This window comes from Trachinotus anak, unplaced genomic scaffold (assembly GCF_046630095.1).
Source record: "Trachinotus anak isolate AG129_WGS33_773 ecotype Australia unplaced genomic scaffold, CSIRO_AGI_Tana_v1 ptg000039l, whole genome shotgun sequence".
NCBI classification, from domain to species: domain Eukaryota; kingdom Metazoa; phylum Chordata; class Actinopteri; order Carangiformes; family Carangidae; genus Trachinotus; species Trachinotus anak.
Window position 1 is genome coordinate 2,873,745 of NW_027273890.1, and position 69,423 is coordinate 2,943,167.

The window sequence follows — 69,423 nt, forward strand, 5'->3', positions numbered from 1 at the left end:
GTTGTGTCGGGTTGGTGTGTGTGTGTGTGTGTGTGTGTGTGGATGTTGAAAATAACAATAATTACAATAATAACATGATGAGGAGGCGAGCTGTGGAGCTTTTCATGTGAATTTGCAAAGCCTCCGTCTCTATTCCCAGAGTTTGGACTCAGATGAAGGCACTGGAGGAACATCTGTCTAACTGTTGATTTCCTTAATCGGCGGGAAATGATGCACGATGATGCAGCTCATAACACTGTATGAGCTGCATCATAGTGTTGGTGGTCACTGAGAAGACACTTGTGCAGATTTGGGTCCTGGGATTGATGGTGCAGACATTGCAGTGTTCAGAGAGGAATATGACTGGAGAGGTGATGTTGAGAAAATCTGGAACTAATGCAGGGGAGAGCAAAATGACAGATTTTGGTGCTGATCTTTGCTTGAATGGAAGATTTAACTGCCACATATTCAAGAGAGGGTTTATTCCCAAGTCAGGAAATGAAGCCAGTGAATTATTCTGAAAGATGTGCCCAAGAAATGTCGTGCCTTTTTAAGTCCAGGGGGAAAGAGGAGGAACATTTTCCTTATTTAAAAAAATCTAGGTTCTTCCAGGCAGGGATGAAAAGTGATGTTGAAAGTGTGCAGTTTATAACCTTGAGTTTCTCTCAGGCTGTCAGGGTTCAGTAAGGATGTCTGATGAGCTGAGAAGGGCTGAGAAGGAAAAAGTAAATCTCCAATATGAATGGTATTGCACAAGGTCTGGTCTGTGTCTGTCCATGATGATGTCTGAATGTTTGGGATGAGTGCAAGAAGATAATTGAGAAAATAACTGAAAAAATACTCTTTATTGAAACCATTCTCACATAGTACTGGAAATATTCAGTGCCCCCATCTACATCCATCACCTTCTTAATAAACATACTTAGGAAAAAAATAGAATTACTGCCTCGTGGTTGTCTGCCTCCACCCCCAGACTAGTTTCAGATCATGTCCCTGTTCACAAATTTGAGAAATTCCATCGAGGTGTTACTGAGATATCATGTCCATGAGAATGGGACGTTATGCCTCCAGCTCTGTTGTTGCTGGTCTGGAGGCATAAAAGAAATGAATGAAACACCCAAGTTAATACCCAAGTTCATTTATCTGATCCAGTCCTTCCTGAAAATATTCAAGGATGCCACAATTTGATGAGAAGTTCAATGGTTTCAGGTGTTCGAGCAGAAGCTGCAGCAACCAAAGAAAAATGCACCAAAAAGAGGCTTTAATAATATTTATTTCAGGAATTTAAAGTCAAAGAGGCCAGACCTCAATAAAACACACTAAAATTCTGAATGAGTAATAAAACCTTTGTGCCAGTCAAGGCCCTTCTATCCACTGTCTCCACTGCGTCCTACCACAAGAGATGACTCCTTGCTATTCAGCGGTCCCCTGTTCTCTAAAGTCCATCACAGGTGACGGCAATCGACAATTAGTCGCCCAGCAGCAGGAAGTCACAACAGGTCAGGATTAGAAAATAAAGGTCCAAGATAAAAACACACTCACTAAAATAAAAAAACATGCAAAAACTGAAACCACTGCACACAATGTTAAAACAGATGAACAATAAAACCCACTCTTCACTTATGTGACAAAGACGTTTCATGCCTGTAATTACACAGTCTCCAGGTGAGCAGCCTCACAGGACGAGATAAGAGCATGTCTGTCAGGTAAATTGTCTCATAACCTGCAAAGCCACCAAGGTTTCTTTTTTTAAATTTCACTCAGTTTATAGTGTTGCTTTATTAAAATTTACATATTAAGTCTGAGTCTATTATTTGACTTTAACTCAATTTTCTTGAGTCATTTTATGTGGAAAAGAAAATCACAAAGATATGAAGGAGGTCTTTCTTGTGGTCAAATGAGTCCTTTAAAGGCCTGATTTAATCACATGTATTTAACTTACTTTCACTCTCTTACACAACATAATGTCCATAATATAATTTTTACCGCACCTCCCTTGTGTGGAATATTAAGATTCATTTTCTGTCTCCAGTATTTGAAGGGTGGTTCTTGACGTTCAAAATCTAAATGCAGATGCAAAAACCAAAAACAACTTTTGTCTTTCTTTTGTTGACATTGAAACTGACTCACATATACAACTTAAAGGTCCCACATTGTAGAAATTGAGATTTCCATTTCTTTTTTTAAATAATAGAGCAGGTCTAAGTGCTGTATGAATACTGTGAAATGATCAAAACACTCCGTGGAGACACGCACACAGCCTGTGTTCAGATACTGTGCCTCGAAACAACCTGCTGGGACTTCTGTAACTTTGTGATGTCATAATAAAACAGTCACCACCCTAACTTGTGGCGCAGTGCGACCCACCCAGACTCACCAGCCAATCTTTTTTTTTTTTTCCGTGTTTTAACTTTATTAACACAAGCATTAATTCTGTCTAGCACGCGACGAGACAGAAAAATGTAGAGGAAATGTTGAAAATGTTGAATGTCAGGAAGCAAATACATCATTTCACAGCTTTCCCACTCATAATGATATTAGAGACCAGTGGCTAAAGTTTATTTTTGCTGACGTACCAGAGCATTTTAGTCTAAATTTAACCATCTGTTTGGCTCATTTCACCACTGACCAACCATAATCATTTGATTTACCGCTGAGTTTTACCAAGCTATGGAAGTAGGCTATAATCCGTTAGCTGTGGTTGGCCAGGGCATGCGTCACTCAGAAAACTATTGGCCAATCAGAAGGAAGGCTCACAAAATGCCCTGTTCTCTTATAATCAGTTGATCTAGTGAGGCAGGTGGTAATTTAAAGGTAGTTTTTATTGCTGACGGGGAGAGCGAGTAGGAAGAGGGGGCGAGGGCAGGATTGTTCTGACTGAGTGGCAGGCTGAGTAGCGGGTGCGGCGAAGCGGCACAGGCTGAGGAGGGGGACTGATGGAGCCGAACTGGAGTTGGCGGCAGCGGTGGAGCAGAACAGGCAAACAGATGCAGGATCCAACTTGGGTGACACACAAAGACAGAGCTGGTCGGAATTGGAAGTAGTGAGATCTGAGGCACAAGTAAACAGAGTAAGGATGGAGCAGGAGCAGAGCATCTGGTGAATACTGGTGGGAGGAAAACTGTTTTGTTTTTTTTTACCTTACATTTGCATTTCTTTGGTACCAAACAAATTCAATCGCCACTTCTTCCAAAATTCATGAATACCTCTCGCAGTCACTCAAAACAGTTAACTTTCTGTTCAAAATCGAACAAATTCAGATCAGAGCAACCGATTATTCAGCAGAAAGTTTTTTCAGTTTGTGGTTTGCAGTCTTGTTGCCATCTCTACAAAAGTGGTCATAGTGGCATTGAAATTTGTATTGGGAGAATATAGATGTAATATAGATGTGGCCCAAGAGACTTTGTTTGATGGGTCACGGCAGGAGATGATATTTGTTGTGATGTTGATGAAAATCAATACCCGGATGCAGAGGACATGATAGACAGGCCAGGCCAACAGACACTGATAGGCAGACAATACAGGTGCAAATCACTTTATATATTGAAAAGATTGCTTTTTGGTATTTGTATGGGATTGATGGTGTTTTATTTTTATTTTCCGAACAACAGCATATTGCATCGTGAGAACAAACGTGAGAAAAGTTTAAAAAAACAAAACAAAACAGCAACTGTAATTCACCCCCATGTTAATGAACTTGCTTATTAGTTATGTTGATGAGGTTTTCACAGATGTGTGTGTGGTTTTAAATGGTCAGTTGTGTCCTTTACAGCCCTGGTTTGACTGTGTTTTTTCACTATAACCTCAAGAACCTTGATAAAACTCTTAATTCTCTCACTCACTTGGCCAAACACCGAATGGTTCGATTTACTTGTACATGACTTACTTATTTTGTTGCATGCAGAAACATGAAATACCATGTTTATCATTGATGATTGCTAAAAATCACTGAATGGGTTAACTTAACCCAGACCCATGGGCAGACACCCACTCAAGACGAGTTGTTGTTGTGAACCAGAAACCCAGCCGTGATATAAAAACATCATTAACACACTGATAAAGTTCCCCCAGTATTGTATTAGTGTTATATTCACCCACTCAAGTTCTAATCCATGGAGTTTTCAATGTGTATTATAGGTTATTTCGACATTATTCAGGTGTGTTGAAATCTGTGGTTGTTGTTAAGGCTACAACATAAACACTAGATACACTGAAAAGGAAAAAAGCAACATACTTTCTGCAAATGTATATTGCTTGACAGACTGTCAGTCAAGTTACAGTATAGCATACAAGCAGAAGACAGCCCCCAGTGACCTCCTGTCTCTTATACTGTGAAGTAATACTCCAGGGATAATAAACTCTGGCTTCACTGCTTTCAGTGTAATATCAGTCACTGCTCCTGTAACTCTCCTGTAACTATAATGTGTGGGTAAATACAGCTAAATACACGACCTTTGGACCCCACTGCAGATATGATGCACAACTCATTAGCTTTTACAATAATTATGTTGCCTTTACAACGAAACTGGAAGCAGACCATACTGATGTGCGGGGACGTAAAACATATACAGAGACTGAACGGTGTCTCACATAATAACACGGCAGCATTCAGCAGACATCAGTGGCTGCTTTTTGTCTTCATGGAAACAGTGAGGTGCACCGGCCTGCATTCATTTCCATAATTTAAACAACATCATTGTAGTACTGTGAAAGGTTCAGTGAGCAACACTTCTGCAAATTTGACTCTCAGCTTTTATTATATCTAAGCTAAATTTAAATACATAATATACTGTTGGGTTGTTTAATCTGTGGTAATGCTTCACATTTAATGGGTTGATCGTATGCTTTGCAAATGGTCTACAAAGTAACATGAAACAATGTTTGCAAAATAAATATAGTAAAAACCACCATTGTTTTCTTTTCAAATGTCATTTCAGTGTGATTTGTGTTCTGCTACATTCTTGAACAGACTGTAACAGTTTGTGAATGGTCCCTCAGCCGGGCCTTTTCATTTTGAATATCTCCTCCTGAATACAATGCAAAAAAGGTTTTATGACTTTCCTCACTCATACATACAAACCCTCCTCCTAATAATAAGCAGTAAATAATTACCTCCCCTCACTCTGTCACCACTTGTGAATCAATTTTTAAAATACAACGACAGATGATTGGCAGGTAAAATGCTGTTTTTCACGCATGCTTTGGTTTAAAAAACCCTGTAATGAAAAATGCATTTGTGATAACAAAGCTGACGCCATCTGTAGCGGTTCAACACTAATGCTGATCCTCAACCCGAGAATGAGACAGTCTGGGGCTGCAAACTGAAAAAGTTGGAAAACAAAAGTGACAAAGTCAAGTGCTATTTGTGAAAGAAAGAGACAGAGCTTCAGAAATGATTCCCACGTTTGCTTTAATAGTCTGGTCTGATCATACAATAGTTTAACTTCTGCCTTCATGCTCAATATTTTACTAAGCAAAAGTCAATGAAGGCTGAACTTTAATGAATAAATAAGAAGGAAGTTGAAGGACACTGAACCTCTGAATAAAGCTTGTAAAACAAATGATTACTTCATCAAAAACTCCAATCGTACAATTGTTGTTTGATGTTTTGTAACTTCTTTTTACATTGTTCGTGTAAAAGGAAGTAGTTCAATAAACCACAGCATCTTGCTATGTTTACTTCACTGTCCCTTTCAGAATTAAAGCCTGCTTTCATGTCCTACTGTCGTAGCTGTCTCTGTTGCATTTGAACTGTTTGACTGTTCCCAACGTCTGATAATGCGTTTAGTGTTATGATGAAGTGCAAAATTACAGTTGTACTTTTACGTGTTGCTACAAGCCATTTAGTACACTGTGCAAGATGACAAGGCTAAAATGGCTGTTTTGACAGCATGAACCTTATTTTGGAGAACGAGTGTTTGTCAGATCAAATTATAGTGGTGCAACATTTTGCAGTGTGAGCAAAGCTACAAAGGAAGCTGAAGTCTGTATGTTAATCATTTGCTATGTACTGTATCCTCTTTAGAGGTGAGTACATCTGCTGTAAACATTTTTCATTCATCTCCCCTGCCCCCCACCTCATACCCCCCCCCCCCCCCCCCCCCCCCCCCCCATGTTCCTTTCATATATACAACTCTGCAATTACAGGCTTGAATAAAAACAATTATGGTAAAATTAAACAGTGCAGCTCAAGAGGTCTTCACAATGACTGAGAGTGAGCACCAAGCTGCCAGGATGACAAGCGGCTAATTCATATCACCACAGAACAAGCTCCATGCTGGGGAGCGAGCTAGCAGGACTCACCGCGCTCTGCCTCAATCAGCTCCTCTCAGGCAGCAGAGCAGCCGCCCTCTCTGGGCGTCCATCAGGTTTGGTTACCGCGTCATTCGGCGGGAAAACATGCATTTGCTGAAGAGCTCATCTGTCATAGTTACACCATCCGTCAGTTATTAAATACGAGGCAAAGTAAATACTTTGCTCAGCTTTGACATTTCATTTACTGCCAGACAAAACCACTAAATGTGCCCTTTTGAATCTTATCTGCACTACTTTGGACAGGGGTGAAATGAGCCTAGTTTCCAAGTAAAGTATGCACACACAGTATAGTGCTTTCAGAAAAAGACCCTTTCACTTTTTTCACATTTTGTTATGCTGCAGCCTTAATGGCTTCAATTCCTTTTTTCCCCATCAGTCAATCTAATACCCCATAGTGACGAGGCAAAAGCAGAATTTTAATCTGTTCTTAGTTGAAGCACCTTTGCCAGTGATTACAGCCTTGAGTCCTCTCAGGTATGATATGACAGGCCCCCACCAGCCTGTTGGTTTGCTGTTGATTATGGTTATTTTCTTTCATTCTATGTCCGGTACTAAACTGAGGTTTTTGCAGCAACTCTGTTTTGTTAGAGAGTCTTTGTAGGGGTCGTAACAGGTATCTCTGTGTATCGTCTTAGCTGTGTTGTCCTGTTGGAAAGTGAACCCTCTGCCCACTCTGAGCTCAGGACCAGGTTTTCATTAAGGACATTTCTGTACTTAACATTCAGTTTCCCTTCAACACTGACCCTGGACAGGGAGCAGGATGCTGCCAGCACCATGCTTCACTGGGGGAATGATGTGGGGCAGGTGATGAGCAGTACTTGGTTTCCTCCAAACATGACGCTTGAAGAATTGAAGCCAGACTGTTCAAATTTCATCAGACCAGAGAATCTTGTTTCTCAAAGTCCTTTAGGTGCTTTTTGCAAAGTGGCTGTGATTTGTCTTTCACTGTGGAGAGGAAGAGTCCTGGTTGTTCCACACTTCTTTTGTTTAGGAATTATGGAGGCCACTGTGTTCTTGGGAATCTTCAGTACTACAGAAATGTTTTTGTAGCCTTCCCCGGATCTGTGCCTCGGCACAATCCTCTGTCTCAGCTCTGCAGGCAGTTCCTTCAGCCTCATGGCTTGGCTTTGGCTCTGATATGGATTGTCATCTGTGACCTTCTATAGACAGGTGTGTGCCTTTCAAAATCATGTCCGATCTGTTGAATTTACCACAGGTGGACTCCAATCAAGGTGCAGAAACATCTCGTGGATGATCAAGAGAAGTGAGGGGCTAAACTGAGCTAAATTTCAAGTAACATGACAAAGAATACTGATAAATGTACCATACTTATGCCGATGTGATATTTTAGTTTTTCCTTTTTAATAAATTTGCAAAAATATCTGTTTTCACTCTGTCATTATATGGTATTGAGCATACTTTGAAAAAAAAAAAAGAAAATTAATTTAACTCATTTTAGCCGAAGGCTTCAACAAAAAAGTGAAGGTGTCTGAATATTCTCTGAACACACTGTATGTTTTAATATTTCTTCACTGAACAGATGCTGTACAAACAGTTTTAAATATAACTTCTCTTGGTGCAACTTTCCCCCAGATAAGGGGGTGAGAGGTAAGCTGAGCTAAAGGGGAACAACTCTGGGTGAAACACAGGCAATGCAGGGGAATGCAGTTACATTACAGGCAAGAGGATTCACACACACGCAATATATGATCTATATAAACCAGTGAAACCATTAGTCTGTCATTTGCTGTGACAACACAAGGAGAACCATGTGAGCTTTATATGCCCTTAACAACAATGTGAAATACTCTGCAGTAACCTTGTCCCTCTTTATAACTGACTCATGTAGTGAGTTGTGTGTTTGGAAAGTGAAACATTAGTGTGTTACACTCCTTTGCTTTACAGTAAATGTCCATGGAGCCTTTTTTACACTGAGCATGCATCTCCAGAGGTCTATACAGTTGCCTGATTAAAGCAAGCAGCTAGAGGCAAAAACGTTTTGGTTTGAACTAATGAGCTTCACAGATGATTTCATACCAGGACTTGTGCTGGATTCAGGGTAGATGGATCGAACCTGCCCAGTTCATCGCTCCAGCACTGTGGAGTGGCTCTGTGGGATGATGAGGAGAACTCACAAATATATAAATGGATGACCTTTCCCACTAACTGAGCAGAGAAAGAAAATGAGCGCTTGGCTGTAAAATCATACAATAATCACAGCCTGTTCGAACTGTTCTTCATGTGCGACAGTGCACGCTCTGTGCAGGATCTCCTTCTGTCTCTGTAAAAATGCATTCAAAGTTTTGACTCTCTCCCTGTCTCCCCTCTCTGCTGTTACAATGCTAATATAAGTGGTTTATTTTACACCCAACACATGCTGGGTTAATGCTGGCCAACAAATGTCAATTTGACAGCTGCATGCCATCAACAGCTCCTGGTTGAATAGTGTGGTGAGCTGGCATGCATCAGCTCATCAATGAGTCACCAGGCAGGCTCTGCCCACGTCTGGATTGTGCCACAGGCTTTTGATTTTCTTAGCAACATGATCAGAGATTCATGCACAAAGTGCTTAGTATATAGTTACAGAGCTTTTAAAGAAGGGCTGAACAGGGATGGTTTTTCACACAGAATTACTATTGACAAAGCATGGCAATATGTTCTAATAAGTGAGGTGTAATCCAATCACATGGCTTCCTAAATCACAAGCTAATTGAAGCTCAAATGCGATACAAAGAGAAGAAAAGCTGGCAGCCTTGTATATCCTGGAGGTTAGCATGACCCAGGAACATACGGCAAAAAACGAATGGGATTTTTCCATTGGCTTTTGCATGAATGCAGAAAATAAGATCTGTGACAAACAACAGTTTATGATCCTTTTAGATTTTATAAAGCAAAATGAACACATTTTTTTTTAAGCCTAAATACAATTGCCAGAGGTAAAACACAAGAAAAATAAGGCTATAAGTGAACAACACGGCAGACGAATGACTACAGCATCACCACCACTGATCCTCCAACGGATTTGGTTTGCTTACCTCTTCTTCAAAAGCCATTCCACTTAGAAAGTTAGTAATAGTTTGCAAGAGGATGAACACAAGGAGGCGGTGAAGGTGGACGAGTGAGTAGATCAGTTTTCATGTTTGGCATGATGACGTTAACATCCCACACAACCTCTGTAGTCTCATTTAGCCACTTGTTAGGTTGCTGAGCCTGATTGTCGGCAGGTCACCATGTGTGGCACAGTCTGTCAATCACACGGTAGCCCCGCCCTACTGCAGACCCTGCTTTATGGTCCATTTTCCGCTAAATGGGACCATAATTTAGAAATGAACATCATGTTGTATTGAAGAAGACTTGAAACTAGAGACTGAGACCATGAACTCATCAGGAAAACATTTACTGAGGTCATAAATGAAGTGAGAAGTAGAGACATTTTCCCACAGACTTCAATACAATCAGACTTCTTTTTCCAACCAGTGGAGTCGCCTCCTGATGGTCATTAGATAGAATGAAGGTTTAAAGCTCCGCATCAGCAGACCCGGAGTATACGTCCATTTTTATACAGTCTATGGAACCGAACCAGAAAAATCCAAAAGTTGGATATTTTACCATGGATCCCAGCAGATATATAAATGTTAATTAAAACGCACATTTTAATTTAGCAGCCTGGAGGTTATTTCAGATAAAAAAAAACTACCGAAACTACCGCCGGGGGGGTGGGGGGGTGGCGGCTGCCCTGACCGCTTTACCAGCAGTGCGCGTCATGAGTCAGTACCCGGTGGATCAGTGTCCGGGGGCGCGCAACTCTGCTCCAGAGAGCGCGCACACGCTGAGTGCATTTTTCACGGACAAAAGTTTTCATCACGGTGGACGTGGAGCTCGTTCCCCGTCCCCTCACGTCACAGACAGGCGGAAGCCTGCGGTGGCGGCCTGAGCCCTGCACCCCCCCGCCGCTGAGCCGCAGACGCACCGCGGAGCCGGCTGCTCTCTGTGGAGGCGTTTCCGCGGAGCCGCCGGGAGGAGGAGGACCCGGGCTGCAGCACCACGTGGATCTGGAGATCCGCGTCCGTCCTCCTGCGCTGGACAACTTGCGATAAAACTTTCTAAAAATGTGAAGCTGTCGTCCAGTGATCACCCACAGCGGAGACGGTGTTTCTCTGGAGCCCGAGGACGCGTCAGTTCAGGTGGACACAGTGCTTCTCTCTAACCCTGCTGGAGCCGACGGCAGACAGACGCACTATGAACCTGCTCTCCTGGATATTTCTCATAAACTTTTCCCTGTGCTGGACGTCGGTGGACGCACAGGTGAGGAAGACTCCAACCTTTTGAAACAGCTTAGTGTCAGCATAATGAGATTTTTAAAAAAATCAATTAGCCTGGAAGAGTCGCTAAGAGAAAAGAAAGATGGCACATGAGCAGAACATGTAGCCACAGGGCTCACTCACCTCTGAGCAGACACCACTCACAGAGCTGAGATCTCTGGATGGAGCTGCAGCTTGTCTTCATCATCTGTCCTCAGCATTGGGCTGTTACAGCGCCGCTAGATACAAAAGGAACAAGCATGAAAAGAGGTTTTTTTTTAACCAGTTATTCACTTTGTGGTGTGCTTTGTACTCTGTGCCCCTGTGTGTCTGTGGGGATTCATAAAGGAGAGGATAGTGAAGACATGATAACTGCATTCCAGATGATCTGAGGAAGCCCCCCCCCCCCCCCCCCCCCCGCACACATTAAAGTGTGCACAGTTTATAGATAATTTCCTGAATTTTTCCAATAGGTCAATATTAGATTGTTTTGGGCAGATGACCAATCATGTTTCAGTTTATTGAATGGAAAATCTAAAGGTGGGATTTTAGTTTTTCCTTTCTGAGACACACCTCTTCGGCTACTATTTGTCTCCTGTTGAACAATGTATTTTTCTAATCCTCAACCCATCTTTGTTTTGTGTGCATATTGTGTTCTCAAGCCATTTCTATAACATCATCACCAGGGAACAAAGCATAAGAGTCATATATTTTGTCCTGTATTCTTTTCTGATAGTTTCTATACATTTTGGAAACATAACCTGTTGATATCAGACCAACACTGTCTCTTTTCATTCAAACCTTTTCGTCAGTCGTCACAGAATCAGTCCAACACTGGCACTGCACAAGGTCTCAGTGTTTATTATGAGCTGCACTTGTCAGGAGCTCATTTGAGGAGTTGTATTAACCAATATTTGCCCATATTGGATGCCTGACAGATCAATTTATATCTGGTCTTTTTTAACTTCAGATGACAGCCTATAATTTCTCGTTGAATTAGTAAGTGATATTACATCTGGTGCAAACCCCTAAAAAGAGTAAAACCAAAAAGACAAAATTCGATTTCGAAAGATCTGTTTTGAACGGTGGCGGTGATGAGCTGCCGCAGAAAGGAAAGAGAGTTATGTGAGCCTGGAGTGAAAGTCTGACTCCAGACTTGCACAGTTATTAGTCACTGACCTTTTAGGAGTCGGAGTTATTCAGAGTGACGTGTGATCTGCAACATGGTTGTCACTGTGTCACTATTTGGAGTTGAATCCTTGGGAGTCCGCCTGCTGTATCAGCACCATGGACAGCACCTTCAGCACCAAATCCACTGAAATTAATGATAGAAAGACATTCAAAAAAATACTGCGAGGACTCAGCTTACCGTGAGCTGTGCTGCCATAACACTGCCACTGACTGATAGAATGAATCGCAAATAGTAGATTAACTTTTGAATAATTTAGAAGAAAAGCTTTGGCCATATGGTGAATATGTTTTCTAGCCCCAGATATTAGAATCAGTAAAATGATTAAAAATGTGTCTCCCACTGCAGACAGACAGTCCCACACTAGTATGTCAATGTAACTTACTCACTTAAATGGAGCGGGGGTACTTCCTACATATTTATCACTGGAAGGCTGTTTTCAAATGTCTCTAGTGCTTTGTGCTTTCACCTGACAGAAGTGTCAGACAGAAGTGTAGTTTTGTCGCACTTGTGTTGTGTTGTGTGTGTAGGGCTTATGGTAAACAGTAGGCTGTAGGCAGAGATAACTGGGCAGGATTAGTTTCAGGTTAAGGTAAGGAGGTAAGGGAACAAACTAACAACTAACAACAACCCAGGTGTTACTGGGATTGATCAGTTCTTCACACTGATTACAGAATTAGCCCATTTAACAGTTATTTAGCTGTTTCTGTAAGTCGATTTACAACTTCCTGTGTCAGTTTCATTCACACTTCTTGCCATTTGTCTCTGTGTTATTTCCTGGATTTAGCTAGGCAGCTTGATGGCTCGGTACAACACCAGCTCTACTTGAATGACTGAACAAATTGTGGATTTGTGGAGAAATTGAGAAGGCAGGAATCATAAAAGGTAAAGCCGACCTAGCTTAGCTGGCTGAGCTGGTAATTTATATACAGTATGTGAGCCTGCTTTGTGAAAAGTCATAGCGGGGTACGCTGAGTGGTGAAACTTTAAAACATGGCAGATTGAGCCATTTTAGGTCACAGCCCAGAGCTGGAAGCTTCTTTCTACCCCTCGCTGAGTAGTGTTGTGCCAAGACAGAAATATCAGGCTTTTAGGAGCTTTCTTGATAAACTGAATCAGAACCTTGGCACCGTGACAGCTTGAATCATAACCGCAACAGCTGCTCGGTGCAAGCCCTGTTGTCTCTTTCATACGAGCATTTGCACTCATTGCAACTCGTAGCTGCACATTTCAAGCTGTCAAGTGAAACTGGACAGTTTGTGCATTTACATAGATGTTCCACATGTTTTCCTCAACTGACTTAAATGAGACTCAATCTCTAATGATGTTTTTCTAACGTTAATCATCTTAGATACTGGTAAACAGCTCCCTCTTGACCTTGCAAACATGCACATGTTGTATATTTGGTGTCATTTCTCTGATGATATGATGAAAAAGAGTTGGTGCAGAAATGTAGGCCTCTGACATTAAGATACGCTCTTGGCTCATTTGCAAGCACATGGACATGAATCACACATCAAAATCAGCACGTTGACACCTTTGACATCATGGACATTATATCATTTAACTTGAATGCAGAGTATTTTGAAATGTTTGAAAAACCTTTAAATGATACTTGGCCCTGGTTTCCTCAAAGATAGTAAATTGTAGGGGAACATTTACCAGAATGTGGCATCATATCAAATGTTGCCTGATACATATATATATGACTGTTGGCTTTTGTGATTATGCAGTCAGTTGTAAATGATGCTGCCATTTTTACTGAAAGTTATAAACTTATTGCACACCACCTTTTTATGTAATATTATTATATAAATAGATTGATTCTAAGTCAGCAATGGCAACCTCATTATCCTTGATAAACTGACACAGCTGGCCACGTCAACATTGACATGTTGTCATAATTTAGAGATCAGCAGAGTTATTTCTGTGATGGAAACCTCGAGGCTGGCGAGTTGCTGCAGATGCAGATCCTTGTTGTCTGTGACTCCTGATTCTCCTCCTTCTCTCCTCATGCAACCCTTTCTCCTGCAGATTTTAAGTTCATGTGATGTGACTTAATATGTTTTGAAGGCAGTGTAGTTGCTACTTCAACTATCCTTTCACAGTAGATTAAGTGCCATGTTCTTGGGCTGCAGTGCAGGAGCCACAGGGAGATGATTGGGGTGGATGGTGGGTGTACAGAGCATGCTTTTATTCTGAAGACTGGGGTATGTGTAATGTGTCTTGTGTGTGGTAAGGTTAAGGCTACAAAACAGGCAGGGAAAGATGGTGGTTACATGAAAATTATAGTTTTGGAAGAAGTAAACACATCCCAGCTTCTGCTTCAAGACAACTTTTATTTGTGCAATAGTTAAGATGGCATAGATCTTTCCTAACCTTCATGAAATGCTTTGAGTTAAGTAAACACAACCACTAAAATACAATTATCATTCCAGTCATCATGAAACTGGGAAACACCATCGAGATAATTTACTTTAATAAACATCCCGGGAAATGACACACACTTCACAAACCACCCTCTTCCATTGTGTTTGCTGAGGCATGTACATCTAAACAATGGTGAGAGTTCGTAAAAGACATTCAGTTTGCTTGAGTGGTCCGTCAGAACTTTGTACGTGACTATTAAAAGGTCTGAATATGATACTTAATATGAAAACATCTTGTTTGTTAACACTTGTACATCTGTTTATTGACCTGACATTATAGATCTAGAGGTGGCACAAGCTGTCTACTCCACAAGGGAGACTCACAAGTTTCAGGTTTTGAGAAAATGTCTTGGAGTTCAGGAGTTAGAAAAGAAAAGAACAAGTAATTTATAGATCTTGGTGAGACTGATAGGAAGTACTGCTGATTCTAGTAATTACAGAAAATAAATGAAACAAATTGAGAAGAATAAAGTTAACAGTGGGTAAAAGTAAAACAAAGAAATCAGGTATGAAAGAGTAATTAGAAAACCAACATTAATAAAACGTCAAATCCATGGATAATACCACTGCTCCAAATACAAGCCTTTGACTTTTTCATTGCCTCTTTAGATAATAAGAAACCTCGTCATTCCAACAATCAAGTGATGGCTTATTCCTGAGTTTTAGGGTTTAATAAGAAGCAGTGTGCATGTAAGTCTTATAGGGAGAGGTGGATCTCACTATTTCTGGGATCTTTGATATAAGAATATAATTTAAAACTTGAATAAGGGAAATCACTTTAAAATCAGTCCTGAAAGATGAAACAGTGCCGTGGGGTAATGTTCTGTTAACTTTCTGTTTTTCAGTCCAGACTGAAATATCCCAACAACTATTTAATGGATTTGCCTGGTGACTCACCTGGTAGAGTGTGTACCTGCACAGGCTTAGTCCTGCCTCCCACCTGTGGCCCTTTGCTGCACGTCATCCCTCTCTCTCTCTCTCTCTCTCTCTCTCTCTCGCTGACTTTCTTGTCCTTTCAGAATAAAGGCAAAAATAACTTAAATAACTAGTGAATGGGTTACACAGACAGTTATAGTCTGTGCTGTGTCTAAAGTAAACGTCCAAATCTCACAATATGCAATTTTACCCGTGATTAAATACTTAAAAAGCCTTTTTTGTTCAGTGTAATTTTTTTTTTTTTGGTTAAAAAATGTTTCCACTTAAGTTATGAGATGATAACAAAATGTTTTATTAGAAATGAGTCTATCAGAGGATTTCTTGTAATGGGTCACGAATGCAGTCAATACTGACGTAATCTGTGTAATGGAGCTGAAATAAGGATGTATTATATTTTCCTCAATTATTGCCTTTCTTTGCAGCAGGATAAAAAAAACTCCAGTTTTTATGGCTTTAGTGATGCAGGCACATACTGTCAAACGTAAACAAGGAGAGATGACATCACAGGTTAAAAATCAAACGTCAGTGTTTGTTATATCAAGCTCCTAAAGTTGGAAATTGAGTTTTTATGACACAGGGGGTCACAGGGTTTCACTTGTGTAGCAGAGGCAGCATTTAGGTTAAGAATAAGGCAGAACTGTCTGTATAGATGTGCTAATGTCATTCACTCCTCTTCCAAACTGTCTGTCAGATGGCTTCACAGATGGACTTGTCGTGTACACAGATGGTCTTTTCAAAGTGTCCCCTCTTTGGCAAATTCATGGGAAATCACATTTTATGTTAATTGAGTGTAGCTGACTGACATGTGACATCATGAGTGGCAAAGACATGTTCAATACTCAAATCAGCAAGTTGTTCTTCGACCTCAGTGACTGATCAGACCAAAGTTAACCAAATCAATATTACCAACTGATGTCAACTCCATCAACCACACGACTAAAAATGATCTTACAGAGCACAGAGTTTTTAATAGTGCTTCATTTCATTTATTGAGAGAAATGTTTTTTTTGCTTATTTGGAGAAGAACATAATGTCAGGTCAGACATTATGTTGTCCGGTCAACAAGTTCTCTAACCTGAACAATCAACTCCAATTATGACAAATTTTAACACAAAATAATAGGATAAAATTATTAAGTGATGACATTTTATTTCTTAATGGTCAAAGATCAGCGTCTCTTTGGCATCACAATGTTTTGCAAAAACATTTCTGGCAATTATTCAACGCAGTAACTGAGATATGTGACCATATCGTGTAACTCCTGGCTGGCAGAGGTGTACAAACGTGAGACGGTAATTCTAGTTTTGTAAAGCAGCCAGACTCCACTCACAGAGCACTTTATTAGAAACACCTGTGTGTTATGCATAAAATCATAAGGCTACAGGTCAAGAGCTTCATTTAATCTTCACATCAAACATCAGAATGAGGAAATAAACATGATCTCAGTGACTGTGGCTGTGATTGTTGGTGCCAGATGGGCTGGTTTGAGCATTTCTGGAACTGATGATCTCCTGGGACTTTCTCAGTTTAATCAGAATGGTACGAAAAAGTCAAAAACATCCAGTTAGTGGCAGTTCTGCGGTCATAAACCTCTTGCTGATAGGGAGAATGGTTGGACTGGTTGGAGCTGACAGAAAGATAACCCCTCTTCACAACTGTGGTGAGCAGAAAAGCTTCCCAGAATCCACCCAAGAACAGGAATCTGAGGCTACAGTGGACACAGGCTCACCAAGACTGGACCAATGAGGACCTGAAACATTGCCTGGTCTAATGAATACTGATTTCTGCTGAGGAACACAGATGGTAGGGTCAGATGGACTCAACCCGTCGTGTGTCAACAGTCCAGGCTGCTGCTGCTGGAACAATGGTGTGGGGAACGTTTTCCTGGCACACTTTAGGCCCCTTAATATGAATCATCATCATTTCAATGCCGTGACGGCGTGTTTAGTGTACTTCAGTGGCCTGCAGTCAAAGGAGGTTGGCACCATGAATGTTCAGCTGACACATCTTCAGAAATGATGAGACACACTCATGTCAACAGAGCTGAGTGGTTGAAGCGCACACCACATGTGCACGAATGCTCTTCAGAAGGCGACTCCCTGGTTCGACCCGCGGCCACTCTTCACTGTCCTGTCTGAGGCTCTACCCAGTGTTAATATGACGTTTCTAATTAAGTGTTCAGTGAGTGTATAATTGCACTAGCGTGCCATGAGACTGTCATAATCATCGCACAGCAGCAGACAGTATTATATATGTTATATATATAAATGGAAAGTGAGCCAATAAAGATTCGATTAGCAAAGATTCATGTATAACAAGAATAAAAAAAGTGCAGTAAAACTTTGTTTCTCACTCCTTTCTGTCTTAGTTTATGTTGTCACAACTTTCCTCAACTCTCCAGAGCAGTTGGTGAGATGTCCAAAATGTTATTGAAAAAGCAGATTCAGGCAGTGGGAGGTTTACACTCATGCAGGGGTCAAAGATGTGATCCTGTTTGTTCCACAGATGGGGTTCGATGGTCCTCTCTCTGCACAGGAGCAGATGTACATCCTTTACGAAATCAAACTGCAGTGTGACCAGAACCTCTCCAGCACTGACCAGGGGTCCACAGGTACAAAACACACATGTGAACATGCAGGTACAATTTTGTTAAATGTTACACAATTTTGTATAATTTGGATATTTTGAATTTTCATCATGTTCATGTGGAAGTGATGTAATTCCAAGTGGCATCCTAAACGGTGGAAGTATTCAGAACCCGTAACAGGAGAAACAGTGGAGAAAGGTTTTTGAAGCTGTTTGGTGTCTGTTACTTGGATTTATTAAATACATACAGAGAAATTATATTTTCAGAAGATTGAATGTTTGCAATTGCTGCTCTCATTTAGGCAACTGTCGTTACGCCTTTCAAGCTTTACAGTCCAGCACAGTTTACAGAACTAACCCTGGCACATTTTTCACGCAACTTCATAGCAATTTTTTTAATCACAGCAATGTGATCACAGCACATGACAGTTTCTAGCTAGCTGATGAAGCTAATGTTAACCCTTTCTCCAGTACGACAAAGAGCAGCATTGAACAGCTGATGTTGCTCTAAATTCTGACAGCGTCCGGGACCAACGTCCACACAGTGAGAAAATACTACATAGTGAATGTGCTTTTTATGAACGAGGCTTTTTTAAACGTAACCTGTAACCTCAAACTAATGTAACCCAGTTTGTTAATCTACGACTCTGTCAGATACACTTCTCTGTGTAAAATTTAGGGGAGATATACAAATGTGCTTTTTTTTTTTTTACCTGTTACCTGTTTTGCATCTTCAGAGGTAGTTTTCTGTACCTACATATACCTCATATTGTGTGACAGCATTGTTACCAGGGGAAACCAGTATTTAAATTCAGTATTTCCACAGTCTGTGTTTACCTTTTGGCAACAGCACTGATCTGCACTGTGCACTGAGGAAATAGTTGCAAACCACTTAAACCCAAAGCTTGACAGGCCTGCTGTGGTTGGACAGTCACTGTTAGGGGGAGAGGTGTAGGGAAGAGCCAGTGTGATAGAAGAAGGAAAAACTGTAGCCGCTTCTTATTATGATGAGTTTGAAAGTATTTTAAACTGAACTTTTAAGATATGAAGATTATCCCAGTGGCAGCCAGAAGATGACCTATTACTGCTTTCAGACGCAGCCCATCTGACTGATTAATACTTGTCTTCTTGAAAGACTGTCCAGTGGTGATAAATTATTTGACTTGACTGAATAGAAAGAGTTTAATAATTAGATGACTTCTGTCAAAGAAAGCACTTGACATTAAGAAAATTACTTTGACCTGAATTTTATCAACAACCAACCAGAGTTCAGGCTAAATTTAGGTTAAGGTAGAATAAGTATAATCAAGAATCATTTGTCAGATTAGTCGTCACAATACAATATTAATCAGCTATGGAGCAAATAAACATATAGTAATACAGGTTTTTAGCAAAAATAACCTTGAATTGATTTCCTCTCCTTCTCACTGCAGATGAGTTGTGCCCTCCAGACTGGGACGGTCTTATCTGTTGGCCCCGTGGCTCCCCAGGGCTGGTCACCAAGGTTCCCTGCCCGTCTTACATTTATGACTTCAACCACAAAGGTCAACAGTCTGCAGTCTGTGGTTTTTTTTGTACCATCACCAACACTGAGACCTGGAAGACAGCAAGGAACTTTAAATATGTAGATAAATTGAGGCAGTATGAATGATATTAATATTATTACACATTATGTGAGTCCCTTACCGCCTTTAGATGTGCAGGAGTTACTGATAAGATGCATGAGTGCTCTGCTCTATTTAAGGACATGAACAAAACCAGGACCCAGAACCTGCAGCAGCTAAATGGAATTCACCATCATTAATTTTATTAGTGATTATTATGCCCGTTCTCTTCCCTGTCTAACAGTGAGGAAGGTGTCAATCAGGTGCTGTTTGTACATGCCCACACAGTCCAGAGAGGAGGTGGTGTAATTAGCCAAAAATAATTCTAATCGCTTGTGCAGGGCAAAAATCTATTTCACAAAGGTAGTGACCTTCTCCTAAAAACACAACATATAACATCAGTTATCTGAACCTCTTGTGATGTTTTTTCATCTGTGTGAAAAGCTTTGATTGTGACCAAACCCATTTTTCTGAAATTAGTTGCTAATGTCCAAAATCTTTTTAAAATATGTGTCTACAGGACATGCTTACAGAAAATGTGACGTCAACGGCTCCTGGGTGTTTGTGGACCGATGGAACAAAACATGGACCAATTACTCAGAGTGTCTGCGCTTCCTTCAGCCCAGTGATGAGGAGGAGAAAGTAAGTATGACTATAAAAATATCTATTAGCAGCAGCTGAGCTGGTTAATAAACTAATCCAGTTTTATTTTCAAATTGAATATTTATTTAACCTCATTAATCCCATTGAGGTTAGTATCTCGTTTTTCAAGGGAGACCTGGCCAAGGACCAATACATAAAGCAATATTAAAAACCAGGTAACAATGTGTGGAGACTCAAATAAGCTAAGTATAAAAAAGCTAAAACAAAACAGACAGTTAGTGAAGGACTCACCAACTGTCTGTTTTCTCACTTCAGTTTTACGCACTGGTTGTTCGCATATGTAGCAATCAAAGCTGAAAATCACCCACGATCTCTGAGCTATTGTGGCTCCTGACAGTGAACAATCATAGATGTTCTTTGAAAATGAAATTAGATGCTAGACAGCGCTGTGTACTCTCTTTTATAAAGGACACCATGTGCAAAGATAAGTTTTCTGCTATCAAGATTCAAATTCACATGATGAACAGCTTCTGTAAAGCAGGAGCTCCCACCTTCTTCTTGCTTGTTACCTCTTTAAAGCAATGTCAACTTTTGACCCTGCATCACAGGCAGCCGTTCTTTCAAAGGGCTTCCGCTTCAGATGCTGTTTTTGTGTAGCAGGATTGTGTTTTTCTTATCTTACCTCTGTAATCCTCTCCCTCACGGGTAGCAACCCACTAAATATCCCTTTCCCTCTGACGCAGGTCTCAAGCATCTTGTAAGGAAACAAAGTAAACAGTTCTCAAAAGCAGGTCACTCATCATATAGCAGCGTTTCACAGTCATTAGTTTCCAGAAACCGATGAGTAGCAGCACAATAATTGAACCTACATGATCTGTTCACCATGATGAGTGAATGGTCATTAATGCAGTGGAGTCGTAATGATCTGTTTGCTGTTAAGACTTTTAGGAAAATCTTAACTTTAAAGCGGAATAAATGCTATTTTGGCCACCGGGGGGCAGCAGAACAAGCTTCAAACACAACAGTGGTATATTATTTTATCACCTTGTAAAGACGATGCTGCAAATATGTTACACAGCAGATAAAGACCAATATTAGTATTTATTTGGAGTTAAGTCCAATGTTAGTTCACATTTTATCCCTCTTTTGGTCTCAACCTACTTCAGAGGTAAATATCTGTTTTATTTTTTGCTATGCCACTGTGTGTAATGGTTGGTTGCTATTTTTTATTTATTTATTTTTTTTACATGAAGACAGGTGCATGCCGGGGATAGTCGTTTGATATATTGTGACTCAGATCAAGACTTGGACACAAGTCAGTTAATCTACGACTCTATCAGATACACTTCTCTGTGTAAACTCTAGAAAAATGTAGGCTTTCTGCAGAAAACAAGGACGTTGATGAAGAAAAGTCAACATTTAAAAATATTAACATACACATGAATCGCCTTGACTATTTTGAAAATTGATTATTGAATATAAATATAGATTTTAAATGTTCACTACTTTTAAGTTGATTCCTTTATTCGCCTTTTGATATTTTACCTACTCATCTAAGCAGCCATGAGGCTTCTTCATCTGCTCTGTGAAGAAGAAAAGACACCACCAGGGAGAGAGCTACAGCCACCTTTTGTTCGTGGTTTCACCTGAGTCGTCTGGCTCCTGTCAGTCTGACCAGTGCTTGAAAAGATAGATTTCAGATAAACATAAGCTTTCCCAGTTTAGAAGCATTTTGAAAGCCCTACGTCTGTCGGAGATTAAGGCTTTAAGGCTGCCAAACTGTTTTAATGATCATCTGACAAAACTCACACTGAGTGACAGATGGAAACTGATCCGCTGAGTGATGTTTGTGTGTACTTTGTGAGTCTGTTTCACCGTGAATATTTCTCTCTGTGTTCACAGCAAGACTTCTTTGAGCGGCTGTACATCATGTACACCGTTGGTTACGCGGTGTCCTTCAGCTCTCTGCTGGTGGCCATCTTCATCATTGGCTACTTCAGGTAAGAGGGGAGAGTTTGATACTTAAGTGATGTGTTGTCTTTGTAACAAACTTTAGTGTTAAAAACACAATGATCTGATTCTGTGGTCGTCGTTGCTGTCTGCATTTTCACACAGAAAAGTGTTGGCTGCAGAAGTTTCCAAACAACAGCAGTGTTTAGTACCTGCCAGCCGTGCACTTTACGGGTTATCCAGTGTGTTTTGAAAAGTCTCCAACCTCCCAGGGAGAGAAATTTTTATTCCAACACCTGCACCATCTTCCTCTTTTCAGCCTTCGTGTTTGTGTCCTGACTGTTCTGCCATGGGCTCATTTGCATAATATATTTCCAACTATGTTTTGAACATGCATTGTTCAAAACTGAGTGTACGATATATGTCAGAATGCAAATTACTAGGTTACATAGGTGGGGCTTTTATACTTTCAATTGCTAATGTGTCTCAGTAGAAATATGGCTATACGGTTGTTAATATATATATATGTCACGTTTTGGAGGGAAAAGTGTTGATAAAACAGAGTATTTGAGCAAAATTATTGCACATCTCATGAATTAATCCCAGTGAGTTGTTGGTGTAACCCAGAGTGTCTCTCAGTCAGTGCACAGCAGGTCACACAGTGTATATATAGCACAACGTTTCTGCTGTAACCTAATAACGAATTAGCATTTAAATGGGTTTAAATGGAGCTTGTCTGCTGCTTCCTACAATTAGTACAAATTACATTACACACCATTTCATACAAGAAACTTTATTGGAAATTATAATACAATTATTATGAAATAATGGAGCCATTCAATTATTATTATTATTATTACTACTGAAAAGCAATTTAATATCCAAGAAATGAGAGGACACTGCTGTGATTTTCAGAGCTGTGTTTAAAATGGAGGCAGAATAACAAAAGTGCTTATAATGCAGACTTTTAACAGCTGGCTGAGAGAATCCAAGGGCAGGAGACAGGGAGAAGAAAAGACTGGAGATGAATAGAAGAATATTTACTGCTGGGTGAGAGCCGGGGGTGAGCTTGGGAGGGAACAGGACAAAGGGCTGGAGACGGGGGCTCGGAGCGAAGCAGAGGGGGCCACCGTGAAAGGAGACGAGGTTAGGCAACAAGCAAACTGTACAATGTGGCTTAAAAGGCACATTGACCGAGCAGGTGTTTGCAGGACGGGATTCAGCTGATGGAGCTCTGCTCTGTCTCCACTCAGACAGTCACGCTCACACACAGAGAGAGAGAGAGAGAGAGAGAGAGAGAGAGAGAGAGAGAGACAGAGAGAGAGAGAGAGAGAGAGAGAGAGAGAGAGAGAGAGAGAGAGAGAGAGAGAGAGAGAGAGCACTGCAGAGGTGGAAACACACACCCTGTATTGTTAAAGCATTGATCATTTTTATTGAACTTTTTTTGCATTAAACTTTTTTTTTTTAAATTTCCTGTGAACCTATGAAAACTTTTGCAGTCTGTGTAATCTTCCCCATCAGCACTTCAAACAGCTTCTGTGAATCCCTGCCCATCTGAAACTGTGTGTAATACACAAGCCCACTTAGCTGAAGTGGCCTGGTGTTCATGTTTAGAGCCTGTGAGAGGAAGATAGGAGAGGACAGCAAATCTGAATAAGATATGATTTATGATTTTTTCAGTGTTGCCTGTTTCTTTTTTAAAGGCATCTCTCCCTCCTTCTGCAGGTAATCCATCATATTGAACATGGTGTCATGGAAAATTTGTACTTCCTTGATGGGTCGAAACCATCTCCTGATTTAAAATACCACCATTTTTATAACATGAGTGGGTTGCAGGATTTCATTAAGGGAGATGGAAGTAGAAAGTTAAGTCAGCAGCATCTAACTTCCCAGACAGGAAAGTCTCCAGAGCTGCATGTTTAAATAGGGAAACTTCAAACAGAGTACGTTTATGGATCAGTTGCAGTTAAAATTTCAAAGAGCCATCAAGATGCACTTCGACAAACCCAGGTCTTACATCTGCTGTGTTCTGACTTCTTAAACCTGCTTAGTAATCCTCCCCAACCTGCCACAGCTCTTAGTGCTCTCTGTAGAGAAACTGTCACTGTAAACAATGTGCACAACCCAGTTTGAAGCTTTATTTAAGAAGCTACAGTACATTAACCATTGAAAACCACAGGCTACAATTAGCTTGATAAATTGCTAAGCAACAGTGGGATATCCAGGATATTTAATACAACACAATGAGATCGGTAAACAGAGTTTCCATGGTAAGGGCATGAATACTTACAACAAAATCATACTGAAACGTGCAGGATATAAATAACAGTTGAGGAAAAACATTCACAGCAGTTAAGGACAAAACAAATCATGTAACAAGTCAGATGTGTGGGCCACCAGCACTGCTGAGTAAACTCCTGACACACACTCTGTCCTCGTCATCATTAATGGGAGGACTTTTCACAGGAAGTATGAGCAGCAACAATAACAACACTTAAGAGTGAAAACCTGATGGTAATATATGTGATGCAGAGGAGCACTTCGGCCACAGTCTGACAGTTTCCTTCTGCGGTCACTGAAAACAACAAACTGCATTTCACATCTCAGAAAGAAGAGGGGGCGGATGTGGAAATGCTGTGCTGGCTTCTGTAAGAAAAAAAAAAAAAAAGTCTGCTAGGACAGCAATGTGTCACTGCCAGAGTCCAGTGAGGTCCCTGACAGCCTTTTGGTCCCCACTAGTTTACTGCAGGTGTTCAGACTAAACCTCTGTGTCATGATGTTTGACAAGCTGGTGATTTGTTTTTAAGGACGGGCTTGTGCTGCATTGACAGCTCGTCCTCTCTGACAGACATAGGGTCACTGAGGCTTCACCTGCCTCCGGTTGGAGCAGAGCGGGACCTGCAGCAGTGGACGCTGTTGTTGAACTGAATCGATCGGCTTTGTCCTCTGAGAGATGGCACCTACAAAGATTTTCTTTCATCAGCCTCTGTAGTGGACAGCACAGAGAGAGAACATTGGGGGGGGGGGGCAACGTGATCGATGCCTTTGGCTGGAATTGAACTGTAATGTCACAATCAGTGGTGATATCATCAAGAGCTCCACACTTAAGACTTTGTTCTTTCTTTTCATTGTTCTCCAGTGAAGATGCTTTTATTCTGAACTGAATGAATGTGATTTGGACTCAGTTTCATGCCTGGTGTCAACACTACTCTGCAGTTTTTGAGCCCCTGAAAAGGAGACTTATGAAGAAACTGCTGGTGCTGCTGAGTTTGAAAACTTTTTTTTAGACTAGACGGGCAGAAACTGAGACTCTCGGAAACAATAATGCAACTGTGAAAGTAAAAGTAAAAGTTGTTTTGTTTATCACTTTTTATACCAAAATGTGGAAGTAAAATCATTAGTTGACTCATGAGTTTCTCTTATGATATTGATTGTGTTATTAGAAATGAGGCCCAGTGTTCTCCTGCTTAAATCGGTGAAGAGCTGCACATGGTTTGAGCAACTTTACCCAGAGGAAGATTTTGATGTCTTTTCTTTGTCTCAGAGAAATAAATAAGATCTTATTTGGAGATCACAAGATTCCGACCTGTTTCTCCTCAGGAGAAATAAGGAGCAGAAGAAGAAATTAAGATATGAGAAATCAATCCTGTCCAATTTGAGAATAACAGGAGGAACACAAGAAAAGCAGGAGATCTTATGCTGAACTCTCAGACCTTTATTTGATCACAATCACAATTTCAGGTTTTTGTTCAGGCTCATTTATAAGCCAATCAAGAAAAGAAAAAAGGAGTATCTTAAGATCTTAGGAGTTGAGATAAAGAAATATAAAAAAAAGGTCAAAATCTTATATTGATGTTAAATTGAGCTCAATTGTGTCTTGGAGAAATAGACCAGACAAAGAAGAGACCTTATTTTTGTATTTTCCTTTCCTCTGGGGAGGTTTCTTGCACATTAGGAGATATATGTGAGTAGTAGACATGTATGTGTACAGTATATCTCTTGGTTGTTTGCTATTGGTTGTAATCATAAGCTGATGTGTATCTCGATCAATCTCTGTTCATTTCTTTGTCCTTTGTTCTCGTCCTATAAAAAGGTTAGTCTGACTCTGTAATGTTGGGACAAGGAATGATTATGCTTGCCAACTTTGAGCCTTGTCCTCATATTGATCGATAATAATCTTTTTTATTAATCTTTGGGTCGATCAGTGTCTGTGCTTTCATTTCTGTATCTGTGTCTGGTGTTTCAGCAGTTTCCCCCACATTGGTTCCCTGATTGGGTCTTATCAGTCACGACATAATCGTCCGATTCCTGCTTCCCACAGCTGTGAGGGCCTTTAATCATGTGTTACTTTCAGTCACAGAACTGAACTTAAACTTAAAATATGTTATAAATGTGCTTCATGTGATTTGAACTTCTGCACAAATGCTCTAATTATTAGTTTAACAATGTTGTTGTCTTGGCAGGCGTCTTCACTGCACCAGAAACTACATCCACATGCACCTGTTTGTTTCCTTCATGTTACGAGCAGTCAGCATCTTTGTGAAGGACAAAGTCGTCCATTCCAGTGCGGGGCTGCAGGACTTCGACTCCGCCCTGCTGGACAACTTAAAAACAGTTAGGATAGCGTCACTGGACAAGTCTCAGTATGTAAGTACCAGGCCTTCTTGTTTTAATCTTTTCACTTAATGTCAGCGCCACCAACTTTACCTTTGTTTATTAGGACTGAATTAAGAGTAGAGTTGGTGCTCCAAGTGCTTCCAGTGCTCTCACAACAGAAACTTGCTTTCAACTTGATTTACTGTGGCTGTCTGGAAAAATTGGTTTTTAGACTTGTCATACTCTCATTCAAACAAGGTACAGTCCTGCCTTTATTCTTGGATTCGGTTGCTGTGTGTGTGCGCGTGTGTGTGTGTGTGTGCGTGTGTGGCTGTAATGGCTCAGCTGTAGACTTGATTGTTTTCTTACTTGTAGACACTTTGTGACTTGAGCAGCATGTTTAAAAGCAGGTGCTGCAGGTGCAGCCGGTAACTTTGCCCAGCCATGGAGGAGAAGTGGTCCAACATGACCCGACTCTGTGCAAAGTCTGTGCAAAATGTGTTGCACTGCATGAGGCAGATACTGACTCGTTTACTGATCCAAGTCACACAGTTCAGTACCTAATAAATATTTTTTTTCAAAATAAAATTGCACATTTTAAAGTGGCCTTTCATTGTGAGCAGCCCAGGGCACACCTGTGCAGTAATCATGCTGCTGTAATCAGCATCTCAATGTGTCACACCTGTCAGGTGGGTGGATGGAAAAAGAGAAACATTTGAGACAAAAGTTTTGAGATAAAGAAGCTTTTTTTTGCTTTGATTTTGATTTTTAATTTTCCACTCAGGAAAAAATGAAAGTGAAATTGAAATGTCAGTGAAATTGGCAAAATGGGTCTAAATATATCCCATTACTCATTAAAAACATTTTATTTTTACAGAGAGCATCTGAAATACATTGTTTACAGTGTTAGAGCTTTTTGCTTTTATCTGTCTTTCAAATACTGTAACAGATTAATTGATATGATGAATGAAACAGCCTGGTGTCCATTATTTACACCTTGTTTTGTTTCATTGTTCTGCTTCAAGTCATACAGTGCATTTATCAGTGGCTGATGACCACCTGAACACAAACACCTGGGAAAGCCAACACAGTCAAGTGATATTTAAAGACTCTGAGCTGCAGCACAATGGAAACACTGACTGCAGCCCACAAACGTCTGCGCGGGGCTTGAAAAGTGCTACGTTTGTTCAGGTTGTGTGATGTTATGATGGGAACACCTGAGCTTATTTCATTCACCCAATGACTTGGACCTTGCTGATATTTTAAAAAATGTACCCATTGATTCCTCCAGCATCAATTTATCAAGTGAATCTTGAGCAGTGTGAAACTTTACTCAGCCTCATATATTCTTAATTGCAATAATTAAACCCTGACTGTACCTGCTCCGAGCAGAGGGGTAATCATATCCGTAAACACAGCACATGCATAGCTTTCTTAATTGTGTTCATACACACACCTGCAGTAATCAGTCCCAATAGAAAATAACAATTTAAATTATTAATCATTAAAAACATTATTATGAAACACATTTCGTGGCCAAATCTGAGCCTGGCCTTCAGTTTAGTGTGAGGTTTGCATGATAAACAGATATCCTGAGGCCGGAACCAGGGGGTCTGCACTTCAGTCTGTTTACTCCGCTTCACCCACATGTAAGTTTCATACTTGCATTCACCAAACTCCAGGAGAGTTAACAGAAGAATAAGTCTTCTTCTAATGAATAATGCTATAGAATTAACAATTAACAGCTGAAATTAGTGAGAGACATGGCTGCCATATTTATTGTCTCAAGATAATGAAAAGATGAGCTTCTTCTTTTTTCTTTGTAAGGAATGTTTTCTCTTTTTTAAAAAAAAAAAAATCTAAATGAAGAGTTCACCTACACTTAAAAAAAAAAAAAAAAAAAAGTTAGTGTCTGGGCTGCCTTTAAATGTTAAACTGATTTCATTTGAAGACAAGATGACAAGTTGAATTTTGTAATGATTGAAAACAAATAATAATGATGATGATGATGATGATGATGATGATGATGATGATAATAATAATAATAATAAAAACCAAATTATTTATATAATAACAATAAATATAAACAAATTATTTCTAGTGAAATAAATTTGATATTAATTCAGTTGTAGTTAAATCCTTTATTTAATGTAACAGTTCAGTTCCTATAGAATTTTCTACCTGAGTCAACACAGTCTCATAGTTAGTTCAACAATGTTTTATGAGTGTTGAAAATGTGAAATTAACCAGCTTTAGTGAACTGAATTTGAGTGTTGGTCCAAGCAGAGAAATCTCTGATCTTTTGCAATTGCTGTTCCTCGTTTATAGTATTTTCTGTAACTAAGCAACCGACTGCAGAGCCCAGATGCCCTGTCAATGTGAATGATCATGTGACATGTGTTTTCAGGCGTTTTAATATGGAGATTATTTCTGATACGGAGCTAAAACACTGGACGGAGAAAGTTTTGGTTTTAAAATGTTAATTTAAAATGAAAACATATCAGTGTGGACTTGGCATCAGAAGATAGAGTCAAGAATTTACAGCTGCAGCTGCTGAAGCCATTTTGCACCAGAGTCATTAGTGAACAGGCGAAGGCTGGTTGATGACAGTGACTCTGGTCGATTCAAAGAGCGCAGGGTGAAAAAAAGAGAGACTGTGAAGAGTTTGAACTCTTAGACAATGAAAGCTGGGAAGTCTGATATTCTGCTGGTTTTCTTTCTTTGAACCCTTCATTCATGAGCTGAGTGAACTGAGCAGTTCATTCATTCAACTCATCAGTCACACATCAAGTCAAAAGAACTCAAGTTATAAGTTTTAAAGCCGCCTGAAAACAAAAACTACACACGCTACATTGACTTATCTTGAAATAACATTTACACATTTACACTCAGTTAACAAGAAAAGATTCATTGATTCCACTAAGATACTGAGTGAGTTTTTATAGTGCTGACATATAAGATTCCTGGGCTGTGTAATACAGCTACTGGTTTCGTATCTGCATGGTTGCATCAGGAGAGTGAAAAGAAAACTGTTATGTCGAGACTGTGGCAGCTTTGTGGCAAAAAGGCTTTCATCTGTAAAACTCTACAGGCAACAGTTTGACAAAACACCAGCACAGCAAATGTCCCACTGGGATTTTCCAATTCTCTAATTGTTCTTATTTATTTAACAGCTAATTCAGTCAGTGACTCAGCCTCAGTCATGGATGAGTCTGGATGGGAATGAGAGGAACGTAACATCGATCACACCGCGTTCATGTTTGTTGCTGCACTCAGTTAAATTGAAGCCACTCTTTGAGATAAGGTTATTCTTTTATGAACTGAGGGAATCTGAATGTTGCATCAGACTAAAATAGGAGTACTAGGAGTAATGTACTGAACAATATATACTGAACAAGGAGCAGCTGCCACACTAGTTGTAATGTCACAAAATCTCAGGTTGAAATGCTTTAAACTCAGATTCAATCAACAATCCCAGACAACGTTCCCCTTTCAGCAGATGAATGTGAGAAAAGCCTTGTAGTGTTGAACTCAGCACATCATTCTGCACAGTAAGGACAAGTAACAAGAAACAACAAGAAAAACCTATTTTGGAGTGGAGGAGATTTAAACACTCTAAACCCAGTGAATGGAGGTGGCTGGTGGAGGAAAAGTAGTGCAAGACTTGCACATATATGCACATAATGCTTGATAATGTGTGTTATCAGGATGTTACTTTATTTTATAACAAGTGCCAGAGATACAGCAGCGCACTTTAATGCAGAGAAAATGCTTATTTAATTTATATCATCATGGTTGTGTGTTAAAATAGGGCGGCAGGGTGGTGCAGTGGTTAGCGCTGTCGCCTCACGGCCAGAGGGTTCCGGGTTTGAACCTCGTGCCTGGGGCCTTTCTGTGCACGTTCTCCCCCTCTGGGTTCCCCGGCTCCCTCCCACTGACCACAGACGTGCACAGCAGGTTAATTGGTGACTCTGAATTGCCCGTAGGTGTGGATGTGAGCATGAATTGTTGTTTGTCTCTATATGTCAGCCCTGTGATAGACTGGCGACCTGTCCTCGCTGGGATTGGCTCCAGTCAGTTCTGTTAAATAAGCGGTACAGAAAATAGATGGATGTGTTTGCAAATAGACAATTACAAAGAAGGTGAAAGGCTTTTATGGTTAATTATTTCTATGATACAATATCGTACAGTACATTCTGGGGCACCCACTCGAGTTTTCTCATCTGGTAGCAGTATAACGTATAATGGATTTCACACATGTTCAGGCACTAAAGGTAAAATGATGTGTCTGCTACTTGTCTGAAGTCGCAGCTGACTCTAATGGACACAGGCTGTGAATTTACAGCTGCCTTTATATTATTGTTTGGGTGGCTGTCTGCTCTCTCACCTCACCACCAACTGCAAACATATGAAAAACAACATAACAGAATCACATTCATGTAATTCATTCATGTCAGGGGTGTTGCTGCTTTCCTGTATTCATCTCTTTAAACACTGATTCTATTTCTAAAATGAGATCATTAATTATCATGGCCCAGACCACTGCTTGTCAATTAGTTAAATGTCTAGGCCAGAAGACTTTAATTAGAGTAGATTTGATGCCTTTAATTATCATGAACTTTGTATTCACGGTGTCACTGCACTGCACTGTTTCCTCATTGTTGTGCAAATGTATACAGCAAGGTGTTACACAATGTAATCAGATCTACTCTCACAGGGGAAGTCGTGGTGAAACAGCTTGTGTGAAGTACTGTGATCACAATAACAAGCAAACAAATGAACAGCATAACGGCAGCTGGAAATCAGATTTAATCAAAGTGTTAATGTTTCGTTATTAGATTGGCTGCAAGGTGACAGTGCTGCTCTTCATCTATTTTCTGGCCACCAACTACTACTGGATCCTGGTGGAAGGCCTCTACCTTCACAGTCTCATCTTCATGGCCTTCAGATCAGACTCCAAATACCTCTGGGGCTTCATACTCATCGGATGGGGTAAGCAATAAAAACACACATTTTGTCATACCATCAAGAGTCTCCTGTGAATAAACTATTGTTTCTAAACAATCCTCCAATAACTTGATACAAACTTTAACTGATGCTGGAAGCTTTAGGTTATGTACAGCACACACCTGCAATACACCCACCATGTCCAGGTCAGTTTGTGGTTAAATGTACAAACAGTACAATGCAATAATATTTATTATAATACAATGCAAAATCCTTTTCTGCACCAACCCATATTTTTAGGGAAAATGTATTACACAACAGTGACAACAGCTTTCTTGCCCTCATATATAATTATCCTGTGATCATCACTATTTTCTGGTTTTCTGGAGAAATGAAAAGTCTCTAGTGCTACACTTGCATTTTGGAAGGAAATAAATTACCTGAGGGACAGAATTTTATAACTTAACAAAATTATGTTAAATACACCTGTTTGAAGTCACTTATGATAAAGAACTAAATCATTCATCACATCATAAACCGACAGATTAAAGACAGAGGAGTGCTGGAACATTTTGATATTAGTTACTTATAAAACTGAACTGTTGGTAGGAAGAATGAAAAATGATGGTTATGGTGCAGAACAACAAATAATACACAATTAACATAATTTCGACTGCAGTCACTGCTACTCAAATGTTGGATTTCCTTTCATCATAAATTGATTTCTGATTTATTTTTGACAGAAAATCTCACTGAAATTCCTCTGTCTCCACATGCAGCTGCTAAAATGGTTCAATTTCTTTCACGTCTGTGTCATAATCAGATTCAGCCTAGAGATTGAAACTATAATGAATCAGTCAATTCTGTGTACTGTTGCTGGTATGATGTCACTATGACTATCAACATGTCTTTTTGTAGACGAGACGCCAGTGTGTCCACACTTACCCGTTCACATGAGCGCCACACACACGCTGCGCTGCCATAGTGTCCGGGTCTATTTATAGATGAAGTTATTGCTGCTGTTAAGTTTACCATCGTTAGTCTGTGTGATAACTGGTAAACAGATTTATTATGGCTGTGCAGTTTCCTGACAGAGGCTATGTCCTATTAATTACACACAAGGTTTTTGTGGCTGAAATAATAAACAATGGAGACTTGTAATATATCTTCACATAATAAAACTATGATTTGTAAAAGAATAATTGTGTGACGACCTCTGTGTTGCTGTGGTCCAACATAACAATTTAACTGATTTTTTCACCTGCCTGCTGATTTTCCTTGTTGCTCTATTGGCCAAAGACCGGTGGGGTGTGGAATTTACCTACGGGGGGATACAGATACACAACTTATTTAGTGATTTAGTCAGTAGGTGTTTAATTCAGTTTATTCACTAGTTTATCTTAGACACACAAAACCTTCTTCAAACTTTCTACAAATCCTTCTTTCCTGAGTTAGACACACAGACACTGACACATAAGAGTTTATTGATCTCAACAAAATGAGGACAGTCTAACTCATCTTCACCTCTTAGCTCGCGGACGTGTCTTGAATACTTATAAAAGTGGGACACGCAGAGTAGAATACGTACGGCGTACAGTCTCAACGTGTCAGGTTCTGGTCAAGGTTGGTTGTTAAAGGTGAGTTTCTTTCTATAATGTTACTCACTAAATTGTGTTGTGCGAATCCTTGAGGGCTAACAAATGTGGTGAATGCATTTGTTTCCACATAAAATATTTACTGATATTTTTCTTGTGAAAGCACTGGCAGGGTTGTGTATGACGTCACCTGTGTGCGTCTTTGAGAACAAACGAGACCTCTCACATTGCCCCGCAGCACTAACCACAGAATAAAACTCCACAAAGTAACTCTAAACTCGCTTTGTGTCACTGTCTCCTTATCACACGTGACACACAAAAGATGGGTTGCATCTCCTGACAAATGATGCACCCAGCTCCTGAATTTTCTTCACGGAGATCTTAATATTTTTTTGCAGTATACATTTTATGCTGCTTTGCTTTGATACTGCGAAACCAGCTGGAGAGAAGAGGAGGAACATTTCCTACCGTGTGAAAGAGCATTGGAGAAAGGACACGTCTGATAGATTTCACTGTGCGCAACAGAAACTGTAACTCATAAAATTCACTCTAAACACACTGACAACATAAATGTAACGATTCTGACGTGGATGTGTTGTTAAAAATAAAATGATTAGTTTTGTTCATGTTCACACAGATGCCAGAAGGCCCAACGTCAGAAGAAACAGTGCTTTCACTGGGATGCCAAATCCACTCTCTTGACTGGGCGGTTAAATTGGATGAAAATGCTCTTATTTTCCATCAGTAACACCATGAAAATTCACTTTCCTCTATTCTCACACTTCCAGAAAGCTCTGTCAAAGTTTCCTTCTCTTTCTTTCTCTTCTCTATGTTCTTCTTTTTTTTTAACCCACAGATAAGATACAACATTCATTTCAAATGTCTCTGTTCAGCAGAATATATTTGGAAAAAATGTGGGGACACTTATCACCCATTTAACGTTTCGTTGATTAACCATGTTAACTGTAATTAGGCTGCCAGATTTAAATACGGTTCTTAGGGGGATGATAGAGGAGGGTAACATTTATTCTGAGAGAAATCAGTCTTGCACAACCATAATCACAATCTTATGCAATCACTTCTGCTTAACATGGTGTATACTCAGCAGGCTATGATCAAATGCAATTTATGTTCCTTAGATTTCGGGAGTTGGTTAATCTTGTAACAGCGAGATAAAGTCTCTTTTTAGAGTTGTGGAGCACACTCCAACCTAGAGACAGTTGTAATCTTTGTAATTCTATCAATTACACCATTCAAGAGCTTTTTCCTAAGATTGCTGTGACTCTTTAAAGGATATTTGTAACTTTTGCTATTGCTGCATAGCCAATGTTAGCATTAGCAGCTGTTTACTTACCAGTCTAGAAGGAACGCTCCGAGTTCATCATCAAACTTCATTCCTTCACTTGCCAGGACCTGTCTCAGCGGTGGAAAGCAACGCCAGTGTTGACTCTTAACTACATCATGTCTCTTCCTCTACTGAAGTTAGCACGCTAACCAGCTAGCCCCAGCCCATCTGGTCACTTTCGGATAGTGACTCAATAAACTAAACACAAAGATGGCCGAAGCTCCTGTCAGGTGACAATCACAACCTCCTGCTCATGGCAAGAAGCCATTTTCGGCAGCAGAGATACATTTACAGATAAGCCACAGTAGATTGTTGCAGGACCTGAGACACACTAATCTAACGCAACTTAAAGAAACAAATGGTGCGATAGTTGTGGGTTTCTGAAGGAAGTTGTGTGACTTGACTTTGTAAGTGCTTCTGAAAGCACAGCTCCTTCGCGTGGTGCTAAATGAGAGTTAGAGTGAATACTTCATTCTCTACATTATAGTGGAACAGGTTTGTTTGTGTAAAGTGCAACACACACTGCCTGTGTCATTTCACGGCGGTGGAACACACGGGAGCTCTCTGCAGACGGAGGAAGTAACAGAAGTAGCTGCAATGTGCTGTTCTGGGGAATGAAAGAGATGAAATTGCTGCTCCTCTTGAAAACTGACACGGGTCAGCGCTGGTGGAAAAGATGGGTTTATTATAATATCTGAATGTGCAATTATGTGTGTCAAAATGCCGGTAGTGTGCGGGATCACATAGAAACCAATGAATGACATGTAAATGTGTGCTGTTTGAGATGCTTGTAAGAGACAGCACAAAAATTATGTGAGACCATACACCATGAAATATACAGAGGATATCAGCACCGTCCTTATAGGACTTCTGGTCAGGGCTTTGTATTTATTATTTCCTGTTTTATTTTGAAATTATTACCTTGGGTGTCTGTTGGATGTTTCACTTCCTGTCTTGTGGCGTTTTCCCTCCTTCAGTGTTTTAAAGGACACTTTTTCTAATGAGGAGCCCAATTTTCTGAAGTTGCTTAATGTCCTCGGGAAGCAGGACAGAGTTCACTAAGGAGGTGGCTTATAACAGAGGAGGTTGCTTTCTAGCCCTGCTCTTTGACCCTTGCTTCCCAGCCTCAAGCCAGCTTCCCAGTCAGCTGGCACTGGGTCAGCTATCTCCAGCGTGCTTACCACCAGCAGCGTATCCTGCAGTCTGCACCCCTGTTGGCTAGCATCGGGCTGGCTATGCTTCATCCAAGCCTGTTAGTCTCCAACCTCTATTCCAAATGTCTAGGATGCTACTTACCAGCATGCTAACCCTCATCCTGCAGCCTGGCCTGCTAGCCTTCAGGCAGCCTTCCAGTCGGCTAACTCCTAGCCCTCAGTCCAGACGTTGAGTCAGTAACAGCCTCCGCCAGCCTCCAGTCAGTTTCCTGGTCGGCTAGCTGTGAGTCCACAGTCTTCAGGCCTGTTTCATTAATAAATCCATGAACTGAACCAGCTCTGCTTTGGTTTAGTTTCTGCATTTGGGTCCAGAGATCTGAACTGATCTCCAGAAATGTGACCCAGACCATGAATCAAGTAAACAAACTGCTGTATGTGACGTTGTTTTTGTGTGATTTCAGGTGTTCCAGCTGTTTTCGTGGCAGTGTGGGCGATTGTCAGGGCAACACTAGCAGATGCAAGGTGAGAGAGCAAGTCACACTACGAGTATTTGCTGATACCGGCAAGTCAGATCTCCTGAAAATGAAAGGACACACAAAAGTATAATTATTGCTTAATTGTGCTGACATTTGAATGATCACAAAAACCCAAGTGCACATGCATGATTTGGCTTGCAGTGCATTTCTGAATAAATGTCTCTGTGTGGATGTTTTCACGTAAAGGTTTTCCTTACAAAGTATTGTAGTGATTCTCCACATTGGCAACACCACTGAAACAAGAGCTGCAAAAGAGGAGCTTTTTATCATCTTTGAGAACTGCAGAGGAAAGGGGTCACCACCCTTTTTGTGCAAGACAAACTCATTTTCGATCCCTTTAGGTAAATTCCCCCAAGGAGTTGCTCCCCCAGTCCTTGATCCAGCTTCCTTGGAAACTGCTGGCAGGTTAGAAATCTTGATAGACCCTTTGATTATGTAGTGGAAGTTTCCTGCAAAAGAGGCTTTCAACTCTGCAAACACCAAAAGACAAATGAGGGTTCATCCTGCCAGGTATTCAGTTGTATCACTGCACATTCACAGAGCATACTCTTCTGCAGCCGTTCTGGGTCGGTGTTGAGCAGTAATCTGTCACATCCAGTTGTTAAAATATTATTTTTTAATTGAACATCACAGTAAGGGTTTTCTTCACCCATGTCTTAAGCTTTGTGTATTATATCTGGAGGAAGTAATATGGTGGGTTTTTTGGGGGGGGTTTTTGGGCTGGTATGAGCCACTGTTTAACTGTTGAAATTCTGTTTGTATGTTACAATTAAAAATAAAAGACAAACACGATACTGTGAATAAACAAATGCAGAGAGGACATGACCATCATTCATTTCACAATCGAACAGCATCAGCTTCTGCTGAAGCTGAATTTCATAAAAAATAAAGAGAAGTCTGTAATTTTATTTTCTGTAATATTCAGGCTAACACACCACTCTAACAATCATGTGACTTTTTATCTGTGTGGGGCCATTTTATATAAGATGTTATTTCTTTGAAGCTCAGGTGCATTTACTTGTGTCTGTGCTCAAATATCCCACCACAGGGCTTAGGAGGATTATGGTATTTGCTCTGTAAAGAGCAGCGAGGGCCCTGTGTAATAGAAATAGTGTGCTGTTGTTATTCTGGCTGTGCAGCAGAGGTCAATTTACTCATTGATCTGGAAAATAGAAAGCTTCATCCCAACATTTAGGAAATACTACCAGCCATAAAAATTCAGGAGGTTTCTAAGTGCGATGTGCTTCGACTCCCATAAAACCCGTTCCTGCCCTATTCATGTCCTCACACTGACATTACATTGGGGGTGTGTTTTTGAAGACCATGGAGAGAACACCAGGCCACACTCAGGTGTAAACAGGGCTTTAGTATGTCATTGAAATAAATGGTTCTACGAGTGTTAGTTTAGAAATCATGTCCATGTTGTGACAGAATTTCATCAGTTTGGAAACAGCAAGTGAAACTGAACACCTGAAATAAAATTTAGAACAGAAAATGAAGGTGAAAAAAGATTAAACCGCTCTAATGAAAAATGATCAAAACGTTAAAAAAACAAGTCATTTCAACCTAAAATGTAAAAAAAAAAACTGCAAATTTTAAAATATAATAATATATTTAATATGAGTTAAAGGGATAAAAATAAACTTGAAAACAGACATTAAGCTCCAAAACACAGTAAATTAGATTTTTTCTCTTACTTTGTCGTTTTACTTCTTCCCTTGTTGCGTTTGCAATTTCGCCTTTGACTTTTTAAGCAGTATGTAAAAGTCTGCTGCTGTTCCATCCATCTATAAGTTCCCCTCATTCTGCATCTGTTTACGTTTCCCACTCCTCCCTCTGTTCCTGCTTTTCTTGTGCCTTCCCTGAGATCCTTCCTCTGATTGTTTTCTAACCAAACCATCATCCCTAACCTCCTTTTTTTCCTTCACACTGAACTCAGTTGTTTATTTGGTGCCAATTTACTTCTCAGTCTGTCTCATCTTTCTCTGCACCTCCATGTGAATTTTGGATAATAGCCACCACCCTCTTTGCTTTTCCTGCTTCTCTAAAATCATCCTGTCCTCTCTATTTGTGTCCCCTGCAGATGTTGGGAGCTGAGTGCTGGTAACATCAAGTGGATCTACCAGGTTCCTATCCTGACAGCCATTGGGGTAAGAGTGTGAAATGCAGAGTTTGCCTTTTTCTATCTCTAAGTGTGAGTGCAGCTGAAGAAGTTAGCTAAGATATTTTGGCTCTGACTGATGGCTGATGTAAGAGTGAACTGCTTTTGCACAGGGGCAGTCATCCTGCTGAGTTCAAGTGCCCAGAACTAGTAGTTTTCTGATCTTTTGTGTCAGGATCACTCTTGGTATGAACTTCACTTCCTCACTCAAAATCACATATTTCAAGCAGGAGGGAGTGTGACACCAACATCAAGCCTTACTTTGACTTCACAGGACCAACAATAAAAGGTCTGTCATGGCTCTCTGATTATTTAGAGAAGTAGTTCTTCTTATTATTCATTGTCTCAGCAGGACCACCTGTACTATTCCTAAATCATTATTAATTTCATCTTTTTAAAGCAGGTGAAAGCCTAGTGAGGAGTTTAAGATGTCAGTGGTCAAAACTTGTAGAAAAATTTAACTGGATAAAGTTAATGTGAGCAGCTGATTCTTTGTATTATAACAGATGTTTTTTTTTTATTTTTCACATTCATTGTAGACAGGAGACTAATGCAGGAAGTGTGTAAAAAAGAAATGCTACCACTGTAATCAGGGGCACTGTGCATTCAGTTTATTCTGAGGGGGCACATATACAAATATGTTTTCCAGAAGCTGCTGCGTGCTGCTTGCAGTGTTTCATGCAGTGCATAAAATGACACATAGTAGTAACTGCAGTTCCTAGTCTTAGAGACCACTCACAGCACCCTACAATACATGCCACTTTCATCTATTCACACACATATTCATACATCACACTCTCATACAGTGATGGCAGCCAGCAGGGGCAGTTTGGGGTTCATATCTGCCCTAGAGGAAGCTGCAGTCAGCCTCTCCAACAAAACTCAGGCTTATCTCCAGACAAAGTGATGACGTTACACTGTTCTGTCCGCCTGCCGTCCCTGCTGCCTCACCTGCATGTTCCTAATAACAGAAACATGACATTCAGACACAAACTTAGCTCAGTCTGTGCGTCCAGTGTTTAATCATCCAACCACCCTGAGCAGTAACTACGAGTGTCTACAGCTAGTGTTAAATTGCACATTAATTATTAACATTTAACTTTTCGCTATGGCCTTCAATATCAATATTGGAGACAGATGTTAGTGAAACAGCTTTGCTCTCAGGGGCGACAACAGGTTAGCTGTCCAACCTGTTGAAGTAAAGACAATTCACATTCTCAACATGTAGCTTCTGTTTTTACTCTTCACTGTTTCACTCTGTAAAAATCTTCTGTCCAGCATCTGTTCTGTGGGACATATTTCAGGTCTTATGTTGCAACCCTCTTAAGAGAAGGTCCAGGGGAACACAGGGAGTAACACAAAAGGTACAGGCTGAACAAGTTCACACTGACAAACTACAACCAAGAGCATAGCAAGTCTAGTTCCAGGTAATTATTGCCAAAGCAACAAAGGTAACAAAAGAGTTAGGGGAAGCAACAGAAACATCAGGGTCTCCAAGGACAAAATAACAAACACCCCCCTCCACACACACACTATCTAGAGGATAAAACTCAGGTGACCTACACAGGGCAACAAAAAACAAACTCTGACCTCCCTGACTGTCCACGAAACAGAAACATTTAATTGAAGGAAAAAGCAGAGAAGCCCTACAAACACTTCCCCAACGGCTGTGGCTCAGGAGGTAGAGCGGGTCATCCACTTATCAGAAGGTCGGTGGTTCGATCCCTGGCTCCTCCACTCCACATGTCGAAGTGTCCTTGGGCAAGCCACTGAACCTCAAATTCATACAAAAATAAGAACTTGGCTGCAAATAATTAGGAGTCGACCAATGTGGTGTTTTGAGGGATGATTCAGATGCTGATTATTAGTAATCAATATTTGAAACAGATACACCAACACAAAACAACTGCTCCATAATGTCTATGGACACCTGCTGTGGTGTCCAGGTGTTTGTATCATTTCATCCAGCCCACTGATACCAATGAAGATAGGTTAAAATAACATGTTTTTGTTATGCAGTGAACATTATAATCTTCATGAAGGCAGATTATTTGCAGAACTGTTGCTTCAGTTTTAGCTCGGTTCCTAATAAACGGACAACTGAGTGTGTGTTTGTTATCATTTGTTGTGTGCACATGTTGCAATGTGTGTGACTGGAATTTATCGGTTGCTTTCAGTGCAGTTCTAACCTGGGAATCTCTGAGTAATAGAAAACTATGTGAGCATAGCTCTGTGGGTGCACCGATACTACACTCTGCCACAAAACAGGCAACTGCAAACAGCGTCCCTGGAGCATTTCTTCCATTGAGAACAAACAAACATAGATCTTCAAGCTGTGATGAGTTGAAAAGATGTGTAGGTGTGTTGTATGAATGTGTGAGTTTGTACGTGTATGTGCCGATGAACAAATTCACTGTAGAATCAGCACCTGACCAATAAACGTTCAGCTAAAGCCAACTAAGTACCACCTGAGCTCAATTACCACAAAGATAAGTCAGTAACTTCAGAGCTGCTTGAACATGTATGCTTTTAATGATCTGCGAGTTATTCTGCAAACGAAGGGACAGCACAGATAAGAAGTGTTGAGAAACACTGACAGGAATCAGGGAGGAGACATCATTAAAAAGGCAGAGTCTGACTCTCCTCGTCTGTTACCGGGGGTAAAGTTATACAGATATGGTTCTTATAATGAGAACATTGTTTTCTCTCTGCCAAACGCAGAGAGAAAACACACTGCAGGGATTTGAAAGTGGATATTGTAAATGCACAGACTTAGCTCTACATCAGCAAGTGTTTAGTGATGAATATGTGGAACGTGCTCTTGTCTCAAATTCAAATGAGTGTTATTGCTTGCAGCAACAGCATTTGTTGCCAATGCAAATTAGGAAAATCAATAAGGATTAAAAATACGACTCTCTCTCTCTCTCTCTGTGTGTTTTCGTATTAGCGCCTGCTATAAAAACAAATTTAGGAAAGAGAAGATGAAGGGAGTCTGTTTATTCATGCACTGTCTTGCTGTGAGGATCACAAAAACTCAAATCAATTTTCTGAATCTCTGTAATTATTGAAATCTTCGTGTTTTGATCACATCCTGAGTGGTCTGGCAGCAATGAAAGGACTGAGCAGACATAAATATTGGTTGTGCATTAATAGTTGATGAGGGAGCACCAACGTTATATTGTTGTTGCTGTACTTTTGGAAGCCTGCAAATACGTATGGAGACAAATCCAAGGGTGTGTGTGTGTGTGTGTGTGTGTGTGTGTGTGTCTGTGTGTGTGTCTGTGTGAAGCTCCTCAAGATAAGTTGAGATTTATTGAAAAAAATGAATGTAATTTGAATATCTCTCCTTCAGTTTACTAGAACTCTTAATAAATTTGTCCAACCTTCTCTCTCACTCACACACACACACACACACACACACACACACACACACACACACACACACACACACACACACACACACACACACACAGCGACAGGCATTTTAAAATGGATTAATGGCCTTGAAAATTATGTACCAAACACTTATCACATAGTGATCCATTAATAGATGATTACAAGAGGCATCTAATACGCTTGGCATGCCAAGTGTCAAATAGGTGATTTGATTGTGTTTACAAAGATGTGATCGTTCCACAGGACTAACGGCACTAGTCATCAAATTCCACGAGGAGCAATATCTCTGAAAATGTTCTGACTGTACGTGTGTTTACTGCCAAAATGTGACATCTCATCACACAAAGTGACATATTTCCTGGGTTTTCAGTGTCAGAGAGCACTTTTCATTAATATGTATTCCAATTACAAGTGATGCATTTCCTCCTAGATACTGTCAGGTTTTATTTTTGTCTTAATTATTTAAGATAATAATGAAGGAAAGATGAGGTGGAGATAAAACATGAACAGAATTCACGGACACTTGTGTCAACAGAACCTAAAATCAAAGACGCTCTTCCATGTCTGGATTATATGTGCACACAGTGGTGTCAGTCATGTTGTATGAGTTTTCTGGAGCTGTACTTGTTGCTGTATTCTCATTCAGGTTCATCCAAGTAGCACATAAGTTTGAAAGCATCCGATGTTGTCTTATAAAGTTAGATAAAGTGTGTGAGTTTAGTTTTTGCAATTTAAAGCTAAAGTCAGTGATGTTTTCATTAATATATCAATCTGCAATATTGTTGTTCTTTAATTAGAAACACAGTCCATATTTTTGACTTTCCTAGTTTGTGGTTTTTTGGTTTTTTTTTGATTGTCAGGTGCAGTAAGGTCCAGTCCCAAAGTGCAGAACAAATCGATATAAAGAGCTTTGTTCTAGTGGCTATCACTCAAGTTGTAGCAACACTGCACAAAGCAATGTTTACTTAATTAATTTATTCATTGCAAGTGGTTTTGTCTGTGCCATGTGTTAAATGTGCATGTGTAAGATTGAGGAAGTGAGGTCACTCACATTTATTGAACAGGTGAAGAATTTTCCATCTCTTTTCTTCTGTTTCAGCTCAACTTTGTCTTGTTTGTGAACATCGTGCGAGTGCTGGCCACTAAAATTCGAGAAACGAACGCAGGGAGATACGACACCAGGAAACAGTACAGGTACTGAGCGACTGTATCTATAACACCGGCCATTCGTTTGTTGTAAGTCATGAGCTGATCACACAATACAGCCACTGATGTGTATTCACTGCATGTTTGGGCTGTCATGTGCCTCTGGGAATATGAACTCCTGTCGTCCACCTTCACTGCATTTATGAACCGCAGTTCAAAACCAAACCAGCAATGCGGAGGCCATCTGTCAATACTGTCTGACCTCCCTACACTGTCTGCTGCTGTCAGCATCAAGCCCACTGGTTTCTACTGAAGACATAAACTCTTGGACTTAAACTTTTCAAAAATACAGTTATTAGACTTTTAAAAAAGGCTCATTAATTTCCTCAAATAGCTGCTCAGTGTGGAGTCCAGCAAACACCCCTCACACAGGAGTAAATAGTACATTTATTGGGACTATTTTCAACAGTGGAATAAGTCAGATAACGAGGCAGCAGCGTGGGATTGACTCACAATAAATTGTTTATTGCGACGAAGGAATGTGTCACCAACGGCAACGTTGTGGCTCTCTGATGTGTTTTTAATAGTTTCTGGACAACAGCAGAGCCCTGTGTGAGGGGATGAGTTGGACGTGTGTTTTAAAACAGACAGTTGCTCCAACAATTGGTTGTTGGTTTTTCATTTCTTTTGGATGAATGTACAGTCTTTTTTGAGTTGTGCTTTCAAACACACACACACACACACACACACACACACACACACACACACACACACACACACACACACACGCCTAACTGCAGCCCATATCCTAACCTTACCTTGAAACCAATACTTAACCCTACAATGTAACTCACGTGAGTCCCCACAATGTGGGTAATATGTGTATAAACAAACACACACACACACACACACACACACACACACACACACACACACACACACACACACACACACACACACACACAAATTTGCGTAGCTATTGCAATTGACTTTCATTCATTGTTGACAGCTCAACCCAAACCCTAACTCTTACTTTAACCATAACTAATTCAAACCTAACCCTAAGCTTCAGGACCTCAGACATGAGGTTTTGTCTCAGCAGGACTGGGCTTTGGTCCTTATGGGGACTATTGGTCCTGACAAGGTCTGTGTTTTTTATACTGGAAAAGATCCAAAAGAGGTAACGGTTAGAAATCTGTGTGTGTGGGTGAGTGGATGGATGCGGGGTGGGCAGATCGTGGTTGCTGTGAGTTACGGAGTCTAACCGCCTGTGGGGGAAAAAGCTGGTGGTTCCTGTACCTTTTACCAGATCGTGGGAGGGGTGGGAGGGTTCACTGATGGTGCTGAGGGCTCTGTGGATGCAGCGTTGGTGGTAGATGTTCAGGCACCAATGATCTCCTCAGCTGTTCTCACTGTCCTGGTTAGTTTGTGTCTTTCTTCTGCTTGACTGTTAACAAACCAGGAGGTGACACAAGAGGTTAGTATGCTTTCAATGGTGCCTTAGTGAAAAATTGTTACAGCTGGAGTGGGGAGCTCTGGGGCCCTCTTGATGATTGCTGTGGTGTCACCACACACACACACACACACACACAAATCCTGATGTGTTTTAGCATTTTCACATATGTAATTATCACTATTACTGTCCCCTGCTGATGCTGGCAGCAGTGCATCAGATAAAAACATTATTACAGTGTATTATCCAAGAGGAGTAATGTTTTGAATGGTGTGAGAGAGGTAGTTATGTGTAGATGAGTGGACTATTGGTCAGAAAAAATGATGGTGATCAGTCGCACTATATTGAAAGCCAAGTTTGAAGTTGAGTGTAAGCCAAGTACAAGTTTTACACGTAGCAAAAAAATGTAAGTGAAGCTAGATTTTTATGCTAAAAAAGAGAAAGTGGAGGAGACAGCGACACAGGAAGAGCGAAAATAACTGTCGACAAAATGATTTGAAAAGAATTCATCTGAATACAATTTGCAAAGAATGAGACTGATTACTATTATTAAATCTAGCCATTAACAATATGAAAGCTCCTGTCGCCAGCAGATGAATTTAAGTATCAGCTATAGTTTATTATAGCTTGTGTCTAAAATATGTTTCCAGTGGGAACTACTTTACATAAAGACTGTTGTAAACATCCATCACAGGTTACACACAACTTCCTGGTCCAACTTTGATCTACTGTGTGCACTATTTTCCAGTGCAATGAAGGACTGTTAGCAACGTTACCGGTGCGCTAACTTTCAGTTTTACCTGCAGGTAAAAGAGTAGCCACTCTGACTGAGCTTCTGGCTTGTCTACAGCCTGTCTGATCATTTGACTGTTGGTGTTTGTTGCCCTGTTTTTAACGATGTTTCCACTGCTTAAATTAATGCATTTAGTGATCATGATTAATTATGGTTTTCAGTTATATGTAATTTTGCATATTTTGGCTTACATTAATGTAACAAATAGACATTTTTCTATTTACAAAGAAATGTGGGGGTATGGTTTCTTATGTAGTATGAATAAATCACAAGCCTCCAATATCTTATTAAAAAACATGAGCAAAACAAGGTTGGATTCAGTCTAAAAATAATGTAATCGCTGTTAAAATAATGTGAAAATTGCATCTTTGATTGCATTAAATCAGCAGTTTTATCTGGGCTGATCTCTGTTTTCACACCAACAGTTAAATCAGAAGTGTGACGAGAGGGAGTCGGAGATCACAGTTTGACCTCTTGTTTGGTTGGACAAGATCAGCGTTACCATAAATAACCAAGTATTATGATTTGTTTTCGCATAATGAAAATGTATTTAGTTATCTTGCATCGTTGCTTAATTGAAATAATGTATTTATCATATAACTGACAAAATTATGTTGCCAAAAATAAACCACATGTGGAAAATGTTTGAAACTCACATGTGCATATGAGAATTTAGAGCTGCCACATCTTATTACTGCTGCAGTGGAAGAGAGTAGAAGACAGGTCAGTTTCCTCTCCCACCTGGAGGATTTATCCAAACATACAGCAGAAAGGTGGATAAGGGTTTCTGCAATTGTGCTCAGTGACTGGGAGAAAATATGATGAATGAATGTGTATGTTCTCCCCTCAGGGTGTTTTAGGTTTACCCTTGGATCTGGTTTGCCACTGTTTTCCAAATTACTCCTCTGAGAAGGATAGTAATCTCCATCTAATGAATTTTCATTGCCTAGAGATGTTGTTGTTCTAATTTCAAGTGCTCTACACAGGATTCCTTACATCCCCAGCAGAGTTTGAATCAAAGCTACAAAACACCCCCTCTCCTCCCAGGATTGGTTTCATGAAACACTGAACTGAGAGATGAGTGTAGATATTTCAATCCTCTCTGCAGACAAAAAGCTAAATAAAAATGTGCACTAGCTGCTTTTACAATACTGAGCTGCTGCTAGTCCACATGGTGTTCACTAATTAAAAAGGAAGATATGAAGCCCTGTGCATTGTTTCCTCAGGAGGGCTGTCTGAGTCCTGACTGCGTCTGAATGAGTCTTGAGGCTTGTGTAGGAACATTAGAGAGATGTGTGCAGATGCATGTAAATCAGCCAGCTTGAGATACATTAAGTTAATCGTTGTCGGTTTGTAATGCTCACATATTGGTTGACAAAAAAACAAAAAAAACAAAAAAAAAACATTATTATTTATTTGAAAGGCTGTAAAGGATTACACAGACTTTCCAAAGCTGAAATTCAAAGCATCGATGATGCCCCGACTAAAAAAACTAAAAATATGTCTCCACCAGGAAATAGTCCCTGGAGAAAAAGTCATAAATAAGACAAACATCTCTCACTTCTTGATTTAGATGTGCAAGTTCGCTGACTGGATTCTGACTGAAGTCAGCAAAATATGAAAAATGCTGTGATATGCTTTGGGAAACAGAGACACGGAGTTCGTTTGCAGAATTTGTAATGTAGTTTCCGCCAACATTAAGCCTGAATAATGGGCTGATAAAATTAAATTCTCTGCACTCCAGTCATACAATGTAGTGGTTACAGAGGTAAAGGAGCCGAGTGAGTTCTGTGCAAAGTAATATTCCCTCAAGGGCAAGTTTGAAAGCCAGACTCAGCTCAATCTGTAGACGGAATGTCACCTTGGAACTAAAAATTATGACTAGAATCAATATCTGTAGTATAACAAGACATTTGTGGTGTCAAAACAGTCTCAAACCTAGTCACAAATTAATGTCAAGTGAGGTTACTCATAATACACAATGCACAAATAAATGCAGAGTGATTTGTATCTGTCAACCTGTATCTCCAGTGGCGCCAGCAGCTGTAATCCTGTGCACACTGTGCGGACATTTTTTTCTTATGCCTTTGTTTTTTTAACATCCTATCTTGAAAATAAAATTGTGACAACATGAAATCCTGTCTTATTTTTTGGCTGCATCCACTCACTAACGTTATGATGCAAATACATTTGATGGTTGATGATTGGTGTTGAGTCACTGGCTAGAGGTTATTGCATGATCAGCATTTTTTGGCGTTTAATTGCGATTTTGGCAACGTTGGGTTTAGCTTATCTTGTGAGTTAGCAAGCAAATAAGTAGCCTACAAATGAGCAAAGAAAACGATTGAGCGTTTTTCAGGCTTTTGAAAATAGAAAGCAAGCCTCCGGGAGGAATCTACCATCGATGACTGTTGTCCAAGCACAGAAGACCTGGATGTTTCGTCGCAGGCAGCATTGACGCTGATGAACTCTAAAAAGGGCATCGGACTCTGTCAAGTTAAAGGCAGTACAGTTTAGATTCAAGTGAAGGACAGCTCCATCTAAGGATATGCGTGGGAAGTGATTCAAAATTCTGGAGGATCTTTTTGATGAGAGGCTTTATCCCACTTTGCTTTACAGCAAAAGCTTCGATGGTTTTTTGTGAGGCTTGCATGATTTTCTCATCGGGAGACATGATTCTGAGAACAAAGGCACATAGTAACTGCAATGCAAAGAAAATTGTTTTGAGACACCGCAACAGCAGTTCATGCAAGTGCACAAGAGCACACAACTGAATTTCTTGATGTTGCCGTGGGAAAAAGCCAGACTATCTATCCCAAGTTAGATCACTCACACCACCAAGCAATGGAGTGCAATAAACATTGACTCAAAGCAGATCGATCAGATCTCCATTCCCATTTGGAACCACTCGATTGAGCAAAGTAATTTTCAGGCCCTTCTGAAATATCATCCTGAGGGAGATAAGTTGCTGAGAACACAATAGTACGTGGACTATTTTGGATTTTTTCTGCAGCTGATGCAACAGGCCAAACCTTAAAGCGCTTACAGTGCTTACTGAGCAACAGTAGCAGTGAGAAACACCTCCAAAAGTTCTCTGATACCCATTGGTATGTGCCTGTCTGCAGTTACTGAGAACTATGGAGACGATTGATTGAGCTGAAAACAGGCAGAGACGCCGATTGCAGTTCCACAGCATCCTCGCTCACTTGAGCTACGGAGTCACTTGAATTCTGTTTAGTCATTACTGAGGAGCTGCTCCACCACCTCACGCCAGTGGCTTACAGAACTCGAAGTGTGAATTGCTGGTAGCCGCACAGATGGCCGGGGATCTTGTGACAGTGCTTGAGGGCAAAAGAGATGATTCTTCATCTAGTGAACTGTGGGAGAAAGCATGCTCTCTGGCTGCAAGTGTTTACGCCATCATTGCCTCACATAGCAGAAACACAAACCCAGAGGTCTAACACACCTGCTGCAAACCCACAAGAGTACAGGAAAAGAAACATTTTCTTTATTGACCACCTGATCACAGAGGTCACAGAGGTGAGGGACAGAGTATACCTTGCACTACCATGTCTTAAAGCTCAGTGTCTTCTCCTTGACAAATTGCCACTGTTGATGGACAGTTCATGGCAGGAGATAAAGGAGGAGTATGGTGCTTTGACGCCCAGTGTTGACACTGCAGATACGGAGCTTGAATTATGGAGGCGGCATAATAGGCACCCTCCTGCCATTAGTGACATCTGCCAGGTCCTGAGATTTTCTGCAGACTTCTACTCAAACGTAAACACTGTCATGGAGATTCTCCTAACGATGCGGGTATCCACTGCCTGTGCTGAGCGCTCCTTCTCCTGTCTCAGGAATCTGATCACTGACAAATGATTGAGTGGACTTGCACTGATGAACATCCATCGTGATATTGGAACTGATGCAGACGCAGTTCTGCAAGAGTTTGATGAGATGTTATTGTCTCATGTGGCTTTTTGAATCTTTATTGTAACAGCTCTGTTTGGTCTTACTGTTGCATACTGTTGTTATTATCGTTGAGCCTAACTGTTCTGAAGATGATGCTGAATGTGCTTCCTTAATTCCTTTTTACTTCACAATTCTCTGGGATATTCAGTGTAGTAACAGTATATTACAGCCTGTTGTTTAGCTCAGCTGATGTCACATACATATCTGTAGCACTAAAATAGATTAATCAATCTCTCTCTCTTTGAGTAGACGTATGTACGTGTGCCGTGGACAGGTGGTTCTTGTGTGTACTGTAGAAGAGGTCACGACTAAATCCAACTGCAAATTGGAAGATTAGTTGTGATGACTACAAAAATAAAATCATACCTGCAGCACTTTATGCAGTTATTAGTATCTGTAAATCAAGTTTATAACTAGTAAAACACAATGCACAAATAAATGCGGAGTGATCACCATCTGTTCCTCATTCACAACTCGTATATCATAACTTGTAGGTTACCTTAGAATATAAATATATCAGGATCCTCCAACTATTTGTGTGGATCCTTCCTTTTGTGTAACAGACTTCACAAATGCAGGAGGACCAAGTGCTTTCCAGTCGAAGGCAGTGATGCTGCATTTATGGATGTCAGCTGCTGTTAAACTAAAATAATTGGGGGCAACGTCACCATGGAAGTGACCCCTCCCATCGGGATACAAACGTTTCATCGAAGATTAGAGGTGATCACTCAGAACAACTTTGTGTTGATCTGCAGTGACCCCTCCCTCTAAATGCCCCCCTCGGGATAACAGAGCCCCCTGATCCCCTCACTGTGGGGGTCGAGCTTGAGGCCTGGTGTACGCCACACACGAGCTCGCCTGCTTGTTGAGAACGTGGCGAAGGACGGCTCTTCTGACCACATTGCTTTTCTCCACCACTGAACTCTCAAATGTGCACTCATGTATGTAATGAGGGGTTTATGCACTGCAGCCCTATTATAACGTCTCACTCTGTGTAGCTGTTGACGGCCTGTTCCTGCTGACGCTGTCTGATTGCATCCGTTAAGCTGCTCCGTCACCTGAAGGAGAGTTTTAATAATGTGTGTCTCCACAAGTATTAACCAAGGAAAGAAGACAGATCCAGACTTGAGTTTTTACTTATTTTCCATCACTTAAGTAATTCAGTTGATGTTGATACACACTCCAATTTATGGAAACAGTGATTATAACCCATCGAGATATTAAGTAACTGGAGACAAAACTTTTCCTGCTCCACATTGGTTATAAAGCTATAGTGCTTTTAAAACACTGGTGTTGTTTACAGGCCAGTCTAGACTCTTATCTGGTCCAACATGGTGGCGACAGGATCAAGTCTCCTTCTATCTATAAATGTTGAATTACTGCCATCGACTGGAAAGCGCTTGGTCCTCCTGCATTTATGAATTTTGCATGACACAGAACAGTGCCGTAGAACAGTCTCAAAAGGATCCGGTGGAATTATATTTACATTGAAAAATATTTGTGCATTGTGTTTTACGAGTTATGTAACTTGACATTTGTTTGTGAACAATTCTGAGACTGTTTTAACACCACAGCCATTATCCTGGTAAATATGAAATAATTAGCTGCTGATCTATCTCCCTCCAGCAAACACACTGCTTTCAGTTTGACATGAAACTAAAATGACTGTGTTATAGGAAGATTTAATAAATGGTACATAACACACTATAATGTAGCAGAAATAAGGGAATTTTTAGTGTTTATTAATGTATAGCATTTGTCAACAACTATAATTTCTGCTATGAAAACATTTTATATAATTACAACTGTATTTTATTATATTGTCATCTGTTTTCTGTTTCTATGCCAGTTTCTAGTTATGAGTCCACTGGAGGATTTTTATTTGCTGACAGTTACATTAATAAACACATATCTGCTCACAACTACATCATACATACCTGTGCTATTTTACTTTTACCACTATTGTTCTCAAATGACAATGTTGGAGCCACAGAAATCCAAAGAAGTTGGACTCAATATTTATGTGTGTGTATGTGTGTGTGTGTGTGTGTGTGTGTGTGTGTGTCTGTCCGTCCACAGGAAACTGGCTAAGTCCACCCTTGTGCTAGTGCTCGTGTTTGGCATCCACTACATCATCTTCGTGGGGATGCCTCATACATTTGAGGGGCCGAGCTGGGAGGTCCGCATGTACTGTGAGCTGTTCTTTAACTCATTTCAGGTACTTCCTGTCTTCACTCCTCTAAATAATGTCCTGAAACTGAACTCACTGTTTGCACCAAGCAGTTAGACACACACACACACACACACACACACACACACACACACACACACACACACACACACACACACAAACTTTGTTTTTTTTAACATACAAACAACTTATTTAGAGTCAGACTGGTGTGTGTGTGTGTGTGTGTGTGTGTGTGTGTGTGTGTGTGTGTGTGTGTGTGTCACTGTGGGCTGGCTCATTGTAACATGTAAAAACCTGCAAATCAAGACTCCATTATTCAGTGAAGTAGCTTTATATTGAGATTGATTCTGTGTCATAATTCAGCCTCTGTCAACGTTTAATTTAGCAATTTCAAACATAATGAGTGAAAGAGGAAATGAGCCCTTACATGGGAAACTTAAAATGGATGGAGCAAGTTGAATTATACTACAGGAGCTCAGCCTCAAATGGTCACACACACTGTGTGAATGATGCTCATTTCAGGAAGAAATTATGACTGTTCCTACAGCACCAGGGCAGCAGATTAGTTTGCAAAATCATTGGCACTTTTTGTGGCTTTTTTTCATTTTTTCATTTATTTCTTTATTTTTTTCCAGACATGTCTTTTTTTTTTTTTTTTTTTTTTCTCTCAAATTCTCGGCAAATGCACATTGTCCATTCAGCCTTTAGTTAAGATAATATATAATTTACCATGGCCCCGTTTCCCAGTAATGATCAGTTTTAGAAGTTTGAACAAACACTTTAAATTACTCTTAAGTGCATTTCCCAAAGCAGCTTTACTGTATATTAGCTGGTGTTGTGACAGGGTGGTTAGTCTGTAATCTGAGTCAGACATCAACATGGAAAAATGAAAATACAAAACGTATATATGTTAAACAAATTGCATAATAGAAGCTTGATCAGTTTACACAGTACTTTGATTCATTTACCAGCTGCTCTATGTAGATGTGGCTGTGATAGTTTTTAGAATAATTCAGAACATGTGATCAAAGGTAAATCAACATTTGTATCAGAAGCATATTAACAAGCCCACATACACATACTGTACCTTAATGAAAATGATAATATATGGAAACTGAGAACAAAAGATCAAGTTAAGTGACAGGTTAGATGTTAAGAGATTAAAAGCCATTGGCGAAACTTTAAAGGCACAAAGACAAATTAGCATAAAAAGAAAGTATATGATGTTGACGCTGTCGTCGCCTCTAACCTTGAGTACACTGCTCCTCATCTAAATGCCTCTCTCCTGAAAATTACATTTATATACAGTACGACTAGTTTGCATTAGTGAATTAATTTTTTTTAGGGAGCTTAGTGCCTCCTGGATTACACTCCTATTAATCTCATGAATACATTTACACTGTCTGCCGACAATTTATTTAATTCCCTACAGAATAAAATCAAAGTGGCATCAAATTCTACTTTTATTCACAGGCATTAATAAATCATGTAGCAGCGTCTTTCAAAGGTGTTAAGTCATCTTAAAATGCTGGAAGCCTCCGTCTGTGCGAGTCAAAGAGAATGAGTCTGTCTGACAAAGCAGGAGCAGCGGGTCACAAAAGGACAGCCTGAAATAAAAATGGCCGACACAACCATCTTCATCAATCATCAGCCATCAGCCGTCTCTCCGTAAAAATTAGTCATTACTCTTAATGGATCCTCATATGGATAAATATATCACATATTCACAAGAACATGACAACCACTGAAGAGCACAGATAAATCTCCTATTGACTGGCAGTGATGTCGTAAAGCAGTTTTTAAAGAGCGTTGAACAGTGAACCAATGTAGAAATCACAAAAAGGTCATGTACCTGTTTTGATAGACGCTTGTAGGAGTATGCACAACAATTTCCCTCAATTAGAGACTGCACATAATTCACACTGGTATCCAACAGCTACAGGTGATTAATCAGCAGAGAGGGACTGAACTTAGTCATTCCTCCAGCACTGAAATCATATCAGTGTCATTTGATGTGTGCTAAAATAATAATAACAACACACATGACTGGGTTTTTGAGAGACTGCTGTGTGCGCACCTTTGCCTGCTGACTAAAGCCAGAAACCAACTCTCTGTTGTTGCATTTGTGATGGTGACCAGAGACGCAACAAAAGCAGAATTTCATGCCAATTAGGAAAAAAATAAACAAAAAAAATAATGACAGTGCACCACCTCGTGTGCCAGAAACCCCTCAGCTATATCACTCCACCCACCTCAGCACGAGCACGGACACGGCTTCAAACACATGGGATGTGCCAAATGATAAAGACTTTGCACCTGTATGAAAATAACATCAAACATTGATCTTAATTGTCTATAATTACTCCACACTTTTTAATACTATGTGTTGTTGTCTAATATTTCTAACATTGATATATTTGACCTCAGATCTTCTCTGATATGCCAGTAATGACCACCTTCACAGAGAACCAACATCCTGGTCAACCCAGTGAATCTATTGGTCAAATAATTATATGTTTTGGACCAAGCATGGAGCCTTAAGTCTAATGGACGTGGCCCTCCACCGCGTCCCTTAAGGCAATGTGCTGCACTTACTGGGGGGTTTTTGCTGAGCCACATTTATGGTGGAGCTGAGGCTCTATTACATCAAAAAGTTGGAATAGCAGCACAAGTCATTGTATTGCTTCTCATATTCATATACACCATTCAGTGCAGCCAAACCTATGGACTATAATAAACCCAGACAAAACAAGGAGAGAGAAAGAGCCCTATTCATCATTCCCCTCTATTGGGTTATTTACTTTATGTCGTTTACCCAACACCTGCAAAGCACCTCGAGATGAGTAGCATATGCACTTTGATGACAAGATTATAATGAACACACTGACTCACTCTCAGTGCAGACTTTAAAAAAACTTTAGTGACCAGGAGGCTGTTTCTAATTATTGTTAAAACAAAAGGTGTTCTCTTCTCACACATGAAATATTTACATAAAAGTACTCTCAAGCTTTATTAAAAAAAGAGCTACAAACAACTGAAAAGACGGATGCTGAGTTGAGATTGTATGGAACTAAAGCCCTGGGGCTAAAACAGATTTGCTCTGAGTCACATATGAATGATTTGAGTGAATCTGTGGCACCAATGTTCTGTTTTTACAGTTTTCTCTGATGTATGAACAAAATGTCTGAGTGATCCAAGGCTGCAGTATGAGTCAGTTTGTCTTCACAGGGTAAAAAAAACAGGGTAAACCCCTTCATCTGAATGAATCCGGAGTTGAGGGTCATTATCTGTTGGACCCAACAATGCACTACTTTACTACGAGTTTCACTTTGTGTGAAATCATTTCCTCTTCATGCCTGTCACTGTCACTGTCACAGACTGTGCTGCTCTAATGACACATTCATTCTTCAGGCTGAAACCAGTGATTTATGAGCAGTTTGTCCTGTTAGGAGATTTTGGTTAATTTGACTTGGAATAATAATAATAATAATAATAATACAAGCAAGCCTCACAGAGAGATTTTAGTAAAGGAATAATGGAAATGTTCTTGCATGACGCCCATCGTGCATTAAATTAACACAAACTACTTGGCACAGTAAGACTTTAGGGGCTCTGGTGTTCTGGGGCCTTCAGGCAGCTGCACATGTAATATAGCCTTGGCAACACGGTAGTCATGCTTTCAATCTGTAATGTGTGTGTGTGAGAGAATCTCTGCAGGGTTTCAGAAAAGTCAAGAATTCATCAAAAATCTTACCTTTTTAAACTTGTTTTCAGTCACTCACACTTTAATGTGAATATGTTTGGTTTGGTATGCAGCGTTTGTATTTTTCTCTGCTTGGTAAATAAGATTCTTATTAAATGACTGAGGCTGAAATTCTCTGGCAGCTGTTGCTCTATCCAGAGTTTCACTGTGTTGATTCAGACTTCTCAGAGTATCACTGCCTGGTTGTCTCTCACCAGCAAAAATGTGCAACAAAGCTCTCTCTCTCTCTCTCTCTCTCTCTCTCTCTCTCTCACACACACACACACACACACACACACACACACACACACAACCATCCAACAGAAGCATCCAGACAGACGTGCTTCTGTCTTTATCTTTTTTTCTTCATGAGCACTATTGGAAGCCAAGAGATTATATTTAGAGACCTGGAGCATCTTCATTTGCTAATAGACAGTGTTTGTGTTGCACTCAGATGAGAAGGACATTTTATAAATGGCTGTGATCTAAACTGCATATTTGTTCTTACTTGAATTCCATTGTGATCTGAAGTCACAACTTCTGTCAACCTCTTTTCAGGGTTTCTTTGTGTCCATTATCTACTGCTACTGCAACGGAGAGGTGAGTGGATTGGTTCCTTTTTTTCCTCTTCATCACACAGAAGAAGCCCAAACACTGCTAAAGACTAAATAAAATCAAAAGTTTACAAAGTAAATGGCAAAAAATAAGTTTGGAGTTGGAACAAGCACAATGTCTCCAGTGGCTGCTGAAGTTAAAATGTGACATTGGGGACATACTTATTCTTGGCATCTGAAATGAAATGTAATAAAAAGTGCTGTGATGACGTTAGTGATTCTCTTTCTGTCTCCCTCTACTGTTTCATACATTTTGTCCTGATTGGCTATCAGGATTTCTGCCATCTCTCTCACCCTCTGTGACTCCTGTGAGTCACTCCCTTCATCCCCCAGGCCCTTTCAGAGAGACTGACACTGAGGATTTTTATTTTCTGTTGAGTCACAGCTCAGTAAAGCATCAGCCGAGTCTCAGCCAAAACTTTAACACCAACTCTGTAGCTGTGCTGTAGACAGATAAGTCCAGCAAACAGGCTTGGGAAAGTTGAGAGACAGAGACAGAAAACAAACGTGATGCTCGTGAAGAGCATCATCTACCACGATACTTTTCTCAGGAGTTGGTGGAGACTAAACCAGAGGTTAAAGGAAAGTGAATTTTGGACTTGGATGAATAACATGGCCAAAAACATGAAGCTTTTGTTGCTCTGTTTGCAAATTTATAATTCCAGCAAAAGTGTTAAAAGTCTGAACTCATACAAAAGAATTTAAAAACACAGGAACCAGGTTGAACAGCATCTGCAAAAACCTAAAAAGAAGAAGAAGAAGAAGAAGAAAAAAAAAAAAAAAAAACACTTCAAAAATGATTCAGTTGCTCAAATCAGAATAATCCAGATAAGACACATATTGTGTGATACATTTTTTCTCTCATCACACAGGTCCAGACAGAGATAAAGAAAACATGGACACGCTGGAACCTGGCCTTTGAGTGGGAGGGCCCGGTGGTGTGCGGCCGCTACCGTTACGGCTCCGTGGTCGTCGGCCTCAACAACAACAACAGCACTAGCAGTCAGTCCCACCTGGCTGGGGCTGGGCCGTCCACACGCTCCACCACACTTGTTTCAAGCCGTGCTTACCGCAGCACGGGCCCCCCAGTGGTCAGCATGCACGCCACTCTCCCGGGTTACGTGATCAGCAACTCAGACCCATCCATACCTGAGGAACCTGAGGACAGCGGCCCCAAGCGCGTGGACGATATCTCGCTGAAGGAAAATCTGCCCGTTCTAAATATGAATACAACACCTGAGGATGAGGAGGAAACGCTGTAGCCGTCGTCTAATATCAAAGGAGGCTACAGAGACTGATTTGCAGGTGGAGCTATGCGAACCCATTACTGTCTTATTTGATTCAAATTCTGAAGAGAGAAGCAAAGGTAAACACAATGTCTGACTATGTACAAGAAACTGAAAAATGTCTTTAACCGCTTTAAGAAAAAATAACTTGAAACTAATATATTATGAAAGAGTTGCTAGTTGGCAGCACTGTTGTCGTGCCACATTGTCTTGATGCCACCACTCGTAGGAACCAAAATCTGAATTTATTTTGTATATATTTTTGATCGCAGTGCACATTCGGTACCAGTCTGCGTTGGCGCTGAGTGTTGTTGCTGGTCAGTGTAGGAGACAGGGGTGTCCGATGTCTGTCAATTTCAACAAGAACTCAAATTACTGACTAAACAAAAACACCCCTTGTTTTTCTCAGGGTGGGCAACACCATAGTGCCCTCTGTTGTCCAGCATCCACTGGGGGCCGCATATGCTGTTGCTTATAGGTGCCAACCTCCAGACCTGAAGAAAATGAAGCCAACACAGAAGTGCCAAAAACTGCAGTTCCTCTAACGACCACTTGAGGCTGACTCCAAAAGCGAGTCAGTCCCCATGGACTCCCATGTTAATGTGCCCAACTGCAGAAATAAACATGTTTACAGCCTGGTACAAAAAATGGTTACTAATTTCCTCCTTCATGACAACTGTATGGGGGGGGTGGTGAAATTTTATATAACAACTCACTTGTTTAATTTTTTTTAAAGCCTTAAAGTTATGCATAATTGATGGCGTGCTGCTTTGAGTGACAGGTGGGCATTCACCAAAGCCTGGGCTCCACACAGGCCCCACCTCTTTGCCCATTTTTTGGAATTAGAAGTGAATTAGGCAGAGTCCAGCACTGCCAAGATGACAACAGCAGATCAGCCCGCTCTGAGCTTCAGAACCACTCTTCACAAACATATGGATGACGTTGCAGAGGCTACGTCCATCTTTAGTTACAGTCTATGGTAGCATGTAGCTGGGGGGGCAGTGGTCTGACATTTATTTCAGCATTCTCAGTAAAGTGTACTTTTCCCGGTACTACTTCAATTGTATTGTACATGAAGACCATACCTGAGGATAATGGCAAGCAGAAAAAAACAGGACACATTAAACAGAAACATACATGGAAAAATAGGTGATAATAAAGGGGTGTTCAGATAACAGTGGCAGCACAAGTAGCACAATAGCAGCTAAATATAAAAACATCTCCTGGAACAAAGAGGTTTTTTGTGTTTCTCCACAGCTTTTGGCTTGATCTCAATTCCAGATGATGACAGTATCTGTCATGTAAAAGGAGAAAGAGCAACATCCTGATGATGAATCCCCCCCCCCCCCCCCCCCCTTTTTTTTTTCAGTGTCTTGGTGAACTCCTGTGATGTGCATGCTTGTCGGTTGTCAGTCCACGTCGTGATGATTCATGCTAAACTAAATCTGGACTTTCAAATCAAGTTGAAATGAAATGCAAACATCAAGAGAAGCATTGATGTACACACACGTGCACAGAGAATGTTTACATTTATTACCTTGAGCTGCTGACAACTTTTGTAAAGCCACAAAAATGGTCACAGTCAGTAGCACATAGTTTTTTTTTTTTTAAACGTGACAGTAAGACAGCATTAAAAACATGATTTTTCTATTTTTGACAATCATCTATTGTGCTCATTGTGAAGGGCTACATTTGGTGGGCTCTTAGGGGTTTTACTCTGCTTTGTGAATGCATGTTTGTCGGTGAATAAGATGCAGTGCTTGTCATGAAAACAGAATCTGTTCTTGTGCCTCTCCTGCACCAGCAGAAGCTTTAAAAGAACTGACTTGAAAGGATTCTTTTTAATCTTGTCTGTTCATGTGATAAATGCACTTGGTTGTTTTTTTCCTTGTGCTATTTGTTTCTTTCCCTTCTTCCTCCATCTATCCTCCTCTCTGTTATCTGCTAATAAATGTTTAATGTTTTCAGCACGTACCTGTGGAGCTATATTCTAGCTGGGAATTGAAAGGATGTGTGAGACAGACGGTGTTTCTATAATTTGCCTGAAATAGCAGTTATCACACATGGTACGGCACTGTGTTGGAGTCAAGTATGAAGAACTTTCTATTATACCTAAAAGCCAGAACAATGTTTATCTCCCTGCATGACAAACTGTACAGTGGCATCATGGGTTTCATCCGTCAGTCGGGCAGAACCTGACATCAGAGCATCAGCGGTGACTACGTTTCTTCTCGATTCCTCTGAGACACAACTGATTAAATTGCACAACAGTAAAATAATTTGATGCTAACAATGCTGTCAATGCCGTAAGTTATTGACATTCTTTGTCCCCACTGTGTTTCCTGTTTCTGTGACCCTGTAGAAGCAGAAGCAGAGCTGGGGGCACACTGTTTTCAGGTTGTCTGTCCGTTCGTCCCACTCAGTAAGGCTTCTTCAAATTTGGCACAAATGTTCATTTGGACTCAAGGATGAACTGATTAGATTTTGGTGGTCAAAGGTCAAGCATACAACGCATACAACTGTGACTTCTAGTTTTTACTATGTGCTTCATTGTCTGTGTATCTCATGTGGTTTAACTTAAATGTTGCTACAGTTCTGTCAGTGAACTGTGTGTGGTTGCAATGTGTGCAGAGTTATCAGGGAGTGGGCTCATATCAATTTCTCATTATATAAGCACCATTTGAGTGTGGTGGCTTTAGAGTTGCTGGAAGGCTCGACTGATGGAGCTGGGCTAAGTAATGACATTTTTTTCTTTGGTCACATGTAGCTATCACCTTGGGTTTCACTGCCACTTCCCAAGAAGTTAATCAAAGTTGTTGCCTGACAAGCTACAGGGCATGTCTGTATGTTCTGTATGAGAAGGCAATTTTAGAAGCAGCAGTAAGCTGCTCCAAACAAAGTCCTATTTAACCTCTAGTTTTGTGTTTTGCTCATGACTCCATGTCTAATTTGGACTGCTCAGTATTAGAGATTCTGCATCATAACAAGCAGCTGGGAGGCCTGTTTGTGCATTTGCAATAACTACCTGACACAGCTAAGAGAGTGTGCGATGTGACAGATCTGCATGTTCTGTTAACTGCTACCTACGGGTTGTGTTGTATGTATTTAAGACTCCCACCTCTTCACTGCTCTGTTGTCCACTCCATTTCAAAGACATACTCCTTGCGCTTTGTCCCTCCCTGAGATGAGCATCTTGGAGGGAAGCATAATTGCAGCCCATCCATGGTAAAAAAAAAAAAAAAAAAAAGCAGAGCACCCACTGAGAAGCAAACACACAGGCATACAAATAATATCCCTGTTAGGCATTCACAGCTCACTGCAGTGGTGACCAACTGGCCAGAACAAAACATGATATAGGAATTGTACCTGTTGCTGAGACACGTCAAAAGGTTACTTTGCCTTTTTGATAAAATACTTAAATCTCTTTTCCTGCTAATTTTAGTGAAACAGTGTAAATGTCACTTAACACACAACAGCTCACTGAGAAAGCAGCAAGTTTCTCAGTCTGGATCACACAGTGTATAAGTCTAAAATAATACATGACATCTTCACATTACAGGTTTTTTACCCAGGTTGATGGAAATCCTGGATTTTTTTGTTCATATTAAGTCAAGCTAAGTTACTTTGGCAACTTCAAGTTTAGCTCTCTGTATAATTATTATATTAATTTATTACTACATTTCTCTTACAGGTCTATGAATAAAGCAGGTGATTATCTGAGCAGGTCTTTTCTCAACAGATAACTAAAGTAGGCTGCTGTGCCCCAACTCTGCTGAACAAAATACTGCAGCTAATTAACACTACTATAATGCAGCCTGCCTCACAATCAAAAGTTGAAACCAGGCAAACACGATACATGATATAATCCACTGGGCAATGGTGCCGTGATATGCACAGGAGAAAAGATTGTGCTGACAGTGTTTCCCCATAAAATGCGTGTGATTTTTTTTTCCTAAATAGTTGCAGTGGTTACTCCTGCAAACCCCAATATACCTTTGACCCCTGGTACTGAGCCTGGCCCACAGAAACATTTTGAACAGACCTTCTGTGGGACTACAGCCGGGCTCGGATCATACAGTGGCCCTGAAGGTCAAACAAAGTAACATTTCATATTTTCTGAAATGTTGTGTTTTGACCTTCAAGGCCACCGTACGATCCCCATTAAAATGATAGTCACATGATTTTGTGTAAAGCCCTTTGCAAGGTGGGTTTAGAAAAGTGATTTATAAATTAAGATTATACCTATTATTAATATTATTATTATTACAGTGGCAGTCTATCAGAACAAACGAACAATCCGCAAGAGAGAAAACAACCTCTTCAGCTTTCAGAGAGCCAGAGCACATTTTATTCACTTTAACCATGTCTCCAATTAAATCCACCAAAAATTAATAGTCATCAAATAAACACTGAATGCATTTGCATGTCAATTTAGTCTTTTTATTGTGCAAAGCAGACTGCAACCTCTTTCAGTGAGTTGTAAGTGGAAATTAAACAGCTCCTGTGCCTAGAAACACATTCAGTCATATCAAATGCAGTCTGGCCTGTTGGCTTACTCTGCTAAGTTGTGCTGTTGGGGTGGGGGTGAGGGGGGACTTCTTTTAAAGAAAAAAAAACACTTGAGGTTTTAGGGCCCTTGGTTTTAACAGTAGTACCATTAGCTGTAGAACTGAGTTGTAACCCAAAGCTTACATTTGAAAGTATAAGCCTCTGGCTCTCTGTCAGTGCAGTTAATCCTGGGACAGGAAGGATCCACCCATTGGAGCTGCCGTTGCCCAAAAAAGACGACTGCATTTCTAGGCCACATTTGAAGGAGCCTCTGAAATGGAACAGCTTAGTCGCGCTGCTGTGATGCAATCAGTGTGCAAATGCAGCCTCTGAAGAATGTGGCTTCTGAATTGGGACACAGCTTAAATACAACAGATAACGAGACACAGATGCAACACATTAAGGCGGAGCAAGTAATCACAGGTGGGGAAATCACAATATAGGAAAATTACTTTTCCTATATATGCACACACATATAGGAAAAGTTATTACAATAAAAGAGGAATGGTCAAACAGTAAGTCCAGAATATCACATTTTCACAGGATCATTAAAAATTCAGGTGAGGAAAAGACCTCTTTCACTTGTCAGAGCAGGAAAAGCACAGGTAAGTAAGCCAGTGAGTCAACATGCACAATAGCAGGAGTGGAGCGAGCGCACCTGAATGGAACGCAGCTGTTGAGGATGTTATCAATTCCACCTGCGCTATTCTTGCTATGACATGGCAAAATATCTCCTGTAGAAATGTATTTAACAGATGCAGGACTCAGTTGTGACCATGACAGACATTTTGGAATGAATTTGTTGTTCCCACACACACCTGAGCTTTACTCATGTGTTCTGCCCTTCTTCGTCCGGCCTTGAGCCGAGTTGTGATATAGTATCTGCAGTGACCACGTCTGCATTAGGAGGAGGTGGTTGCAGATGGATATGTTGACAAAACACAGGACGTTGACACAGGGCTCCAGTTTTTCTTAACATAACCAAGTAGTTGTTGTACCTAAACCCTGCTCACACCTTCACTGTTCCATAAGTTAAACAATGTGTTAATCACTGTAACCAGACAAATGAAGGTCCACGACGCTGCTGCAAGTATACTCTGTATGTTTATTATTGTAACCATGATGACAAAGGTCCGGTACGCCTCAGAGTATAGGAATAATTGGTCATTTAGGTTGGAGGACTTGTTGGGAACATTGTGAACAAGATAAACACTATAAACTGGAACCTGTATTTACATAACAGCCTAAATTGGCATGTTCTCAAAGGCAGGGTGGCAGGTCTCCAACGAATACCAAGCCCTGCAATGGGCTTTAATTGCCGCTCTGCACAGACTCTCAATCAGCAGCTACTGATTGCTGCCTGTGCATACCCTGTTGTGTAATTTGTTGTTTTTTGGCAATCGCTTTGTTTCCAGTTTAGATGATTTTTGTCTCCTCCTGGTGTAGATGGAGTGATGAATCAATTAAAGCTAAACTGGAAAGAAATTCTTTACCAATTGTCGATTTTGATGCTGCTGCACAGCCTCAGTTCTACATATACTTGTTAACACTGTTTCATTATTTTAGCTTCATTATCATTCTTGTCTATCTCTGCTGTACTTTTATTTTGAAATTTAATGAATATTGTCTGCTTAAAGACTATTTTATCCCTCTGTAATAAGCAGGCAATATAATCACAAAGTGCAGTAAGTGAGGGGGACACTGTAGGACATATGTTTTTATATCTATCTTCTGAATGTCTCACTTGGAGATTTATATGGGGAATCCCTTCAGAGATCACTGAATTATTGACTAAATATAACAATATATCAATAAAGTGTCTTTTATTAAAGATCCTCTACAGGAGATAGTGGACCTTTCCCTGCAGCAGTCAGTTATTTGAACATAATAATGATCTACTCTCAGTGCTCCATGTTCCCCTTTAGAAAGTATAACACATTTTTCTCTTACTAACACCAGAAACCCACACCTCTACATGAATCATCCCCTTGCTAATGTGTTCCTCACTGTGCCAACAGTTCTCTGACTGATCTAATTTAGTAGCTTGCTGTCCTCCCAAGATGTGCAGGATAAAAGGCTTCTGAAGTCTCTCTTCTTTTAAATGTTTTATAGTGGCAGTAGTTCTTTGGAAACTCTTAATTTTAATGAATGACATCCAAATTTAATTTCTGTTCCACTGACTAAATTTTCCATCTTCCATCCATCTCTTCTTACATACTCACTCACTTTTTGTGATACAGTAATATCTGACCGTAATCTACTGGTCATATCAAGCCAAGTAGACCTATCATGATAAAACCCCTCATTGTATTAAAGCACTCAACTGGAAAAGAGTGCATTTTGTTGCTTATTAAAGGAGCAGTTTGTAAGTTTCGCTGTTGCTACATAGCTAACATTAGCATTAACAGCTGTTTAGTTACCAGTCTCGAAGAAACGCTGAGTACTTTTTTTTTTTTTAAGATTTTTTTTGGGCATTTTTTTTGAGTGACAGGAAGGGGAATGACACGCAGGAAAGAGTCGGGCTGGTCGGGAGTCGAGCCGGTGCTCGCCTGCTGAGAGCATCCGCCCATGTCGTACGTGTCCTAACCACTCCGCCATTGGGCCGCCGCGTTTTGTTTTTAAAAGCAAGTTTCATTTGAGTCTTTGGGAGCTGAAGCAGTAGGTGCAGCAGGATGAAGGTCCACCAGGAAAGCAGGGCATGATAACGCTACTTAATACCAATGATTTTATGACCAAATTATCCCAAATAGAAACACAAAACTTCTTAAGCTCTTGCACAGAGTTAATGTTTGCCCTGGACACGTCACGATCAGCTGCGTCTCTCTGTGTCTTTAGATGGTGTAACTTCTTGGAAGTGAGATGCAGTTCAGTGTGTTTTCAGGTAACATTAACAACAGAAAACACTGTCACGTGGAAGGAGCGATAAGAACCCAGTTCCTAATCTACAGAAAGGCTTGTTGATCACAGTTATGAGGCTGACATGAAGCTACATCGTCTTTCAGGCCCAGCGGGGGACATAAAGTGAATTACAGCAGGAGCATCTTTTCATGCACCGAGAGACTGAAAAACAGGGGAACACAACCCTCGACTCCGACCAGGAAAGCTCACCGCAACCACAATCATTCATCATTTTTCTCTCCGTGGGCTCCAAGGCTGCAACAACTTGAGTGCCCACAAATTAAAGTACAGTTTTGGTGCAATCATGTGCAGGGCAGGACATGCTCATAGCACAGATATATATATATATATATATATATATATAGATAGATAGATAGATAGATAGATAGAGAGATCACAGCGGCCCACACACCCATACCAGTGCTTGGCTGAATGTCTCTCCATGTGCCACTGTCCTCTCTTTGATGTCAGTCTTTGAGTTTCTTTTTAATACACTCACACTGTCATATATTTTTTTTTGCCACCTCCAAAGCTGATTCCCTGCCAGAGTTTCAATCCCTATTGATGAACTCAACAAATGAAAAGCTACAAGAAGCTTTTTTCCTAATGAAATGTCACTGGGCTTTTGCTACAGGATCTAACACCAACCTTGTATTTTATTTCTTTATGACACTGTATGCTCACTGTCCTACTTCAGACACCTTGTACCCCGCGTGTCAGGAATGTCACAGAGTAACTTTACCAATCTAACCAATGTAAAGAAAAACTTGCATTAGATGTCATCAGACTGAAGACAGAAGAGGTGGGTTTACATCTTGCCCTTCACCGCTTTAATAAAAACCAACACAAGTGGGAGACTATCCTCAAAACATTTAAGCAAGCAGACTCTCTGTAGCATGTACTCAGTGAATCCTTTTCACATTGCTGAGATGCCTCCTAACGTATGCAGTAGGTGTAAAGTTGGTGCACAGACTACAGTATATTCTGGATCACTGGTGTATTAACAAGGCAGCAACACTTGCTCTCACACCTCCGGAGTAATTAAACCTCTGTCTCTTTCTCACCTTTTATCCTCAATATGCACTTTATCCTGCCAGTATAACACTAGAGGAATTATTTTTACTTTAAATGCTTCCTTTAGTTTATCTTGAATAATCATGCAAGGGTTTTTTGTTTTTTTTTCCTCCAAGCCAGTGAGATGACAAGGACACTCAGTTGACTGATCTACCTCTTTGTTCCAGATTAAAATATCTCATTATCTCTCTGATGCATTGCCATTAGCTCGCAGACAATGAAGCCGACTGACTAAGGTGGTATTAAATGTTTAGTAGTGATTTTTGTCACAATATGTCTCAACAACTATTCACTGGATTGTAATGAAATTTTGGTAAAGATACCCATGGTACCTAAAGGAAGAATCCTAATGACTTTGGTGATCATCTAGTGTCACCAGTGGGTCAAAGTTTTCACCTACCAAGGTAAATTTCTCTTTTTCATCTGCTTTCTGTGGCCACAGTCGAGGTTCTGAGTACAGTGAGTGAGAACCAAAACAGTAACAGCACAACAATGAGATGAAAGACGATCTAAAACTCCATGAAGCCAATTCAGGTGACAATTCTTTGTAGTTTCATCACCCACATTGTCATATGATAAATATATAGAAATATTGATCATAGCTGCTCTAACTCTTCTCATAGCTTATAACTAAACACACTCCCATCAGCCTCAGCTGTACTTTGACTTTAGTGCTACGCTAAGATGGTGAACACAGTGAGCATCATACCTGTTAAATATCAGCATTATCAGTTTATATCAGGTATCATCATTATGAGCATATTAGTACACTGGAGGAGAAAAGGGCAAAAATCCCGACGGACAATATTTCCAAAAGTATCTGAGCTCACAAGAGTTTCAGAGGCCTGGAGCGTCACCGCGACGGGAAGCGGAACAACCTGGCAGGAAGTGAGGGGGCAAAACAGGGCTTTTCAACAGGTTGATAGAGTGATGAGCTGCAGGTGTGTCAGGCTGCCAGCGCTGCAGCCACAGCCCTGCTGGGAGAGAGAGGGAGAGCAGACACACACACACACACACACACACACACACACACACACACACACACACACACACACACACACACATACATACAAGGGAGAGGGAGACAGGGAAAAAGAGAAGGCTGAGGTCCAGGCAGAACAGCTACTCAATACTTCATAATACACATTTCAACCATGACCCAAAGTATATTTTTACACTTCAAAGCTATTTTGTTTTTTTTTGCAAGAACAGTAACTATTACCACTACTGACAGATTAGTGCTGCTGGGCTGTTGTGGCTGTTTAAAAAAAATCACACATTAAGATTTCAACTTCACTATTAGATTAGGCTTTTAATGTCAACAATACAAGTGGATCATTAAGGAAGAGAATCACATTATTGCCACAATCTTGCAGCTCTTTGAGCTCCTCTGGTCTGTTCAATGTGTCCGTCTGCATTTCATTTGTTGCTGGACCGACCGGAGATCTGGTTCATTGTACTGGGTTGTTTGAAACTGAAACTTTTGTGGACATTAGAATACAATTTTTTTTTTTCCCACACCCCTTTGTCACTTCCTCCTGTAATATGCTTAAACGTTGTAATGAATGCCCTGTATGACTTATTTCCTGTCCATGAGTATTCTGACATTTCCTTTTTACAGATCTCCTTCCTGCATTGGTCTGCTTGAAAAGCTGTATTTCCATTTTAATAATTATCAAGGTCCTACATCCTAACAATGAAGTAGCCTAGAAACATTTACCATAGAGAGGCAATTCTTGCCTTTTTGCTCTGGTCTGGTTCTCTCTTCTCTTTTGTGCTTTTTCTGATCAGATTTAACAACCTGTAGCAGTTGTGAAGTCAGTTGGTTGACAATCAGCCTGACCTCTTAACAGGATCCAATATTTCTTCTATCCAACATCTTGAACTGAAAATAAAAAAAGATTGTGTGAGAATGCACTGATGTAGCCCAAGCTGTTACAGCAAAATACCCAGTAAGAGCAGATAAGAGCAGCAACCTTCCTGTGTAATGGCAAGGTTTGCTAATGATTGGTGGGTAAATACAGAACTGTATCACGTCATCAGAATCCACAGACAAACACAGAGTGCACAGCTCATCCAGTCAGTTCATCAGATGGGACCATATCGTCTCTAAATTAGGATTTGCATTGTGATTCAATGTAAATGTGCTTGAATGCTAAACCACTAAAAACAATGGGTTTTTGTGACATCGGTCATTTTCTCCATCACAAAACAAAATTAAACCTGGTTACTCTACATTTCACATGTTCATTCCATCTGTAGCGATATCACTTTTTATTGCTGTGCTACCGCAGCAGATCTAATTGATATAATTTTCTTTGCAGGATAAGAGGACGGGAGCCTCTGCTGACTGCCTCGAAATCCAACAGTACTTGAGTCAGCGACTGCAGTTCTGCCAAAATTGGCTTTAACAGTCGAGTGTTGGGAAAAGCTGTTTGGGAAGTGACGCATATGAGAGAACTGTTGAGAAAATAGATGCACAAAGCACAAGCTGAGTGGCAACATATAATAATGGCTAAAAAAAGGAGCCTGGGGGATGGAAGCTGCAGGTTACATGTCTTCACAGGGTGGATTAAATTCTCATACATAATATAATCTAGTTTGAAGAGTGGCCGATGTGCTAGTTGAACTGTTTGTGATTTTAGTAGGTGTCACAAGCTGGATTTATTTCTTGTTACAGTGGCTGTTGCCAAATGCAAAGTATGGTTGTTAAGAAGAGGTCGGGTTTTTTTTTTTGTTTGTTTGGTTTTTTTTCACAATGGCACCAAGTCTGAGTGTTAGCAAAATATTTTTGGCTGTTGCTTAAAAAGAAGCCTTATTCCCAAAATGCTAAACCACACATTATTTGATATTACTGGCTGCTTTCAGTTTACAGGTTCAGTCCCAATTACTTACAGCACATTTAGCAAATTGTTTAAGAATCTTTGATATTAAAACCTACTTTATGATGTTAGAACTCAGATCAGGAAGGACGTGTTTATGCATCTGAATTTCTTGTTAACAAGTATTACCACCACGCCAACCAGTCAAGTTGCAATTTACATCCATGTCAAACTCATATGATAGACAGTATGTAATGAAGACTTTAAAGGAACCTTATGAAAGGTATTATGTGATTTGTAATATAGGAATATATAAATACAACTGCCTTGACTTTGTTGTTGAGCTTTGCTAAGCTATAAAAAAAAAACAAAAAAACAATAATGATATCTCTTGTTCTTTTCTTTCTTCATCACCATCTTTGCCTGTGCATTGAATGACAGGAAAATGAGCAGAGACCAGAATAGACTTGTATGCTGTGCGTCTTAGAACAGCAGTTTGAGCAGGAAGTGAATTGGATTAACCTGAACTGTCCTTTATTTCCCACATAAATAAGTCAAACCGCTCCAGCTAATTTGTATGATTTCTGTGAATTCAACCCTCGTTCTATGAATCTACACGAACACGGGATGAGACAAAGAAAACGCAAGCGATGTGCGTTCTGTTTGCAGTATGTGACGGAGGCAGAGATGGCAACATGGTGCAGCAGCTGTTGAAATTATATACATCACCGGTGAATATTGTGACAGTGGAAGCGGAGGACACAAAGAATACTGAAATACAGTTGGTGAGGCATGAGGAGAGGGAGATATTACAGTCAAAGAAATGCAAGAAGTAATTTTACAGAACAGATAACGAGATGCAGAAGCTGACACAGTGTACATTTCACTCCACCGTGACCTTTAAAGACAGTGTAAAAGCTTCGCTGATGGCCTTTGATCTGTGATCACTGACACAGAGTGATACGGAGAAACTAACACATCTGCTCTCTGGAATAACGAAAACTATTCCATTAAAATGTCGCAGCAGCCAAAAAAGTTAGCTAACATTAAATGAACCTTGTTGGACATGAAACCACAGTTAAACTCCAGCTAAAGCCAGGAGCCGGTCTTCCATCATAGGCTTTGACTTTTGACTCCTCTGATTGTTGTGGATAAGCTACATATCACATTTTGGATTCATTTTTATATTAATATAAATGTAAATATTGACACAGTAACACTCAGACAGACAGACAGACAGACACCCCGCAAAGCAGTGATGA

The 69,423-nt window shown here is 40.3% G+C and overlaps 1 protein-coding gene and 1 long non-coding RNA gene across 3 annotated transcripts in view; both read left to right on the plus strand.

Moving 5' to 3' along the window:
* Positions 1 to 2,636, plus strand: part of LOC139614956 (uncharacterized) — a 3,775-nt gene extending 1,139 nt beyond the window's left edge. Inside the window, exon 3 of the long non-coding RNA XR_011687187.1 lies at positions 140 to 2,636. This is a non-coding gene — a long non-coding RNA (uncharacterized lncRNA). The remainder of the gene's footprint in view (positions 1 to 139) is intronic.
* Positions 2,637 to 9,852: 7,216 nt separating this feature from the next.
* Positions 9,853 to 57,471, plus strand: pth2ra (parathyroid hormone 2 receptor a). Of its 2 annotated transcripts, XR_011687186.1 has the most exons (14): positions 9,853 to 10,599; positions 17,655 to 17,760; positions 19,169 to 19,279; positions 19,860 to 19,981; positions 21,845 to 21,942; positions 26,356 to 26,539; positions 31,327 to 31,480; positions 35,991 to 36,051; positions 38,149 to 38,215; positions 42,722 to 42,816; positions 51,066 to 51,204; positions 55,478 to 55,519; positions 56,406 to 56,899; positions 57,229 to 57,471. XR_011687186.1 is itself a non-coding variant. In XM_071472653.1 (13 exons), exons 1-13 carry the CDS (start codon positions 10,534 to 10,536, stop codon positions 56,793 to 56,795), a joined length of 1,635 nt encoding a protein of 544 aa, XP_071328754.1. In that variant the 5' UTR covers positions 9,853 to 10,533; the 3' UTR covers positions 56,796 to 57,471. The 2 variants fall into 2 exon arrangements, 1 of the variants encoding a protein (XP_071328754.1); XM_071472653.1 differs by having other exon boundaries at positions 56,406 to 57,471.
* Positions 57,472 to 69,423: the final 11,952 nt, after the last annotated feature.

Bases quoted from the DNA above. Each gene is read 5' to 3' on its own strand.
- pth2ra (XM_071472653.1), top strand. From the start codon at position 10,534: ATGAACCTGCTCTCCTGGATATTTCTCATAAACTTTTCCCTGTGCTGG. The intron at 19,982-21,844 runs GTAAGTATGACT...CTGTGTTCACAG, and splicing joins CCAGTGATGAGGAGGAGAAA to CAAGACTTCTTTGAGCGGCT. The intron at 42,817-51,065 runs GTACTGAGCGAC...GTCCGTCCACAG, and splicing joins GACACCAGGAAACAGTACAG to GAAACTGGCTAAGTCCACCC.